We start from the raw sequence: 72,089 nt of genomic DNA on the forward strand, positions 1-72,089 counted from the left end.
TAAACCTTACGGTCACGTGATCGCCTTACGCTGTCTCGAGTTTATAATTTTTTTCCCACCTCAAAAAGTGCCCAGCGCCGCTAAAGAAGTTTTCACTTCAAAAACTTTCATCTTACATATGTCATGCTTGATGCCCGGGCCTCCCTCACTCATTCTAAATTACAGCTGTCTAGTACTAGTGGCTGAGCTAAGCTTCGGACGGAAGGACACATTCAACATGACTAAGCTATAAATGTTTCTTTTTTTGATTACGGAACCCTAAAAATGTATATCATCATTTCATAACATTATTAGGCGTATTAAGGAAGCTCTCTCATTTTATTTGACAAAATGGCAGAATCTTTATATCACAGATTATTTTCCCTGCTTTGGTAAGCGCTCATAATACCTCGCTTACGCCGTGCGATGGTTTTATTGGATCATTGCTGATTATTTCTCAATGTTTATTCGGATCTCCTTAATATGCATAAACACAGCGAGCTTCTGTTTATATTTCATAAAGAAATCCTCATTTTGTTCACGAAAACGTGAAGGATATTGAAGGTATAATAAATATATTTTCTAAATTAGATATTGTGGTGAATGAATTGAGTTTATTGAAGACTTCCACCGGAAAAATAAATAAACAAATCATTGTACATAAAAATAACTTAAAATTCTTTACGCGTGCGTAACCTCCTACAGCCGGGCTAGCACATGATGGTGCGACAGTATCTCGCGGCGAGATAGACTACCCATCCCTCTTTAATTAACAGAAAAAAAGACGAGTAGTCTATCTCGCCGCCAGATACTGTCGCGCCAATCATGTGCTAGGCCTACTGGTCCCATTAGGACACCAACAGTGCTGCAATACCGCAGCAGTATCTTTCGCGATTTCGGGGTTGGTCCCGTAGTAAAAGTTGCTCAGTATAATCCCAAAACCTCCCTGGCAACGGAAATGTAGTTATTTTTTAGCCACCCATGGGTATGGATATGAATGATTTATTCACTTGTACTGTACTTGTGTAGTGATCTTAAGGGAAGATTCAAAATTAAATTTTTGGAGTTATGGAGGTAAAAATTGTAGGTACTGAAACAGTGTGAAGGGAATCTTTGGTTACAGATTAATGGGGTTAAATATTTAGATTAGATAATATGGAGCGTTTGGGCTTTGCACATAAGGTGATGTAATTTTATTTCATGTTAAGGAGGATTTTGTCTTATCGAGTTTTCACTGTATCCGCTCATAAATGATATACATATTTGGATGACACTGCAACATTATTAAGGTCTCTGCCGACTACACCGTATCATACCATGACCGTAGTAGAAACGTTTCAGGCAAAAAAATATTCTTTGTATTAAAAAGTATGAGACTATGCCCACTAGCCCGTTCCGTCACCGACCATACCCGTCGCGTGCCATACACGGATCGTCAAAAATTGTCGGCGAGGATATTTTGCCGGTGCCGAAATGCTCCGTACACGGCACGCAACGTTGCCAGAACGGTGCGTGCAGGCGGCGAAACGGTGAGCATACCGGTTATAACCGATATGGTGACCATTATTCTAAGCCCGTTATAAACGCGTTGCCATATTTCTTGCTCGCTCTTGCCAGTCTGATAACTATTCGATCGCTCTTTCTGACGAGTCTTGCTCTCGCGAATAAAACGCGGGTACTAAGGGGATGAAACGTGGATGCTACGGGGATTATAGGCGGATGCTATGGGGATGATACGCGGTTACGACGGGCACTAAACCCGTTATGCACGGATATGAAACGATGTGGACACGTTCTAGTGGGCATAGTAGTCCGTGTCGCGTTACATTCCGTGCCCGATACGTTCATAGTACGGTCTTGGTATGATACGGTGTAGTGGGCAGAGACCTTTAATTTTCAAAATTTCTGCTGCAGTGTTAATGCAGGTGGTGTCACATCCACGTCACATTTCCTTTATAGCTATTTTAAAACAGATAAATCGAGCATAAGTGTTTCAACAGGTAAATCGGTTTCAGGTATTCTGATGTGTAACCGTCAAAGGGAAACTTTGACTCGCCTCGTTAAAATGTATCAAAAAAAAGCGTATAAGAACTGATCCACATATTTTTTTAAATAAAATTGTTAAGAATTCTTTAAGATACTTTCTCATTTCCGACGTTAACATCAACTAAAAGGAGAAGACTGGTGAATTTAATTCCCCCGATGTTTTCTAGTATAATTTTATTACGGCCGACTGTTTCGCAGTGCTATTAAGATGACAAATGCTCGGTAGGCGGGAACCGAGACGTTAATCTGGATATAAGTGGAAAAAATAATAGACAAGACTAAATGTGTTGGATGTTTCCCTTTTAAAGTTATTTAAGCAAATGTAGACGAATGTTTATTTACCTTTTAGTATATATATTATTTATTACAATTACCTATTACAGTTTTTATTACCTCCTTGACCCGTTAGATTCCTTGTAATCGTTTGAAGGTACTATAATCCCTGTAGTGCCTATGTATGTAGGACAAAGCAAATGCGGTTTGTAACAAGCAAGCATAATCACTACTTGCTTACTAAAAACTACGAGTTATGCGTAGCTGATATTAAAAAAAAACTATTAGAGAATGCCACTGTAGCCTCACCTTCATCCTACTGATTCCTAAATCTCAGCCCAGGCATTATTGGTATTATTTGGCTCTGTATAAATCTGAGCTGGCTTTATGATTCGACGCCTGGACATTTTTCACCGTCTAATGCCCAGTAGGGGAATTTTGTCTTATTTATGTAGACCCCACGCGGTTTTATGTTTCTTGTTCGACTGCTATTATGTTTCTGGGAACGATGCTTTAATTTAAAAAAATATTTTTATCGTTGTATTTGTAACGGCTTCGCAGAAGTGCTGTTTTTATATTCTATAGGTCAGAGCGCACCTAAATGTCTAAAGTTTCTGAATAAATACAGTGGTATAGTAACGAATATTTTGAAAGTTTTTAGACCCACGTGTTTCTCTTTGTATGCTTATAAATTTTACAGTAAAGTTTACATAAAAATGTAGTTAGTATTGTGGTCAATCCTTTTATTAAGTAATACAGCCTGTTATTTTTTTATATCATATTATAGAGATTTTTAGGATTCCGTAGCCTAAGTGGCAAAACCGGAACCCTAATAGTTTCGTCATGTCTGTCTTTCCGTCCGTCTGTCCGTAGACCGTAAGTCACAGCAATTTATCTCAAGAAATAAAAGATAATATTATATTTAAAGTGATGGGAGCTGCGACAAGGATATCGTCCGGAGGATCCAGATGACTAAGGGGGTGATGAGCCGGTTAGACAAGATTTGGAGGGATCGTGCTATCCAGAGGAGCACAAAGATCAGACTAGTGCGACCCCTAGTATTCTCGATCTTTATGTATAGCTCAGAGACCTGGTCTATCCGAGCTAAAATGAAAAGTCGCATCGATGCCTTCGAAATGTGGTGTTGGCGTCGACTTCTGCGAATAACTTGGACTGCAATGCGTACAAACCAGTCCATTCTGGAAGAGCTACGCATAAACCGCCGGCTGTCGACCATATGTCAAGACCGCATCCTTGCGTATTTTGGCCACCTCTCACAACGTACTCCTGATAGCCTAGAAATGGCGACTATGACGGGCAAAGTTGAGGGCCAGAGGACTCGCGGCAGACCACCCGCTAGATGGAGCGCACAAGTTACTGCACCGTTGCATCTACATCTGCAGGAAGCCGTGCATATGGCGGGTGACAGAAGCCTATGGAAGAGACTGGTCAGCAACATTAGGACATGATGCCACGATCCTCAGCATTGAGGGAACGACTGAAATTAGAAAGAAGAACAAGTAGAAAGTTTTATAAGTTAAAATTAATAAAATATATTTTTAAGGAGGATTTATAACTATGTTTAAGTACCTACCTACTCCATAGGTTCATGTATCAAATATTAAAAAAAAACAGTAAATACCAACGCCTGATACATCGTTTAATACATAGGTTTTTAAAAATAAGGTTGAGAAATGTTTTTGATGAAGTGAATACGTTTAAAGATAATAGCATCAAAATTCGAAATAAATAAAGCTTAATAAATATTTTCACGGAAATTACTTTGAACATGAACGGTGTACACGGTTTATTAACGAGTTTTTTGCCCAAAAACCTTATTTTCTTATTAAAAGGACGTAAGTGGCTGGAAAGATACGCCTTTTGCGTCTTTTGCGAGTTCGACACGCACTTTTCATATCTAGTTACGACAAATTATAATTATTTATTGTATTTTTTGTGTAAGTATAAGTATTTCATAGCTATACTTAACAAATGTAATTGCTTTTTATTTCTTTTACAGAATATGATCAAACGGGAGCATGTCATTCTACAGCGACGTCCCTTATTACTAATTAGATTTTCTGGGGTGACCATGATTGTAGATGATTAAATGTGTCCACAAAAACAGGAAAAAGGTGTGATTATTTTACTTAAATTCAATGATAAACGATCCAATAACATTTACTGAGTGTGTAGGGTTAGTCCTGCTCACGTTTCATGAATCATTATGTATCAAATTGTTGTGTTGTTAATGAAAACGTTGCATATTAGCAGATTTTGAAATGCATAAATGAAATCGGTAAAACCATTTTATGTACACACATAGACATTTATATACGTAAAAAAACTTTAAACCTCGATGTTTACCCAAAATTTGCATACGAAAAGTGCTTTCGGAAAATCTGAATTATTTAACTACCGCCGTACATACCTGCCGGTAACGGAAATATACGTTGCCAATGTACCTACATACACTGAATAATAAAAGCTTACAAAATAAATTTGACTTTGAGAGACCCAGGGAAACATGAGATAAGAAAATAAATGAACGGCACAAAATTTGGTAAAAGCACAAGCATAATAATACTCGTAATATTTTGTTTACTTGTAGCTACCGAATTTTAAAGTCACCCTTACGCGAAATAAGATACGTAGGTATGTAAAACTAATTGGATACATGCGTCGGGTTCAAATTTAGTCTGTTTTAAATTATCCGGAGACTATTAAACTTAGTTAGATTTTTTTTTGTTTCAAAGCGCATGTTTTAGTTAGGATCTGATGCCGGGATTTTGGTAAAATTGAGAGAGCACTTCAAATAATATTATAATTTAAAATTAAAATAATTTTGCTATATTTTTTATCGCCCGTCACTCTCTCATCAAATCTAAAACTGCTGGTAAAGACTATAAAATTATGACAGACTGTTTTGTGAAGTAGGATTATTTTTATTTTATTTATATCAGCATAGTAAAGCTGCCTTGACACCAAGCTTACCTACGCCGCGCTACTTTTCTTGCTGATGCTGACTTATTTAGCTGATGACTGCTGATGCTGGCCCTTATTCATAAACGCGCTACAAACCTACAATAGCTAATAATCGTTTGTCTTTATATGTCATTTTGACTTTTGTATTTGTAAGAAAGGGATAAAACATAATTCTACGAGTTCAGGCTCGTAAAGATTTATTAATAAGGGGGTAAGTCTCTCCAGAACACAGTGTTCCCTCCATAACACATAGGTAGGTAGTACATAACTTATGCCCGAAAACCGTGCCAACAATCGTTAAATTGTTTCCAGTCTTCTGACCGTTTATTGCTAAGATATAAATCCGAGATCTAATTTGAATAATAATTAAGATACCAACATGGGGTTACATATCAGAATACCGAAAATCGATTTACCTAATGTTGAATCACCTATGCTCGTTTCACCTATTTTTTAAAATACCTAATCACCAATTAACCTAAGCTCATAACACCTAATGAACGAATTACCTATTGCACGTTTCACCTACAATTGGTTTACCTAAGCTCAGAATACCTATGCTCGATTTACCTAAAGTTGAAACACCTAATACTCGAAATACCTAAAGCTAATATACCTAATACATGAAACACCTAATGTTGATATACCTAATGCACGAAATACCTAAACTCGGTATTCCTAATGATCGAATTGCCTAAAGTTAACATACCTACTGCACGAATTACCTAAAGTCGGTATACCTAATGATCAAATTACCTAAAGTTAACATACCTAATGAACGAAATACCTAAATTCGATACACCTAATGCACGAAATGCCTGAACTCGATGCACTTAGTGAACAAAATATGTACCTAAAATCAAAAATATAATTATTGTTTAGTAGAATATTATTAGGACATACTTACAACATTTGGTATACATTTTTTAGCCAAATCATTCAATTGACTTACTATTTTTTATTATAATATAAGGTCTAGTCATTTGCCAGAGTCGAGATAGGTGCGACGACGAGCAAAGCGAGGAGGAGCGTGTTAGGTTAACTGCGACCAAACAGTGCCAAAACCGACTTTTATTTCATCGTCATGATGCTAACGTACAAAAATTACGTTTTTGATAAGATAAAATAACTAATTTTGTATTAGACTTCAGAAATCATTCTACTACCTAAAAAGAAGCGTTTCAAAAAGTGTATTTTTAAGTTGTTATCCAAACAAACAGTTTCTACTGTAAGGTTGGGAAATCATACGATTTGGGTTGCGACTTGATCATTCGTAAAATGATATGAATTTTGTACTAGGTATATAGACTTTAGGTATTCCGTGCATTAGGCATATCGACATTAGGTAATGCGTGCAGGAAGTATATCAACTTTAGGTATTTCGTGCGATAGGTTTAACAGTTTTAGGTATTTCGTCCATTAGATAAATCAAATTTAGGTACATGGTTCATTAGGTATATCAGCTTTAGGTGTATCGTCCATTAGGTATATCAGCTATAGGAGATTCGTGCATTAGGTACAATAGCTTTAGGTGAAACGTGCAGTAGGTAAAACGTGCATTAGGTATATCGTGCATTAGGTATTTCGTCCATTAGGTTATTTAAGCTTAGGTATTATAAACTTAGGTCAGTCAATGTTTAGGTAAAATGATTGATAGGTAATTTAAAAATAGGTGAATCAAGCATAGGTGATTCAACATTAGGTAAATCAGTTTTCGGTATTCTGATATGTAACCCAACATGGATTACTTACATAAATACACATCGCGATATCTCGCTAGTCTGTCGGTACGCTAGTAAAATTATGCTACATCACAACATCGCCACTTGCATATTCATGACACCGGCGACAGTCATACTAAAAATATAGTAAGTAACTTTATTTTTCGTACCTAAATGAGGGTTACATATCAGAATACCGAAAATCGATTTACCTAATGTTGAATCACCTAAGCTCGTTTCACCTATTTTTTTAAATACCTAATGATCAATTAACCTAAGCTCATAACACCTAATGAACGAATTACCTATTGCACGTTTCACCTACAATTGGTTTACCTAAGCTCAGAATACCTATGCTCGATTTACCTAAAGTTGAAACACCTAATACTCGAAATACCTAAAGCTAATATACCTAATACACGAAACACCTAATGTTGATATACCTAATGCACGAAATACCTAAACTCGGTATGCCTAATGATCGAATTGCCTAAAGTTAACATACCTACTGCACGAATTACCTAAAGTCGGTATACCTAATGATCGCATTACCTAAAGTTAACATACCTAATGAACGAAATACCTAAATTTGATACACCTAATGCACGAAATACCTGAAGTTGATGGACTTAATGAACGAAATATGTACCTAAAATCAAAAATATAATTATTGTTTAGTAGAATATTATTAGTACATACAACATTTGGTATAATTTTTTTAGCCAAATCATTCAATTGGCTTACCATTTTTTATTATAATATAAGGTCTAGTCATTTGCCAGAGTCGAGATAGGTGCGACGACGAGCAAAGCGAGGAGGAGCGTGTTAGGTTAACTGCGACCAAACAGTGCCAAAACCGACTTTTATTTCATCGTCATGATGTTGACTTACAAAAATTAAGTTTTTGATAAGATAAGATAACTAATTTTGTATTAGACTTACGAAATCAGTCTACTACCTAAAAAGTAGCGTTTCAAAAAGTGTATTTTTAAGTTGTTATCCAAACAAACAGTTTCTACTTTAAGGTTGGGAAATCATACGATTTATTGGGTGGAGTTGGTTGCCACTTGGATTATTCCGCAAAATGATATGAATTTTGTACTAGGTATATAGACTTTAGGTATTCCGTGCATTAGGCATATCGACATTAGGTAATTCGTTCAGGAAGTATATCAACTTTAGGTATTTCGTGCGATAGGTTTAACAGTTTTAGGTATTTCGACCATTAGGTAAATCAAGTTTAGGTACATCGTTCATTAGGTATATCAGCTTTAGGTGTATCGTCCATTAGGTATATCAGCTATAGGTGATTCGTTCATTAGGTATAATAGCTTTAGGTGAAACGTGCAGTAGGTAAAACGTACATTAGGTATATCGTGCATTAGGTGTTTCGTCCATTAGGTTATTTGAGCTTAGGTATTATAAACTTAGGTCAGTCAATGTTTAGGTAAAATGATCGATAGGTCATTTAAAAATAGGTGAATCAAGCATAGGTGATTCAACATTAGGTAAATCAGTTTTCGGTATTCTGATATGTAACCCTAAATGAGATATCGAAAGATGGTAAGTCAAGTCAGTGTGATTTTTAGCACCATGATAGAAATAAATCATTTTTAAAGAGCGCGCCTCTCTAAGGAGCGATACAGACGGACTGCAATTTGTATGGAAACTGCACACCGACTGCACGCCAACTACAACGTCGGCGTGCAGTTCCCATACAAGTTGCAGTCGGGTTGCGGCCTGTCTGTACCGGCCCTAAGAGAGCACCTACGCTACGCCTATGGAACCAACGCCCACATATTCTGCTGTAATATTATTACACGCAACGCAAACAAACACGGTACAAATAATATGCTTGAAAAACATGTTTCAAATTTTCGTAGTGTTCAACAGTTATGTTTCGGTTGAGCATCGATATATATATATTATCAGGGGGACATTTTACACAGATCAACCTAGCCCCAAACTAAGCAAAGCTAGGCTGCTAGGCGACGATATACATAAGTACTTATATATGTACATAGAAAACACCCATGACTCAGGAACAAATATTAGTGTTGATCACACAAATAAATGCCCTTACCGGGATTCGAACCCAGGACCGTCGGCTTCACAGGCAGGCTCACTACACAGTAGGCCAGACCGATCGTTGACCGGTCGATTATAATATTTCGCGAAATTCAAATTTTCTATGGGACTATATCCCTTCGCGCCTACATTTTTCAAATTTGTCGTCTTTTTCTACTGACAAGATCTGCTTGACCCAGTATAAGTATTTAACTACCTAATAAAACTTTGCGCCACCACGCATTACAGACGTCCCAGCCAATAAAATAGTTATTTACGATACAAGTGAGAAAAAGAGGAAATTCGAAACGAGTGGCGAATTAATTATTCGCACGTGTATCGTACAACGTTTTACATTACATATGGCCGTTTAAAATTTGACATTCGTACGAAAAGTGCTATTTTACGCACTAGTGCGGGAAAATAGGACCATATGTACTGTAATAGTTATTTACAGTAATAGTACATTACTACAGAGGCCGGGACGAAAGGGGTTGCCGGCCGAAGACATATAGACGGCCGAGCGAAGCGAGGCCGAATAGGTCTGAGCGCGGGCAACCCCAATTCCCGCCAAGGTATGTATAGTGCTTTTCTCAAACATGCAATGAAATAAATAAAATAAAAAATCCACGAAACCCAAGTTTGATTTATAGAAAAAACTAAAAGTAAACTACACCCAAAATATAACCAACACGTACCTATATCATTATCACGCGTATGTTTTACACGAGTCGTGTATTTTTACTACCCGTATGTATCTTTGATTTTTTCGTCTTGTATCCGTCTGACTGTCGTTTTCGTCACATAAGTTTACATAGTCTTTCATGTTGATATCATGTTTCACATACATCGTTGCTTTATGCATGGAGTAAATAAGTATAATTTCCACAGTGTTGACGAATTTGTAGTTACATTCATTTAAAATATGCCACAAAACTGTTTCTAATAAACTGTAAGCCATTTTTCTTAGTTTCTCAAATAATAAAATTGCCATAAGGAACCATATACATACTTCGTCTTTGACTTGGCGGCAGAGGCAGCAAGTTATTAAAATATCAATTCTGCTTACGCTGCCAATTCCAACACCTACGATTACAATTAATATTAATTTCATTATTTCGTCGGAACTCATATTAAAGTCAAAAAATCAACAACGCACCATAAATCCAATAAAACAGAATGAATATTTTTCAACTTTACCTCCATAACAATTTAAAAAATATAACTACGCGTGTTTGAGTAGACCTTTTTACCGCTAAAGTTTAGATGAAATATTTTAAACGTTTTTATTTGTGTAGTTAAATTTATAATATAAAATTATAACATTATAGAATGTATTATTTATTAAGTTCATGTTGATTTTATACAAATAAAACTGCAAATTATAGCATTGTTTTTTTTTTTATAGGCGTAGTGGCAGAGTGTCATTGCGAACCATAAAGCAAATACTGCCTCTAGTTTTTTTTAATGGATGAATGCCACGATGCTGTGTCACAAATATCTGTGAAATGAAAATTAAAAAAGAGGACTTTGCCGGCCTAGGCCTGCAAGATGTTTATGAAATTCCATTAACGACCTTTTGTCCTAGCCGCACCTGAAACGTCATACTTCGCAGCCTATTATAAGGAACATAACATCAATATTTCATTGCATGTTTGAGAAAATAACTATTACGATACAAGTGCGCAAAAGAGGAAATTCGAAACGAGTGGCGATAAATTAAAACACGACCGAAGGGAGTGTTTTAAATCGACACGAGTTGCGAATTACCTTTTCGCACGTGTATCGTACAACGTTTTACAGTACATATGGCCCTTTAAACTTTTGACATACGCACGAAAAGTGCTATTTTACGCATTAGTGCGGGAAAATAGGACCATATGTACTGTAAACGGTATTTTCGCGCAATCAATTCCAAATCAAAACAAATTTTTCCGGTGGCTGTTTCGGCTGTTATGAAAGTGCAGTTGAAATGTTTTTAATAGAATATTTATCAGTAGGTAGTTGTTTGTTTGCATTTTGTTAAGTAATGAATAAATATTTTTTTTGCCAAGTTATTCGTTTTAAATTCATGCTCCAATCCTGAAAGTATAAATATTTTTAACATGAATTCATTGTTCTTCCAAATATTGAATAGAAGATTAATTTGTTGTAATTGATAGTTAGTTTTCGTATTGAAATAAATAATCAAACGGGAGTTTCATGGTCCTCTGACATCATTTATCATCATGGTATCTAATTTTGGGTTACGTTTGTTTGTTTCTTTAGGGGCCCACTGATTAACAGTCCGCCGGACGGTATCGGCCTGTCAGTTAGAACAAAATTTTGACAATTCCGAACAACTGACAGGCCGCTACCGGCCGGCGGACTGTTAATCAGTGGGCCCCTTTAGAGCGGAAGAATAAGCCCCGTGAAGCGCGGAATCGTTGACTTTCCTACCTATTACACCAACTGGACTGGTCATTGGTCAATATGGTTGTTTTATAAAAATTACAATACAATTCAGAATGTCTCCATAGGGCTTACAGCTTTCTAGGATTTCAGGAAGTATTATAAGAAGTTTGATGATCATCAGCAGTCAGTGTGTCAGTGACGAAATCGGGATTTTATAGATATCACAACAAAATCTGTAGTATAAGACCTGCAATTGAAACTTTGTGTTTAATAAGTCCGATAATGACGTCATATCCCGAGAATTTTGTTTATCTGGTTTTATCCAAACCCAAGTTAAGAGGATACAAAAAATGACGTAGTGCTTTAAGAAAAGGCACGTAGCCCTTGCGCTTCGCTTGGCTCTTCTTGGCAGGGGCACTAATGTATCTATGTGTGTGTAAAACTACTCTTACTTATTACAGGGCGAACAAAAATAATGTAAATAATTAAAAAAATAAGGCAAAATTATTATTTACTACGAATATTATTTTATCCCTTTATAAGAGTGCCAGAAATTATGCAAAATTGAACCCTATTACTTTGCAATAAAGTTCAGAATCAGGTTCCCTTCTTCTTATTATTCTTATTCCCTCTGCCTTATAAAGGCTTAAACATATTTCTTAAAAAAGAAATGCAGCGATGACACGCCATTTTGCTTCTATATTTTTATCGTGTTTTTGTTTTCGTACCGTATGGAACCCTTCATTATGCCTGCATATTTAATGCTCGGTTCGGACCCTAGTTCGAGACGCACTTGGTCGGGTTTTTACAAGCTAACGTTTTATTGCATATAAATTTTATTCTAAATACAAGTTATGTGATATTGCCAGTGACATAGGTCGCTATATTATAATTGTGGTAACAGTATAATTAAATAACAAAGCTTGCGTGATTAAATTAAAATAAGCCTGCCATAAAATATAGCAATTTAATTGACATTGATATACGAGTATCTCACTCAGTCCATCTCAAAAGGCGATAAAAGTCGTAAATCATTTCACTAAATAAAAAAAGTAAGCCCATATCTTTATTATCAGTTCCTTTCAACAATTTACACAAAATTTAAAACTTTTCACGTTGTATTTTCAAAGCCTCTAGGAAAACATAAATTTAAGTTTGCTTGGAGATAAGGGAACTCGCCGTAAGACACAATAAGACGTTTTAAACCGTTTCCTGTTCACCTCGGACAAAAAGGATTTTGCCCGTATTCTTGCGAAATCTCGTTGCACATTATTGACTGGCGAGAGCAAGGTATTTTATAATATAACAGTGGTTTGTGAATGGCGGTAGGTGAGAAAAGAATTACAATAATGTAACATACAAATTCAAAGGAATGTTTGTGTAGAAGCGTTTAATTATTGTAAGTTACGTCCGTTAACAGCAAGAATGCCTGGCGAGAAAGAATAATCGCAAACTTAAATTGTAAAGTGTTCAGAGCTTATTCCGTTCCGCGTAAATGTTTCGAAGTTCCACGAGGCCGCGTTTACAAGTCATGCAAGATACAACATTTAGTTCACTGTCTAGTAGAAATGCCGTTATGAACTGGTACTTTATTTTTATAATATATGAGGTAAACTAGCAGGCGAATCGCCGCATGGTAAGCGATTACCGTCGTCCATGGACACTCGCAACACAGAGGGGTTGTAAGTGCGTTGCTAGTCATTAAGATCGGAATACCGTAAGTGGCATTGACTTCATTCCACAGTGTAAGTAGTAACGAAAACGAATCACTACCGACTGGATCAAATATTTTTATCGTAGTAGTAATATAAATATTATCTTAATATTTTTGTTCGCGGATTCTGAAAATTCTGTTACTGGTAGCCATTTTGGTAGGAAGCGGCACTCTGTCACTTGCAGTTCCCATTTTGCGTTTCCTTCCCTGCCGCATATTGCGGCAACATGGATGTTAAAGTGCATGCAATATACTTATAAAATAATTTAATATTGTGTCTTTATTTGGTGTGTTGTGATAAATTGCAATCATGATGTTATTACAAAGAGGTAAAACATAATCACAATAAATGTACGGTAGCGCAACCAAAATATTAACCGCAATTTAAATTATGAACAGTCCTTAAACCTAAATTAAAAATGGAATGTTTAGTTATTTACCAACATTAAATATTCATAATTGATAATAATTATGAATAATAATGTTAGTGAAATCCCTTTCATAAGAATACAAGTAGGTAAACAAAGAGATTATGACCTAGCGAAATTATAATAATATTATGATTGTTTTACTTAGACAATTGGGAAATTTGAGTAAACAAGGTCAGTTGTTAAGTACATGATAAAAATATTGTTTGTTTATTTGTGTAATAACTGGCAGGTATTATCATAATTATCCTGCTTCATGCTATGTCATTTTTGACCGATTATAAGAGTGTTAATGAACATCAAAAATACTTCTGAATTTGTTGTAGGTAGGTTCACTTGGAGATTATTATCCATCAGAGAGAATCTCCTATCAATAGCCATGTCAGATAAAACCCGAGGCAGTTATTCTTCATAACTAGAGAATTACCATCAAGTGAACCAGTATAAGTGTATACCAATATTAGTTACTGAAGGCCTACCGCGAACCACGTTCGACGTGTTGCCTCTCTGTTCCACTTGTAAATTTGTACGTAAGTGTGACAGGCAGGCAATACGTCGAACGTGGTTCGCGGTAGGCCCTCTGATCTTGAGGTTATAGTTAAACTGGATGGTGAGATGGTTGAGAGCCAGTTCAGAGTCTTAAATAATGTACGTTCACTGTCAGGATTAAATATTACCTGATTCTTTACTTTTTCTAAATGAACTTTGAGAATTGACGAGGTAAGCTGCTCAATCTGATTAAATTATTCGCCATTTACCTTCAATGATTGTATTTTATTCTCGTGACTAAATACTAAATGTGACAGTGATAAACTATAATGAAATCGTTTGGATCATCGACTACACTGGTGTTGTCAGAATTCATTACACTGAATTGGAATCTACAGTCCGCGCGCGAAATCCGTAGGATGAGGAGATTGAGGAGTGTTAGGAATGTTGAACGTCATGACCCAGCATTGTGATGTTGTCGATATCACGTTATCGATAAAATATACAACTTGTTGCCGCCGCACGCAAGTTGTAAGTATAGGTAACTATGGATTAGTTTGTAAAACCAAAAAGAAAAAAACGCTGTGTTTTTGTATGTGATTGAAGTGAAAAGAAATAAAATATCTTTATTATCACTCTACTATAATGTTCGTACTCGCAATACAATTGTCGTCCATATTAAATGCTCATTGTGTATTAGGTAAATAAAATAATCTAAATCTTTCAAATACATAGGTACGCATGTTTGTATTTAGTATCAATTTCAATGCTATAATCGCATAACCACGCGATACTTCAAAATCATAATAATATATAAAACAAGGAAAACCGTCTGTATGTCAGTAATTTACAATAGAGTAGGTAGACCTCCGTAGCATCGGATGAGGTAGTTAAAATCTCTGCCTGGCAGGGATATCTTTTAGGTCCCGTGATATTCTTTACATAATAACTATACCCTGTCGGCTCGTTGCTTTTCTGATCACAGAAAGTCTTAAGTAACAGTATTTTCCTACTAGTGGTTGCTCTTTTGTTTTACACTGCAGAAAGAGGTTGGGTATTTCCTTTTCGCACCCAGAAGGTATCAAGAGCGACTTCGGATGATTGATAAGGTCCAAGTAGGGAAGATGTATGGCCGCATCAATATCAATAAACGCCAGAGGGTTATATATGAATTTTTCGTGTGTCACTTGTTTTTTATTCGACGTTATTGCAAGAGTTAATTATTACAAGAGAGCGTTTTGTTTACCATTAAAAACAGACGTTTACTGATGGATATCACGTGCATAATTATTTTCCATCGTATTTTCACGGAAACGTACGAACGTGTCTTGCTATTTCAGTCAGTCTCGGCACAAAAATAACTGATGTTGACTGAAGTAGCATGACATATACGAACGTTTCTGAAGAGAAGAGAAAATACGATGGAAAACAATTATTATGCGCTACATCTGTATATTATTGTAGATAATAATAGGTAACATTTTATATTGCGACTGCTGTAGAGTTGACGCGGGCGATGCCACTGTCAATTTGCTTGATATATTGTATTGCTGTCGTTGCCGCTATTAGAATTTTCAACCCGTGACTCATTTTATCAAGATCTTACGCTACACATGTCTTAGTTTGCATACGGAATTCTAAGTTAAAGCAAACTTTGGCGGGCGCTGCTCGACTCTCGCGGTGCCCCAGTTATTGTGTAACTTAATATTGCAACTCCCTACGTTTCATGGTCGTTGTACGTATCTTCGAATTCCTGTGAACTTTTGTATACCTACAGTTCTGCTATATCCTCCTGAGACCCAGAAGCAATTGTTTTATTTATTGAATTTAGAACCTTTAGTTAATTATAAAATTTCACAATAGATTGAGATTGTAGAATATATGTACAAAATGTTGTACAGTCACCTGCAATCATACCTATGTTACACAACGAAGACCGCAAAAATATCCGACGCGATCTTATTTGTAGAGCCATAGGAGCTTGTCGCATATGTCGCATATGTGCGGCCTGCGAACAGTAACATTTTATTGCAAGTGACTGTACCAGGGGCCTTAGCAGGACAATGGTAGCAAATTTGTTATTATTGCTTAAAGATCATAACAAAAAGTTGCCTGTTTGACGAAGGTATTATGATTTATGATAGACTATTACAATTGATCAAATTAAAACCAAAATATTACTTTGCTAATCAGCAAAAAGATAACGTGCTAGTCAATCAGTGCTAACCCGTGATCAAATTCTCGGGTCGTATAGTCAGGGTGACAAACGTCAATCGATAAACCGGAAATCGAAAGTTGAGTTTTTTATATCCGACTTTTATTTAAAGAACTCTAATGTGACTGGCCTGCTCACCAGCTTACGGTAAACTAACTAGAGTTAGACCATGAAAAGTCTGCAGAGATTTTGACAGCACACGCAGTGCAAGTGTTATTTTAAACGTCAAACTTCTATGAAATTATGACGTATAAATAACACTGGCACTGCGTGTGCTGTCAAAATCTCTGCAGACTTATCTTGGTCTAACTCTTTTTTTCTCTTGGTCTTGTCTCGCAACCCCTTTAAGTACTTAACGTTAAATTACAAAAAACATTCTCAATGCACAACGATTTCGTTAAAAAATATCTATCTGACTTACATCATAAGTTACACCTGTTGTTTACCTCTGCTTTTATTTCTGTTTTCTTTTGTATTGTTTCGTTGAGGTGTGCAATAAAGAGTATTTGTATTGTATTAGAAGAATACCAAAATATGTCCTACAGTCAGCCACGGAATATATTATTATAGATAATGCCTTCCAAAATAGCCCAGGCATACTGACACTGACAGCAGAGACAGCAGACATCCTTTCTCCATAAATATATCGACCGCGCCAGCTTTGAATATTATCCAATACCCAATTTCCCGCTATAATATATATTTATAAAAAAAGTTATGATTGGTGAATAAAAGTTTCGATTGCAGCAATTATAATTCCTAGATAAAAAATATGTATGAGATAAAAGTTATTACTCTCTGCAGGAGGTTTTTGAACATATTTCCCGTAAAAATTATGTGTTTGAAGAATTAACTTTAATATTTATGTTTTCATAATATGTACCTAAATAATCATAATTTAGCCTATATGTATACGTCCCAATGCTAGGCACAGGCCTCCTCTCAAGCACGAGATATATATGTTTTCAAATTTTTTTAAAATGTATGTATTGAATAAAGGTTATTATATACATATTTAAGTAGGTTTACCTATTTTTATTCTTGGGCGTGTCAGTATAAGGCTAAATATATTAAGATAAAATTGCTATACCCTTTAGTCTGGGTATTTAATATAACTTGGTGTAATGAGAGCAATAAAATGGTTTGAGTCAATCGATAACAGTCCGGGTAAGTTCCGCAAATTCTCTCTATCTCTAAACTCTAAACTCTATCATGACAAATCTTAATTATGTATTGCCGGGCGAGCAGAAGTCTGTAATAAAATATTTAACGCTTTGGGAACTCTCGTTTCTGCAATCGGCCTCAGAAATATTCAGGCCAGTTAATCTATCCAGGGAATTGTTGTCAAACATCTGGAATTTTATAAATTGGTTTCTTAAGAATTGTGTTTAAGAACCTTATTCTATTTTGTTTGTTTTATTAACATTGAGAATAATTAATATTTGGTATAAATATACAAATAATACCACTATTAACTACCGTAAATGTGCTTCACCTTTAATAGGTACATTTTAATGCACATTTATCATTGTATTAAATATAGAATAATTTGCACTAGTGGCAAGACATTTCCTTTCAGCTCGTTCATTTTACAGCAAAAACCAAAGTAAAAAATAAAATAACGAATTTCCTTACAAAATTCACTATACGAGTACTTAATGTAGAAGATAAAATGCATTAAAATCCGAGGAAGCATTATTTCCCAATCTAAAACTAAGACGCTTCGCTCGTACTCTGCATTCGCTTTATTAATGACAATGCTTTTGTTTATTTCACGCTTACGTTATATACTTACTTACCTTACAACGATTGTTGAAAGTTAAATAAGTAGGAGCAAAATGGAGAAAACAAATTCTGAATTTTACGCAACGAACGAGAAAATAGTATTTATTTTACACAGCACGACGTGAAACTTTACGATAAAATGTAAATAAAACCAATATTTCTCGCTTCAGTAACGGCGGTCCGTATGAAACACTAACATTTGAAAGTGAAAACTCATTCCGCCGTGCGCCTGATCCGAGTCTCAACTAAAACATACATGACATCGACTTTGCGAGTGAAGAGATAAAATATTCTATGAATAATTCACGTGTCATACATCGGCAGAGCCGAATAAGATCTCTATTCGTCTCGTTGTCGCTATAAGTGCGGGAAGAAGTGTGGACGAATATATTTTATGGCTTCGTGCCTGGTGCGAACTATAATTGCATAATGATTCTAACGGGAATGGTTTTAATTATGTATTTCTACTCCAGCACTCTTATTTGTAGATTAAATGACTGCCAGTGAGATCGAAATCAACTTCATAAGAAACGCAGCGCGCGGGGGGCCCAGGCGCAGTGTTCTTAGAATCCTAACCTAATACCAGTATTCTTAGGAATATGCAACTATTCTTTTTTTGTTTAATTCTGACTTCTAGGCAAAGATCTCCGAACCAATATTTACTTTGATTTTATTTTTAATTTTAGGTGTTTGGCGCTGTCTTAGTATAAATATTTTGTGTAACGGTACATAATTTATGTCTTAAAATTGTCAGGCCTGTCTTTACCAAAATCAACTTCATTTCGTTTTGTAACTTCGGCTCTTGAATTTTAAGAACCCTTATTAGGTACCTGTTGCACAAAATACTAATAGTAGAAGTCTGTACACATTTATGTAAGTCGGTGACTCAAAGACGGATGTGTAAATAATATACTTACATTTTGAGCATTTCGGGGAGTAGATTACAACATGAAATAAGAACGTTTCGCAAACTATACTGTGTGAGTCATCAGATAGAAGGCTTCGTTGTGAGAAAATCAAATATGTATTTCATAATTTATATCTCTGAATTTACGGAAAAATAATGCTTCATACTAAAACTTATTGTTGTTACACAAAGATTCTTGATCCAACTTATAAATTGACAAAAATTGACCAACTTATAAAGACGTGTTTTTTTTTGAAGTGAAAACTTCTTTAGCGGCGCTGTGCACTTTTTGAGGTGGGGAAAAAATGATAAACTCGAGACAGCGTAAGGCGTAATGCGTAAGGCGTCTCTCCTCTCTTTCTACCGCGCGGCGAAAATGTATGCCTGAGCCTGCTGTTTCACTTAGGCGACGCAGTGCGCTTGCGTGATGTGTGACGGACAATGTCATTGTATTTTTATTTAAATGCCATCTAGTGAGATTCCCTCAAACTAGTATTAATATACCTAACTGAAAACCAGTAATAGTTTCAAGTAATGCGACGATACAACGCTAGATGGCGTTAACATCAATTACACATAGTACTGCAGACATTTTGCACTATATGTTATTAATATTTTGAGTTACAATGTTGAGTTTTCACTTCTGCCGGCACTCCCGGAGTGCAACCCGTTGTTTTTTTTATATAGAGACAAACACAAGAAACACGCGATAATTAAATTCTTATCATACCTAACGTAGGAAAGGACCTAAGTAATACAAATAGGAACCTATAGTCACCTGCAGTCTTGTAACTGTAACTAATTAAAATGCTGATACAATTAGTAACACCATATACTAAGTTTCGTATCCGAACCGTTTGAAACTGTCATGATTTTGATAAATAATATTTAATAAAACTAATTAAAACATGGTGATTACCGACAGGATTTAGGGTAAATGATAATTATTGTATGGCAACACTATAAAAACTGGATTGGCGAGGAAGGGGTAAGCGGAACCTGGAACGGAGAATAGCTGGGAGCTCACTTTTGATCGGGACGAGCTGATGGAAGGACATCAGAGGCAACTAAGGGTCGACCTGCCGGAAGGAGCCATAATATCTCAGAAGTGCTCAGATCTTCACGCTCATAACCGTCGGTCTACAAATTTAAAGTAAGTGTTTCTATTCTTTTGTGACTCAGTTTAGGCTGTTTAGGTTTAACGTTCAATTTAGTGATCTGATGAGCTAATTGTTGGTTGTTTTCTGTGGTAACGTCTTATATTTCAAGCGGTTGCAATGATAAGAACGTGTAACGGAAAGTAGCATTTAGGTAATAAGTAAATCTATGAGCATTGAATTTTTCTACCGTCAACTAAGTACCCGATTTTTTTTTATAAACGAGTGGCAGTTATTTTTCATTGTATTTGTATTTCGGTTGAATTGTACAGTAGTTAATGATTAGTATATTGTTCAAAAAAATGAATGAGGGTAGCTAATTATGATTATGATTATGATTATGATTATGAAATTCGCATACATGAAATAGATAATAGGATGTTTCCACATAAATGAATTAAGCTTTAGTTACAGTAAACTCAATCAGATTTGTGTAGTGAATACGTAGACAACGATGTATAGGTACGTAGGTACAATATGAATAAATACGTTTTGCAACACCAGTTCGTGAAAGCCTAGGTACTTTATTCTTCAAAAAGTGACGAAAAGGTAGTATTTTATCTACAAGAATGCGCAACGAGTAGCGAATTGTGAATCATGACCGAAGGTAGTGTTATAGATCGACGCGATTTGCGAATTACCTATTCGCGCGTGTATCGTGTAAGTACGTGTATGTAAATGTTTGGTTATTTTGTGCTGTGATTTTGAATAGCAAATATCTAATAATGTTTCACACCATGTTCAATATTAAACTTAAAAAAAAATGCATTCTTACTTCAGATCCGCGTTTATTTTATTTGATTTATAATGTTGTACAGTTAGTAGGTATTTTCCTCGTGTTGGTGTATTTTTTTTTACTTAGCTCGGTCATAGAAGAAAGAACACTTAGGTGATGTTACATGTTAACGTTGTGGTAAGGGTTATTTACGCAAACTATTTTACAAGATTGTACATTGTAAAGTTTTAAGTAAACTTCGAACTTGGAACTGAAGATCAACAAATGCTAGTCCTTCTTGTCTATCTTTATGGATAGATGATTGTGCCGTTTTGTTTATATTTTGATTAATATGCTTATTACATATAAGCGTCTTTTGCGTGACGTGGAGGCATCTTTTGTGTGACGTGGAGGCGTCTTTTGTATGATGTGGAGGCGTCTTTTGTATGACGTGGAGGCGTCTTTTATATGACGTGGAGGCGTCTTTTGTATGACGTGGAGGCATCTTTTGTATGACGTGGAGGCGTCTTTTGTATGACGTGGAGGCGTCTTTTGTATGACGTGGAGGCGTCTTTTGTATGACGTGGAGGCGTCATTTATGTGACATGGAGGTGTCACGTGTGACATGGCATTGTCATTTGTGTGACGTGGAGGCGTCTTTTGTATGACGTGGAGGCGTCTTTTGTATGACGTGGAGGCGTCTTTTGTATGACGTGGAGGCGTCATTTATGTGACATGGAGGTGTCACGTGTGACATGGCATTGTCATTTGTGTGACGTGGAGGCGTGTGACTTAGACACGTCTTGTATCATCATCATCCTGGCGTCAATCCCGGCTGTGCCCCCGCGCGGGGCGCGAGGACCCGGGGTCCGCCTTGTATGGCGTCTTGTATGGCATGGCTATTGACTATGCATCTTTGAAGTTGGATTGTATGACGTGGAGGCGTCATTTGTATTACATGGAAGTGTTATCTGTTTGGCGTGGAGGCGTAATTTTTTTTATGGCGTTGGACTGGGTAGCGTCAGTTGTATAGAGGGAGCATGCAACAATGTAATTGAATTTAGAATGACGTGTACGTCATTAAAATATGACCGAATGTGTATCATGGATGTTAAGTTTGGTAAATCTTAAAGTGGGTCATATGCATGACATGAGTGAGCGTCGTTAAGACTGGCTTTTGTGTGATACTCGTGTGTAGGTATTTAAAGGTAATAAAATAAAGTTATAAACCTATTTGTTGTCTTTCTGGTCAACTCACATTCTCATTGATTTCAATAATGTTATGAATCTAAATGGAGTAAGCTTAACGTGTAAATAATTATATTTTCTGATTAAAGTTGGGTGTTACTGCCAAGTGGTATTCGAGCTAAATACAGATGAATAATAAAATAGGTATTTTAAACAAAAAAAAAAACCTTAAATTATACATAGCTACTAAAGGTTTGGTAAGGTATAAATACATTAAAAAAAAAGAAGATATAAAGTAAGAATAATTAATATGATTTAAAAAAAAAATGTAATATATACAATATAAGAAAAGTATAAATTCACGATTTGAAATTGCTTTTATTAAGTAATACCTATTTGTCTAGCGGTAGGAAACAATTGGCTGGTAGAGATGTGTATCGATTTTATAACTATTTAATTACTATCGAACAGTTAATATCATTCAATGGATTTCGTGCTGCGCTGACAAACTAAGATATAACATTATTTTTATTAAGTAATGAAATTAACATATTGCAACATTCTTAGTAAATTAATCAAATCAATATGCTGTAATCTAGTTTTGGTTTAGTGTTTGGTACTAAGTATTTTCTTTAAACAATATTTACTCGCAAGAAATAAGACTTGCGAGTTACTTCGATGTAAAAAGAAATAAGACTTGCGAGTTACTTCGATGTAAAAATTAGAACAAATTTAGAAGTTTGTATTTAGTCTTTTCATTGTTGCAAATGTTCATTTCATCAAGTTATTTTTTTTTTAACAATAGCGCCACTTAATTGTTTACGGATCTAAGGAACATTTAACTCACATAGTACTTAACTTGTTTTAGGACATGTCGGACAATAGTGAAGCTGGGCCGAGTGGTCTTCAGTTAGCAATAGGAAGGAAGAGGATCTTAAATATGCCATCTTCGTCAGATGAAGATGAACCACCCACTATACGTAGACGAATACAGAATGATATAATAGAATCGAGTGGCAGCAGCGTTACAACTACGAATCGAACCATGATCGATGCTACAGATTTTATCAATGCACTAACAGGACGTACCAAGCCCGTCTTTAGTATGCAACATATGTTGAATGCTATACCTGAGTTTGATCCCGACAGTCGCGCACAAAATATAGATATTTGGTTGCGAAAAGTAAACGAGTGCGCTCTGATTTACGAGTGGACTGATCGCCAGACATCACACTGTGCCACCCAAAGATTAAGGGGCACCGCCAAGAGTTGGTACAGCTCCCAGCCCAGTTTAGATTTTACGTGGATAGAATGGCAACAGAAACTTAGACGTGCATTTCCCGTTGATGATAATTTCGCTCTGATGCTCGAGGAGATGTTTGGTAGAAAGACGGACCCAGAAGAAAGTTTACGGTCGTATTTTTACGACAAGCTTATGCTATTGACCCGGTGTGGAATAACAGGAAAACAAGCCGTCGATTGTCTTATTCACGGAATAACGAATATTTCTCTGAGGAATAGTGCCACAGCTTTGAAGTGTCAAGAGCCGGAAGATCTTTTACACTACTTTGTATTACAGCAGCCTCAAGGTGTTTTAATATCACAAACACAAAGAAAGAGGGGATATACTACTAGATTTGACAACTTCATCTCACTCAAGAAAGCTAAATGCTACTATTGTGGTAGCGAAGGACATATGACGAATAAGTGTTTTAAGAGGAATAGAATAGAATCAACAGATACTAAAAACAAGGCGTGTTTCAACTGTAATCAAGAAGGGCATCTGGTTGCTAACTGTCCGAAGGCCGTGAATAAATGTAAAATTTGCTTCAAATTGGGACACACTGAAGAAAACTGTTATCGAAATCGTTATGCGCCCAAAAATGATAACGTTAGAACAGAAAGAGTTCTACACGTCTCCAGTGATCGTGAGAGAAATAATGATAAATTTGTAAAACAATGCGATATTGATAATAAATCATTTCAATCATATATTGACTTTGGTAGTGAGTGCTCATTAATACAGTGTAAAATTGCTAAATCATTACAGCTAAAAAAAAACCTATCTTGATTTGCCTGTTATAAAGGGTTTTGGAAACGGTCGTGTTTTACCGCTTTTTAAATCTGAGGTTATGATTTCTATTGACGACGTCGATACACGTATCGAAGTTTACGCTGTATACGACGACCTTTTACAACACCCTTTACTCATTGGTCAGAATTTTACAGAGCTTCCCAATGTTACAGTGTTGAAAAACTGCAAGAAGCTGATATTTTATAAATCACCTCTGCCTGAATTAAATGCACCAAAACTTACGTTGGCTCTATCCGAGGAAGTTGTTTTGACAGGTTCTCACTTGGTACCCGTAGTTAGTAATCGAGATTATACTGGTGACATATATGTTGAGGGCCAGAATAGAAACGAACCCGGAAAGGAGTATTATGTGCACCAAGGCGCGTATAATGTGGTAAATGGCAAGGGTAATATATTGGTATGGTAGGTCCAAAGAACCCTTTTGTCTTAGGCAAAACACTATATTATCTAGGGCTATAATCTTTACAGAAACGAACGAAATAAATGTTAGACGTATAAATGAAAATAAAGCGGTGCCTCCAATCAAAATTGAGGACATTAAAGTAGGAACAAATTTAAGTCCTGATGATTTAGAGAAACTGCACAGTTTGCTCCAAAAATATCGCGATGGTTTTGCCATGTCTTTGGATAAAATAGGTTGTGTTTCACAAGAATTTCAAATGAACATTAAATTAACTGATGATAAACCCGTTGTGTACAGACCATATCGCTTGTCACATTCGGAATGAGCCAAAGTTAGAGAGATGATTAATGAACTAAAGGATAATGACATTATACGCGATTCTAACTCTGATTATGCTAGTCCTATTTTAATGGTTAAAAAGAAGACTGGCGAACAAAGGCTATGTGTCGACTTTCGAGCACTGAACAGTAAAACTGTTAAAGATAGGTACCCTTTACCCTTAATAGAAGATCAAATTGCTAATTTGAGTGGTAATACGTATTTCACTACTCTTGATATGGCATCAGGCTATTATCAGGTGCCTCTTTCAGAGGAAACTAAACACCTAACTGGATTTGTCACCCCGGACGGCCATTATGAATTTAATAGGATGCCGTTCGGGTTGGCAAATGCGCCAGCCGTTTTCCAAAGAGTCATTAATAAAATCTTAGGCTCCAAGCGGTTTGATTCAGTTTTGGCTTACATGGATGATTTGCTAATCCCAACGACGTCAGTAGACGATGGATTTTCTAAATTGGAAGAAGTTCTTAAATTGGTTCGTGAACATGGTTTGACGTTGAAATTATCAAAGTGTTGTTTTTTTGCAACATCCATAGATTATTTAGGATATGAAGTGTCTGCATATGGTATACAGCCCAGCGAAAGAAAGACTATTGAGTATTGCTATTAAAGAATTTCCTGTGCCCAAAACTGTACACGAAACCAGGCAATTTTTAGGCCTGGCAAGTTACTTTAGGAAGTTCGTTAAAGGTTTTGGTGAAATAGCTCGACCTTTAACGAACTTGCTAAAAAATAATACTGAATGGCGATGGGCTTCTGCTGAAGATAAAGCGTTCTGTAGTCTAAAAGAAGTGTTATGTGCACGACCAGTACTAGCTTTATATAATCCAAATTTAGAAACAGACACAGATGCCAGTTCTTTAGGCATCGGTGGCATTCTCATGCAATGGCAAAATAATCCCAGAGTATTTAATTACACAAACGGGTCTACCGCGATATAATTTCATTGTTTTTACCTTTAATTCCGACGTTTCAGCTGAGTTGCACCAGCTGTGGTCACGGAAAGACACCTGGTCTTTCCGTTTGTGTAATTAAATATGTGTACAAAACGCGAGAGTTTAAAGTGTTATAATCCCAGAGTACTTAAACCAGTTGCTTACTTCAGCAGACAAACATCACCGGAAGAAAGATATTATCACTCTTATGAATTGGAGACGCTAGCTGTCGTGGGCTCTCTAAACAAATTTAGACCATATTTATTGGGAACCAAATTTAAAATTTTCACCGATTGCAAAGCTTTACGCCTTACTTTTGCAAAAAAAGATCTTATGCCAAAAATTTCTCGCTGGCTTTTACAAATTGAAGAATATGATTGTGAAATGGAGTATCGACCTGGGCAACGAAGCGTTGATGATCGCAATCCAGTTGAGGAGCATAATGATGACTGTACTGCTGAAAATGTTATCTCAGTTTTGCATATTGAGCAAGATGATTGGCTTTTAACTCTTCAACTGGGAGACCCAGAAATAAATAGAATATCTAAGCTTTTAAAGCCAAACATCGAGCACGACTTTGACGACATTAAAAACAACTATGTTTTCAAAAATAACAAGTTGTATAGGAAAATAAATGATACTGAATTACGGTTAGTTATTCCAAAAGGGGCGAGATGGCAAGTTTGCCGCTTTAATCATGACGAAATAGGACATTTCGGAGTTAATAAAACTATAGAGCGCATCCGAAGTCAGTATTGGTTTCCGAAAATGACTAAATTTATAAAAAAATATGTGAGCTCATGTTTAGAATGCGCATACAACAAGAACAAAATACAAACAAAGCAGGGACATATTTATCCAATAGAAAAAACTAGTCAACCTTTTGAAACCATTCACATTGACCACTTGGGACCATTCGTCAAAAGCAAGCGCGGCAACGCTTATATCTTAACAATTGTTGATGGGTTTTCAAAATACGTTTTTAGGGTTCCGTACCCAAAGGGTAAAACGGGACCCTATTACTAAGACTTCGCTGTCCGTCCGTCCGTCCGTCCGTCCGTCCGTCCGTCCGTCTGTCACCAGGCTGTATCTCACGAACCGTGATAGCTAGACAGTTGAAATTTTCACAGATGATGTATTTCTGTTGCCGCTATAACAACAAATACTAAAAACAGAATAAAATAAAGATTTAAATGGGGCTCCCATACAACAAACGTGATTTTTGACCAAAGTTAAGCAACGTCGGGAGTGGTCAGTACTTGGATGGGTGACCGTTTTTTTTTTTGTTTTTTTTTTTATATGGTACGGAACCCTTCGTGCGCGAGTCCGACTCGCACCTGCCCGATTTTTGTAAAACCAGTTAAAGATACAAAAACTGCAACTGTTATCAGGGTACTTCAAAACATATTTCAAGATTTTGTGACACCACAACGGATTATAAATGATAGGGGTACCGCATTTACTTCGAAAAAATTTAAGCAGTTTTGTGCTAATTTAAAGATAAAGCATATTCTTAATTCAGTCGCATGTCCACGAGCCAATGGACAGGTGGAGCGTTTTACTCAAACTGTTCTCAGAGCCTTGGCCACACAAAGCTCTAAATATGATGAAAGAGATTGGGATCTATCAGTTTCTAAAGTACAGTTTGGAATTAATACAACGGTCAACACTACGACAAAAAAAACTCCTTCGGAATTAGTTTTTGGTACTCGACTTTTAGGGGAATCGGATGTAGTTCTGAAAGAAGCATTGAAAGAAACAACTGATATCACCCAAAACATTGATGATATCCGGGCTCAAGCTTTAGATAATATTAAAACAAATCAAAGAAAAATGCAAAATCGTCATAATGCTAAAGCAAAACCAGCAAGATTGTATAAACTAAACGACCTAGTTAAAATTACTAAAATATCGTTTAATGAAAACATAGGTAAAAGCAAAAAATTACTTCCCAAGTTTATAGGTCCTTATAGACAGATATCAAATATCTAATGTTTCTGGACTCAGCAAGACTAACAAATACTGCACAGTTGTGGCTGCAGATAGGATGCGGCCATGGATAAATGTTAAGGCTCTTAACGTTGAGAGCGATGACAATGCTAGTACGGGTACCGAGTCAGATACTTCAACTGAAACTTAGCCTCCCGAATGTCATGATTATTCAGCAAAGAATGTATAAAAAAAAATTATGATATGTAATCTGAGGAATACCTGCTTGTTTTCTTATGTCAATAATTGTCTAGATAATATAATGAATTACATATGAATATATTTGTATACATAAAAAAGAAGAGGATGTTGATTACACAATTATGATTACAATTGTAGGTATATATATTATTATACATGTGTATACAAATAAAACAAATTGTTTTTAATTATGTCGTTCTTATTCACAATCGTTCATTCGAGATTCGATAGTTCATTAAGGAAATGGTGGTATTTTGTTACGTTGAGGGCGTGCGCCAGGTGACTGCACGCTGACGGATGGCCGAATGTCATGATTTTGATAAATAATATTTAATAAAACTAATTAAAGCATGGTGATTACCGACAGGATTTAGGGTAAATGATAATTATTGTATGGCAACACTATAAAAAACTGGATTGGCGAGGAAGGGGTAAGCGGAACCTGGAACGGAGAATAGCTGGGAGCTCACTTTTGATCGGGACGAGCTGATGGAAGGACATCAGAGGCAACTAAGGGTCGACCTGCCGGAAGGAGCCATAATAAAACCTTAACAATTATTTACCTACCACATCTGTTATCTAACTACCTAGTACTATTTACTAGGTAAAGGAAATGTTTCAAACTTTTCAAACAATTTTATATCTTAATGAATAATACAAATTAATACCTCTTCTTGGAAAAAAATAATAAAAGCAAGTAAATTAAGTGACTTATTATTCCTTTTAATAATATTAAAAAATAAATTTGTTTTTAATCTTTACTAATAAAGAACTTAAAGATTCATCCGCTCTTAATTTTAATTATAAACAAAAGAATTATTTTATCGCTATATTAATTTAATTTCCATGGCCTTTATTAATTCGAGAATAAAGGCCAAGCAGAGGTGGATTTATTAAAATTGAGATTATTTAAATCGTTTCATTTACTCGCAATTTTGTTTGGCAATTAGAATAAAAAACTGTTCTTTCCTCAAACCACGTTGGAGGGTAGTAATTTTGATGAAAACCGGAGTGAGGCATTCGGGTCACGAATCCGTTGAATTTCCCTAAAGATAATAAACGTTTTTGGCTAAATTAAACGGTTGTCTCAATTTACATTTTTTGCTGAAGCGGCGCAAATTTGCGAGTACCTATTCCATCACGTGTCATTTCTGCTCGCTGTAATGATCGCATAAAAATCAGTGTCACGTAGGAATATTGTTTGGAGAATGGATTTTATAAATATATATAATGGTATGGCTCAACTGAGCGTTTGGAAATAAGTTGCGAGTTGGCTTTTTATTAATAGAATTAATCATTTCATGATGTGGCAATCATTTCATGAAATGATCGGTTCGTCATGAAAAAGTCAAACCTAAGGTAAGTTTGAATCATACATGAACCATATCATGAAGTGATCAATTCTATGATCTGGCTACTACGTAAACATATTAAACATGTTCATTAAAAATTTCATTTTCAATCCAACGCCTTCAAATGCAACCAATAAAACAAATTTCGTAGAAAACGAATGTGTTTTATATTTCAAGCGATAAAGTTGAAGATCGAGAATTTGTTTCATATGTAAATTGCGTGATAAAATGACAATAATTCACGCCATTGCCGAACACCGTCAGAATAATGGGGCTAGCGATAAAATCTAGAAACCACAAACTTCGGTACAAAACGGGTAGTCGGTAAAATTCGAACAGTGTGCTTTATTTATTACTCGATATTTGAATTGCTACGCCATAACTTGGACCACACGAAATATTGCATCCAGTATACATTTTCTATACTTATATTTTTCTAGATGTGTCTTTTTTAGCCGACTTTGAAGTTTTGAAAAAAAAAATTGGTGTGATCTTGATTGACTCTTTAGCGGTAGTAGGCACAAGGTCTGTCACCTCGTGATCCGACGTTAACCCTTAAATGCATAGTATTGCCAAATGTCTACAAAGCATTAGACAGCTCACAGATTAAAAATACGTTTTAAGACGAAAAGTCGGAAAGCTTGGAAAAATCCAGAAGTTAATAATTTTTAGTAGGTATGTGATTTTGAACGGTGTTTTCGGGGTTTGTAATTATTTTATATTTAAAAACTTTATCATAGGTATATCACAAATAGTGTACCTTTCTAATGGTAGTAAAAAAAATCATATATCTATTACTGAAAATTACATAAATATGATTTAGCCAATTCAACTTCTAACACTGATTTCGCAGTGAAAATCGAAGTTATTTTTTTTTTACAATTTTTCCTAGAATCGGCAAACAATTATGTGATACATATATTAATTTCGGGCAAAAAGAAAAAAACATGCATTTAAGGGTTAAAAAGCTGACAGGCAGGCAGACAACCACACGCCAGGGCCTTATGTGATGGACCGGAAAAGCTGCTTTTGTTCATTGGATTTTGTTAAATTTTCGCACGATTGAGCAAAAAACGTAATATGAATGAAGCCAAATTAGATTTTTCACATTTATAATTTTAAGCTCCTACTTATTTTTTTTTATAAGTTCCTATTAGTTACTTACTTGAAACAAGATTGAATACAAAGGTGATTCAAGAATAGGTACGGATTTTTACAGTCCAGTTGTTCTGCTACTCACCGAACTATAGTATAGTTCTCCGGTTTCCTTTTTCGCAAATATGTAAATCAATTTTCAGATAAAAATTGATTGTTTTAGCTAATAACTAGTTAAAAGATAAATAGAATAAAAAAGTGTTTCCCAGTGGTTAAAAACTCATAAGCCACATCTAGCGACTCAGTATAACCTAAACGTGTTTTTGTAAACGCCCCACGTAGATGCACTAGCAACGACTGAGGGCAAATAAATTTCACGATTTGTGGTTGGAAAGCTTCCAGCGGGTTGTCCGTGGTCGGGATGTGCCGTGAACTCAGCTCGCCGGCAGCTTCCATTATTAGTGTTACAACTTATCGGCCATGCTTAGTGTTAAGCTCCATTATATGACTGTATACTCTAGGCATACATGTTCCAGTCCAATATTTGTCAGATTTCGTGATCTGTCGCAATTAGAATGTAACCTTTAATTACGTTGGCAGTTGCCGCTTTTGGTTCTTTCTACTTCCCATTTATTGGTTTCATTATTTTCAGTGTAGTTATTATTTTAGATATAAGTGAGAAGCTATTTAATACGCTGTTATTTGTTCTGGATTTTCTGGTTTTAAATGGGCGAAGTCAGATTAGGCTGCCGCGCCGCCGCCGCGCCGGTACGGGATCGTCATTCCAGAACCTAAAATCGACTTATTCTCTGTATTAGAGAATATATAGGAAATAAATGTAGAACTTAGGTCACACTTAGGTATACACCTAGGTATAAAGGAGCATCACCCTCACCAACGCTTACGTTTCGTTATACCTTGTTTCTCCTCATTTCCAATGGCTTGAAGATGCGTTGCCAGGCGATTGTAATTATTCCCTCCCATTCCAGAGGCTTTACTTCCCCTGGTATGCCAGCCGATTTGGAGCAGACTTGTTCTTGGCTGAGTGTAGCGTATAGCACACCATATAATTCAATGTATATTAAAATTCTCTCTGAGATCGTCATTGATCGGTTATTTGCTAGTCAATTTGTTAATTGAATGCAAACGCTAATAAAATACTGAATTACAACAGACTGAAATTGCATGTTGCATTCAATTACGATTTGACGCAAGAACACGCAGCGGACGGTTAAAACGGTGAAATATTAGAGAGCCAGCCAGCGGTGTTTGCTCCGGCAGCGGATTGTGATTGCGCCAGTGGCGTTAACGAACCGCTATCCGCCAATGTTTGTCCAACTATTGCCGGTCGGTAAATAATGGCGACTCAGAAATTTGCGGTGGCTGCAATTTTCATTATGTGTGGTAATAAAAAAAAAACAAAATACTGCATAAGAACATATAATAACCAAAAGGATAACATTAGAGTAAATCGCTAAATGAAAACATTGTAAAAAAATACTCTCAGTTACGCGACTTACGCGGTTTTTAATAAATTAAAGCCATCTTAAATGTTAACATCAAAGCTTTTTTTAACAACGTTTAACGTCGTAGATTATTTTTACTAAGTAAACAGATCCTTGCAGCTTCATTTTTCTCCGCAGCGTAATTTGGTAATCAAGAATGAGGATCTAAATTAAATTGGATCGTTCGTTTAAGCACCTAAGTGAGAAGCGCATTATCAGACAATGCCAAACCAGTTTGTTACGCATTTTAACGTTATTTTTATTACTATAATTTTTATTACTTCTGTTCAAAGTACTAAAGTAAATGATGTATAATATTATTATATTATTTATTTTTAGGAAAACGTTTTGTTGAGATTAGTCCGATTTATGCTGCAAAAGCATTATTACCTTGACTAAAGACCATCTGACGTGATATAAAAGAGAATAATTCACGGTTTGAATAATACCCGTTTAGTAACCGTTTATACTGTTTCATTATGCTCTTGTAACATGTTTGATAGGCGTCATTAATTTAATTTTCAGAACAAAGTTGCACGTTTAACGGTAATTATTTTAGGTAGTTTAATATAATGCTTTCACATAAACTTGTTAAGTACTTAGGGTTAAGATGAGTGACAATGAGGATGGGAAATTTTAATCACTAAATAAACAAAAAAACGCACGCTCTAACCAAATGCATTCATAACGGGTTAGAATATACATTAGCCAAACATGATAATTATGTGATGACACACATACATGATAAGATTGATAAGGCTACACCAAATCTTAAAACATTCATAACTTAGCATTTCAGCATTAAAATACTAAGTTACAGCATCGGCCAAATTAATACGACGCGCTCTAAAAATACACCGCAGAAATCCTTTAACTTTTAACTGGCTTAAAGTCAGCGTATTTTCATTATAGCGCCGCGCCGCGGACGGCCTTTGTCTCACGCGCTGGAGGGCTATAAATTCATGCAGCCGCTAGTGGAGTGTAAAATGCCGAGGCCGTCACCTGGACTGCAAGTGTGGACGGCCTGGGAATGAACAAGAGGAGAGAAGAACTGGGAAGTCACCATTAGGGGGATATGCGTTTCCAGAATCTGCGATGCGTTGAGTTTCCCATAGGTAGGTACCTACATGGCCTTGCTTTATTTACATAGGCTTTTAAGTTTTGTTATGGGTCTTTTTTATTTGGTTTTTTGTGGATTTAATGTTTATTATACATAGTTTATGTGGGCTAATTGCATGACAGAAATGCAAAGTAATTAATAAAGAAACTTCCACACTTTGTCACATCAAAGTCGGTGTAGAGCTTAAACAGACTAATAAATAACTAGTCCATTGCTGAGGAAAATATACAAGTATGTTAGATGGCTTTAATGACATCGAAAGAATAGATATCGAGTTCTCTGCACTGTGATTTAACCTGTGGGCGACGATGGCAATGGCACAATGCAAGCCATATTTTTTCATAAAATTGAGCCATTAATTACTATAGCTCACGCTGGGGAGACAGCGGTAGTTGTCTTCCTTATTTTTGCTAACGCTTCGGCCAATTTGCTTTGTTTGTAATATGTATAAACTTTTCATTGTACAAACACTCAAAACACAATCTTCTTTGTCTCTTTTTGTAGAACAAAACAGATTACTTTCGGATTGCGCAACGCTGCTGCAGTCGTAACTTGCATGGTATCATTTAGACTATCTCAATCCAAAAATAACATGCTTTGTGTCTTGCACCTCCACGTTTGCAAGTACCATGGTTCACAGTTACACGTTGCTTTCAGAAATTATGTCAGAATTAAATTACTTCCGGTGGAAACAGAATGATTGCATTAAATAATTTCACATCCCGCCAAGTACTTGTTCGCGGGTAATTTATTTTCTTTTATAATTTTAAATCCGTTGTATTTTATATGTATACGTTTGTTCGTGTTTGTTATAGTATACCTACTCGAATTGCATAGTTGGTATGTCTGATAGTGTAAGTAGGTACTTATGAGCTATTTCACCAGCTCTGCATGTCAAATCGGACGAAAATAATAGGCTAATTTGAAAATGCACTGAGATCAAACCGATATTAGAATGGTAATCATATTACATAGCTGCCGCTGATATAATTTTGCGAAATATAGCAAATATCAAAGTGGTGTAATTTTGCGAAATATAGCAAAATTACATCACATTGATATCGAAATGTAAGTTCAAATTGGCCTCCTATTTGAATATTAATATGTTCAGTTTCAGACAGTAAATACTGTCGTTTAAAAAAATGCATTCCTGAATGTTTGCACTCTTTATTTCGTTACGTTGGCCTTAATTTAGGCACAGCGATACTAGGCTGAGCGTCATATACATAGGTAATCCTATGTGTGTGTAAGTACCTATGACGCTCAGAAGCTAAGAGAAAAATGGGTAGGTACCAGCACTATCACTCGGTGCTCCTTTTCCTTATTAAAGTAATCATTGAGGCCCTTGGTGAGTGGGTATGATACGCATGTGTGAAATGTTTGTAACACTCTCTGTTGAGCTTTCAACAAACATTAAATATAATAGTTAGTTACTTTAATAACGTACCTAATTATAGCGGTGCGCGCTGATATAGTAGGTGCACCCGAAGATGAATCGGTTAGTTCCGAGCACGGGCAAGAAGTAACGTAGCTGTTATAACGAGTTTCGTTATCTAACGGCCAAAATGAAATGTAAATTGAATTTGAATAGTAATTGTTAATTAATTTCACGATAGTCAGATATAATAATTGGAGCGGGACGAAAGTGATAAATGAAGATAGAATTAAGTGGGTGGGGAAATAAATTTGTTTATAATTATTAAACGTAATATCATAATAACAAGGTTCTAATATCGGTTTCATGTCAGGGCAAGTTCGAATTGGCATGTTAAACAAATTATGTGTGTGCCATATCCCCCGTATTGTTCACTACACAGTAATGTAATAATTAGTCAACACGATCCCTTCAAGAATATTAAATTTGTATTCTGTACAATGGGTACGCTAAATTAATTTTAGTAAGTAAAGTTAGTTTCTGAGACGGACTAATTTGGCCTCCGGGTTGAAGGTTCGAAACGTCTTGGAATGACTTAAGTGAGATTCGCGGCAAATGCTTTATCTTAAGTTACAAGACGTGTACGTTCTGCTGTCTTCAAAAGGGAAGTATTTTTAAGGATAGATAGATACGACGTTAGATACGTTACAAAGAATAATATGACTTCCTACAGTGCGGGCTTCTATTAATACGAGCTTATCTATTTAACTAAAAAGTGTACAACTGTAAGTATCCGACTGCAGTCACCAACATACGCCAAAGGCATAGAAACATCAAACTTGTTCGCAACTTTTTGTTCAAATAAAACTTGTTCTATGTCTACTGGTTGCAATCTAGCAATATGTTGATTCCTCATAGTGTAGCACGGATCTTAAAAGTCGCAGCATCGTGCAAGTCTCTTTTAATTGCAAGGGCGTGGGTGAAAAAGACCTCATACGGTTACGCCCCTTACTTATTAGACACAATTCACACAATTAACACATTGACGTCCCGATTTGTTCTTTAATATACCTACGTCAAATATTACGTCTAGATACGATATCGACATTTTATTATTGTCGACGTTTTTGTTAGAAAAAATTACACTTTTGACATTGACACATCTAATCCATATCGTTTCTTGATCTATTAATTGATATCGTACGTATCTTAAACATCGAATCGGGCTGTTTAACTGCCATTTAACCAGCTCGGCGGGAGCTCTGTTCGTAGTCGCTTTCCTCCACAAAGAAGGAAAACGCTAGAATCAGCTACGAGTGTAGCGCTACGAAAACGTTGGCAGTTAAACGGCCCGATTCGAATTTTAGTATAAGACACGTCAAATAATCACGTCACTTTTAACACTGACATATCTAATCCATATCGTATCTAGATATAATATTTGACGTATCTTAAAGTTCGAATAGGGCCGTTAGCCACAGAAAACCGCATAGGTGGTTGATCTGAGGCTTTTATGCAGACCATTTTCTTAATAAACGCAGGTTCGCTTTCATCTGATCTCATCCTCCGCGGCCACTTGTAACGTACACCACACAGGCCCGCCTAGAGAGATTTGTTATAAGTTATAATGTTTATAGCTTTGACATTGTTTGTATTTCATTTTGGTTGTGTTTTGAAATTTCGTGTCAAATACTTGAACAAAGCTGAACAATAATTTGTTTAGATGTCGGATAAAAATATTATAAGTAGTTTTATTTTATAATCACTAAGTTTGATAATAGTTTTCTATAACAACAAAATACTTAACTATCGGCCCGATTCGGATTTTGAAATAGACATCTATTAGATATCTTTTAGACATCACCAAGATACATGGTATAATAATATACTCCGCCTGGTACTCCATTCCCGTCTTTTCTAGGTCACCTAACTGACACGGGCCTACGTCATCATGCGACAGCGCTATATGATAATATGCGATAGCGCTATATATAGCGGCCATGTTGTTGTGACGTAGGCCCGTGTCACTCTGGGAATGGAAGATCATGTTTTATTAGACTATTCCAAGATACGATAACGATATGTTTAAGATCTAACCTGTCAAATTTGACATTTGCGCGATTCTGCAGATACTCTTGAACGATTTCCACAGGATATGACTTAGAGATCCAATTCACATCTAATAGATATCTTACTCTATCTGACGTAAAAGTGACATTGGTTGCCCGAATTGCGCTGCAAAAGAGAACTAGTTGATATCTAAACTATAACGTATCTAGAATGGATCTAGTACGTGTCGTCTCTTGTGAATATCTTGAAGTTCGAATACGGCAGTATATTTTTGAGTGCTTATAAGTAAGCTCGTTTCATGGATTGGTGGGCAGGGATTTTATGTAGGTCACAGGAACAATTGCTTTTAACAATTACTTTCATTACACGATTAGCAATAAATTAGCAACACGTTTATCGCTTTCCCCCTCTAAATATTACAAGCATTTGTTTTTCAAAGTAGGTATACAGTCTAGTTAATTTACCACTATTATATTTCAATTAAAATTAATGACGGCTATCAGTGTGACCTGTAATTGAATCATAAATTAGTTAAAGATAACGATTTATTTCTCAGGGGGCAATTTATTGTACGTTTCTGATTATTCATTAGTTAGTAGGTGTTCATTCGTAGCTGTATTCGCATTTTAGGACGAAATGGATTTGCTTCTTCCTGGCGAGGTGTGACCGGTGTTGGTAGCAACCTTAAAAAGATCTTCAATTCGTCAGGGTTTTTATGAATGTTCCTCGATTTTTCCAAAACCCGTTTGAAAAATTCTTATTGTATTGTTGGTCTCATTGTCCTTCCATCGGGCGGCCCGATTCGAACTTTAAGATACGTCAGTTAAGATCTTGAAATGATATGGATTAGATATGTCAGTGTGAAATGTGACGTTTCTTCAAACTGAAACGTCATTTTTGACAATGACATATTTCTAACCCATATCGTTACTAGATATATTAATTGACGTGTCTTGAAGTTCTAATCGGGCAGAGGGTCTCATGAAGAAATCGAGAAAACACTGGGTAAAGAGGGGAACTGCCAATAAACACGCGTAAAAGATGACATGTTAAATTGTTTCGTGAAATCGGTTCATTTATTGTCGCATTAATTGTAACGAGTGTTAATTTTTAAGACATGTACCTACTGTAAATAATTAATAAATAACATCAAGTGACGAGTTGGAACAATAACTTTTTCATCACACTTGCTCGAAAAATACCTTATTTCTTGCAGGTGTAGGGGAGCTGGGGCCTTAATGTAACACGGGTAAGTAGTAACGCTCAATTTTGACGGGGAATTAAGAACATTTTAATTTTTTTTGCTGAATGACTTTCTTATAACTCGAGGAATAACGTAAACACCGCCATTGCCCCGCCAGACAGCGAGTGGATGTGCACACGAGCTCTGTTTCGAACAGGTATTGGAAAATAAATACTTACGAAAATGTTGATTTTGGCAATTGAACTTTTTTGTGTTTTCATTGCTACAATGTAAATTTAATTGGCTTTCATTTGCTTTTATTTAAATACTTCTATAGCTTATAGTTTTTGACATATTTAATAAAATAGACATAATGGGCCCATGGGGCAAGTAGTAACACAAAGCAGGGGCACGTTGTAACATATTAGTGTGCGTGTATTTTTTATTGCTCTCTAATAATTGTGCATATTTTTTCATAATTATATAATATTATTATGACTCGTATAGTGCATTACAAATTACTTGCGGTTTTTTGTGCATTCTTTTATTCTTCTATACTCTAGCATTGCCCAAGCGCTGCTGCTTGGTGAAGCAATGGTGGCCTGGCGGTAAGAGCGTGCGACTTTCAATCCGGAGGTCGCGGGTCATAGAATCGAATAACAATGAATAGGTAATACAAGACTGTGAACCAATAAAAACTTTTTAATTCTTATAGATGTTGCCATTCTTTTAGTTGTTACTACTTGCCCCGAGCCTGTTACAACTAGCCCCAAAGACGGGGTAAGTTGTAACAACTCCCATTTTTTGAAAAAGTGTCTGCTGTAAAAGATGTGCAAACATTTTAAATCATTTTTTTATCGGAATTAGTGCCTAGATAAATACTTTACAAACCCTCTTACTCAAAATCATAAAATTATACATATTTTAGACAATACAGGCCTTTTTCCAAAAACTGTTACAACAAGCCCCCTCCTCCCCTACTGAAGGACAAAGGCCTATATGGTTCCCGCGGGAGTTATGGATTGTAAAAAAAGCTATAAATCCCTAGAGAGTTAGAGTTTTTTTTAATTAATAAATACTTTGTTTAAAGTCAAGGTATAAAAGGTGTTTTACTTTTAAAATACCGACGTTTATATTTAATATTTTTGTTTATGCTTAAAAATATTTTCTTTAATAGCCGTTTAAAATATTTTTACACAATTTTCAATTGTGCCTGAAAATCGACTTAATCACTTGAATCCAATCACTATATTTTTGACTACCTACTTATAAGATTTGAAAAGAGAAGAAGATCCCACATTAGGAATTGAAGGAACTTCTCAAATCATCATTTTCATTTTTCGCTTCATTTTTTCAAAGTCAAGACTCACGATCGTTGCAAGCCAAGTGTAGGGACAACTAAGGAAAATGCTGATCCGCCGTGCATAATATACCTCTACTAGCTATTGCAATCCGAGATTGCAATAGTTATCCAATTGTTAACCTTATTCTCGGGCAATAAATTCCTCACTGGTTTTTACGCCTGTTATGCATTAAGGGGCAGAATGGTCATATGTAAAAATAACCAATAAATTTTAATAACAAGCATCGGTTATTCGTTAGTGCGATATACAATTAATATAATCTACAGGTGAATTAATTGTCTTTCCAAACAATTTCAGTTCTGGTATAACACGGAGACATTTATGTTTACAAAACAAATTTCTCGATATGACAGCCATTTATAACAACAATAAATAAAATCCAGTGACCACAACATAAGGGTTATTAAGCTATAAATTTAATTTATTTATAATCCGCATATTCAGTTGAAATAAATCTTATATACGAATTAACTAAATGTGTTAACCTATATACATCTATATACGTATCCCAAATTCGTTTTTAATCCCAACAGCTTTACTTAATTGATGAATTGATGCAACCTACGATCCAGTCATTACCGAACAGGATTTTGAACAGTTAATACTAGTTAATACGAATAAGCATCGGGTGCGCAAATTATAAGAAACTGACGTCAAAAGTAAATATTGCGACACAAAAATAAGAAACGGAGCAACCGAAAGACCGAGGGAAAAACTCGAACTTGGATTTTTAATAATATCTACCTTCAATCTCCGTAACGATTACCCGCCAATGGAATTATTCTTCCTTCAACAAAATATAAAAAGAAACTCGCTTCATTTCCATGGAAAGCGATCTGAGGCTAAGTCAATCCCGATTATTGAATTCAAATCACGGGAGCGACAAAAACTTGGCTTGCTCTCGGCTGCTAGGTATGTAAAAAAACTAAGAGATACAAAATGAGAGAGATTAATTAGCAACACAGATAAACCTTCAATCCTTTAAAGTATAAATCCTTAGCGTTTTGTCACTTTTTAGGGTTCCGAACCAGACGGGAGACAGACGGAACTCTATTACTTTAAAAAAAAAATACCTATAAGCTTACGCTCTCCAGCCATCCTTCTGAGTTTATGAAATAAATGAATGTCTACTTATAAAAAAAAACTGAATTGGTGGATTCATTGTGACGTCAAGCTGTTTTTCATTCTTAACTTGCTCTTTTATCGTCTTTTCTAGTTATCGCTTTAACTTGTAATTTTATTATATTAAGAAAACCTGCAAGAAAGATAAAAAGATAACGTAAGAGCAAAAATACGGCAAGAAGGCAGACTAGCAACGCCGACGGTTGTGACAAACAGAGGACATCATTCAGCATTATTTCAGAGTAAGCCGTAGTGCTGATTCCCAGTGATAATGCGAAGTTTACGTAGCCGTAGTACGTGCCTTAATAAGGCTTAAGTTGTATACTGCGTGACAAGGATTGACCTACTACACGTAATGGAGCTAGTACAACGACAATAATGTTATGGACGGATTTGGTTGTGACGTGATGTCGTATAGATACTAGTGTAACTAAATAATGTATGGTAAATTCCTTTTTGACTAGGCGACCTTCAAATTGACTGATCATTATTGAAGAAAAATTGTTTTGGTGATTCGTAGACCGGGATGTCAATAATTATAAGGTGCAAAAAGCCGAGCACCCATTAATCAATTGGCACAGTTTAGCGGGCAATTTTGACAAGCTACTATAAATCGGGTAGGGACGGTGCCAGGATTCGAGGTCTTAATTAAAGGTCGGGACTATGTCGGTACCCTTCCGTCGTAACAGCTTTTAATCTTGATAGTGTGCTAATAAACCTCACTAGTTAAAGGGGTTATGTGTGAACACTTTGAAGGTATATTTACTGTTATACAACCTTTTAGCGTGTGATCATATTTGGTTCATTAACTGTTCGGAAGTACTAATGAATATATATCCAATTTAAGGTTAATTAATTAAGTTTTAACAAACAACTTTACATGAAATAAGTAGGTATCTAGGCAAACGTTGTAAGTTTATTTTTAGGCCAATAATACTGACGTAGGTAGAGGACGTTTCGGTGAGTAGATAAGTTAAGTAGGGGAGATCGGGACTAGAAGTGGTTAACTAAAAATAGTAACGTCTAGCCTCGATCTCTCCTACTGGATTTTTATGTTTCAATAACTCATGCGAACTACAGAGGTTATATCTTTTTTCCCTGCTATTATTTATATTCTTATATCATCAAGAATATGTATTCTTATCTTTCATATAGTTACTTATGTTGGGATACTTGTCATTGGCTTTATGATTGTAAGTATATACTGTTGCTGTTCTATTACAATTCAATTTTCAGTAGTAGGCTACCTAATCGTATTTTAACTTAAGACAAAAGACAAATTGCTAAATTAAGATTTTTTTACATTTTATATTACGAGTAATAGACAAAAATCTTGTCCGAAAAAATTTACGTTATGGGTATAAAAAATACCTACCTTTCAATTTATTTTTTGCAAACGTTATCAAATCTACCTCAGAATATCAATAAGTAGTGAGTTTATTTTTTAACAAAATGTTGCACAGTCATTACGAAAAAAAAGCGACGCATGAAAATTATAAACATTGCTCCATGAATGTTTCCTTCCGCTTTCATTTATTATGTTTCCCAAAAAGCTTTTCGGACACAATAAATTAACTTTTTTGCTGACGTATGAATGGCTTCCAGCATGCATCGTATATTTCCTGGAATGAGATCATACAAAAGGTCAAACAAATCTCTACAATTATGGAAAAAGCTTTGATGCTGGGCCTTATTGGATATATGTTATTCGCAAGCCTACCTACCTTTTCAGGCTTTCATGAAATTTGATTGGACTGAATTGAGTGAGGTACATTGTTCACTTGTAATAATGTAAATCCCGCCAAATAGACTTTCATGTACCTACCTAAAGCTCATAAAACATTCAAAATTCATATTTAAAACATTTTTACTTTACTTTACTAGACTATAATATAAGAGGAGATATTCCTTTTGAAGATATGATTACGATGAAGTAAAGGAGTCAACACCTACGTTTAAACTACCTCAGTATGTATACGCACTTACCAAGATTTTAAGAGGGAAATATAGCACGTGATCGTCCATACAAAAAGAGAAAACGTTTTTCCACTTCTAAATATTTTCCATTGTCCATGATTTCTTCATATGTTAGTGACACAATAAAAATCTAGGTTTTAAAGCGTAACCTTTAAACCTAAAATATATTATGCTGAAGCGATCGACATCAAAATCAAAGTGATATGTTAAGATTTAGTTAGTGGAAAACGTTTTCTCCCGAAATGGAAACTGTATGAAAAAAGTACCTTTTATCAGTAGGTAGCTATACTTCCTTCTTAAGGACTACTACTACTAAGCTACTAAATGAATCATCTCTCCTATAGTCATACTCAAAATTAACGGCGATAAATAGTTATTTTCACCTCAGCAGCTCGAACAAGGGTACTTTGCTTCTTAAAAACAGTGAGCAAAATGCGATTTTGCTCACTGAGTCATTTTGTCTCACTCAGTGAGCAAAATCGCATTTTGCTCACTGTGTGTGTTTCACTCAGTGAGCAAAATCGCATTTTTTGTGAAAAATTTACAAATAACTATTGTACAACAAGAGATCAAAGTTTGATATTTCTTCGAGTGCTTATTTTGAGTCCCGTGCAAGCGAAAGATTCTATAATAGATTCACGAGCGTAGCGAGTGAATCTAATTTAGAATCTTGAGCGTAGTAAGGGATTCAAAAGCGCACGAGATGTAAATAACTTTGATCTCGTGTAGTACACAAAATTTTTCACCCTAAGCAGTGAGAACATACCTAGAGGGACAGAGATAATAGAACCCAAGTATATCGAACTTGTATTAGACCCCGCATGTTGAAATTACATTTGACTGTAAAGGTTTTCATTTTGCTCACTGAGTGAGACAAAATGACTCAGTGAGCAAAATCGCATTTTGCTCACTGTTTTTAAGAAGCAAAGTACCCTTGTTCGAGCTGCTGAGGTGAAAATTATTATGTCTACTAAATCTGAGCAAATTCTTATCAGCACAAAGGGTCCTTCCTTTTCTATTGTCTTTTGTGTTAAATTAATATTCATATGAACACAAACTATTATGGAGCTATGCATACTTATTACTCTATGCTTTCTCCCAAAGGAGAAGCAAAGATAAACATGACAGTATATCGCTGGCCCAATATTACAAAGTTCTATGTTACATTTTCAAGATAGTTGAAAATCGACTTAATTTCACTACGACAATGCTCAAATTTCAGTTCGATAAAAGTGAAATAAAACCCTGTAACAATATTGGGCCAGCGATATACATATAAGTATTTATATTTATCTTTTTTTAAATAATATCATGAGCAATTTAATCTAGCTAAGTACTGCGATGCTAAAATCAAAGCAGAAAGAAATCTCTATTAAAAAATATTGAACGAAAGTGTACCTATTGTTGCGCTACTAAGCGAATTAATGTTATTTTGATCTTTACCGAAAGACGATTACATCTTTTAACGGCACCGGAGTCTGAAGTTGCATTGAGAATTCACCACCCATATAACCATTCCAGTCGCAGAATCACAAAGTGGTAACTAAATGTCAGATGTGTCGTAACAGAGTCCACACAATGTGTCTAGAATTGTTTCGAAACAAAGTGTCGTCGCCGTGTCTACACTTTTCCGTAACAAGGTGTCGACACATTTGTGTGCACTTTGCGTGCGGTTTGCGACTAAATCTGACAGCAAATTTGTGACAGCAAATGTCAATATAAAATACCTCTTGAAAACCAAGGTTTGTCAAACTACTATTAGTGTCTCGTGTGCTCGTAATTCTAGTAAGTCATCATGGGCAATGCAAATGATAATAATCGACCGAAACCATATAAACACCCAACACCCGTCAACCTTTTACAGAAAAGTTTTTAAAGAAATTCAATAAGCTACTTAGGTCAGGCAACGAATGCTCCAAAAGTTGTAGAGGGAAATGCTCGGAACACAATTTTTGACTCCGTAACTCGGTTTGACAAGTTAGGAGGTGAACATATCAAAAGTCCCCGGCCGTAGCCCTTGAGCGGGGGTGAGAGGGGGCTTTGAAGGTCCCATTTTCCCGTTTTTCGATTATATCTCGGAAACTATGCATCTTAGCGACATGGCCACTTATACAAAATGAAAGTTAATTTAATTTGTTACAAGTTTATTCAGTCAATTTTTTCGATATGTTGAATAGATTTTGAGATATCCGCTCTTGAAAGTTTATTTAGGGCTCTCAATTTTATCTTGATATATCTATATCAGTGAAGGTGCTAGGCCGTGTTTGGTATCGTTTTCGTATAAATCTGGGGTGCTGAATCCATTTAAGATATCACATTGACACCATTCCACAAAATAAAAATAAATCTTTTTAGGGTTCCGTACCTCAAAAGGAAAAAACGGAACCCTTATAGGATCACTCGTGCGTCTGTATGTATGTCCGTCTGAATACACAAAATAGTTCTTTACCTATAGATGACAGGAAAACCTATTAGAAATGTGCAGTCAAGCGCGAGTCGGACTTAATGTACGGAACCCTTAATACGCGAGTCCGACTCGCACTTGGCCGGTTTTTTTGAAACTCTTCTTGACGCTTAACCGCTGAACCGATTTCGTTGAAATTTGGTATAGAAATAGTTTGCGTCCCGGAACAGGACATAGGATAGATCTTATAACCAAAATCATCTTTTGAAGGTGTGAAAAGTGGCGTGGAAATTTGTACGGGAAATCAATAACCACTGAACCGATTTATATGAAATTTGGGATGGTCTACATCTTTGATTTAGTTAAAAATGATGAAAAAACATGACTTCAAACCTAAACTTAAACAGTATTAACTTCAAGAAGTCAATTCTGAATTCCCCCCTACACCTCATTTCACACCTTTAAAGGATGATTTTTGAGATAACTTATTATATCCTGTCTCGGGACTCAAAATATATGTGTACCAAATTTAAATTAAAACTGTTCAGCAGTTTAAGCGTGAAGAGGAGTTTAAAAGAAAGTATTTTAATAAGTTTATATGTTTTTACTTCGGAATGGTGTCAATGTGATACCTTAACTAAATTTGGTACTGCGAATTTATACGAAAACGATACCAAACATGGCCTCGTAGCTTTACTGTTGTAGAAGTCAAAATAAAATTGAGAGCCCTAAATTCTTATTACTTGGCCAAACTTGTGTAGAAGGAAAAGGTAAAATAAAAGTCTTCGGCAGGAATATAAGACACAAATATTTTTTTATTTTTTTTCGTTACTATTTCATTCATCAAATATAAACATACCTTGATTATACTATTCTAGTGAGATCCTCATAGATAAACAAATCATTTACTTAAAAAATTACAAGGTCGAAATGTCACGGAACTTGTGAGAGTAATATGTGAAAAATATAAACTTTTATGACAAAAAAAATCTGGACACAATGTAAGAATCACCCAATTGCGTCGAGGAATAATCTGTATTTTTGCTTGTTTCATTACCTCCTCGCTTCTTTTTTGTCCTTTGTATTCTGTAGCAATTTGTTAGATCTGAAAATAAAGATAACTTGCGTCGTCACGGATGTCGATTTATAGGTTTTAGGGAGTGCAGAATTCGAAAACGATGATCATTTTATAATCCAAGATGGCGGCTACGTATTTTGTCATAAAAGTGGAATCCAAAATAGTCATCATTTTCGAAATCTGCGCCCCCTAAAACCTATAAAACGACATCCATGACGACTTTTATGACATAGTGCATGGCCGCCATCTTGGAATCCAAAATAGTCATCATTTTCGAAATCTGCGCCCCCTAAAACCTATAAAACGATATCCATGACGACTTTTATGACATAGTGCATTGCCGCCATTTTTAAATTGAAAATGTTATCATTTTCGAAATCTGCGCCCCCCAAAACCTATAAAACGACACCCATGACGACTTTTATGACATAGTGCATGGCCGCCATTTTGGATTCCAAAATGGTCATCATTTTCGAAAGCGGGGCCCCCTAAAACCTATAAAACGACATACATGACGACTTTTATGACATTGTGCATGGCCGCCATTTTGGAATCCAAAATGGTTATCATTTTCTAAATATGCGCCCCCCAAAACCTATAAAACGACACCCATGACGACTTTTATGACATAGTGCATGGCCGCCATTTTGGATTTCAAAATGGTCATCATTTTCTAAGTCGGGGCCCCCTAAAACCTATAAAACGACATCCATGACGACTTTTATGACATAGTGCATGGCCGCCATCTTGGAATCCAAAATGGTTATCATTTTCGAAATCTGCGCCCCCTAAAACCTATAAAACGACACCCATGACGACTTTTATGCCATAGTGCATGGCCGCCATTTTGGATTCCAAAATGGTCATCATTTTCAAAATTGGGGCCCCCTAAAACGTATAAAACGACATCCATGACGACTTTTATGACACAGTGCATGGCCGCCATTTCGGATTCCAAAATGGTCATTATTTTCGAAATCGGCACTCCCTAAAACCTATATATCGACGCCCATCTCGACTTTTATGACAAAGTGTTTTGCTACCATCTGCATGCAAGACATTTCTATTATTTTTACGTACAAAAATGGCCCCCTGTCAACTTTCAATCGAGATTTAATCGATAATTTATTCGATTAATATTCAGATTAATTCAATTTCAATCTATGTTAGGTCGACTACGACTAAACTAATCGCGATTAAAATTTGAGAATTAACTTTTTTTATTCCATTAATTAGTCGAATAAACAGTTAATCGATTAATGCCCATCTCTGACCACGGTATTTTTACACTTTGAGAATATCTGAAAACAAATCAACACAAGGAGCCATTTTGCAAATCCAGTAACATACCAGTAACTTTGTTATTACTTTTGACAGCGCGTGTCATGTGTCAACACAGAGTCGACACAAAGTCGAAACATTGCAACTACTTTGTGACTGCAATATTTGTCAGCCTTAAACCATATTTATACATCATAATTAACAAGTTTCGTAGTATGTAAAGCGTTATTTCTGTTATTTAAGTATAGTATACGCATCGAAGTACTAAAAATGCTTCAAATAATATAGTTATGAACACAGGCACTGAGAAGTAAACAATTTCATTTCCGGCTAAACTAAAACAATGTGGTGGCGCGTTGATTATATTACACTTAGTTTATCAAATCACTCGAGCAGTTTAATTCCCCATAATAATTTAAGTCATATTGTAATATAAATGCAAACAATATATAATTACGTCTTGTAATCCGTTTTAGAGATGGCGTATTAATGTCACTTATTTTTATTTAAGTATTTTTCCATCTGACAGTTTCCATTTGACAGGAACAAAATGAACGAATGAACGAATGACTTTGGCATAAAGTAGTCGCAAACCCGAAACAATGTGTGCACACGGCGACCACACTTTATGTCACTTTGTGTCATGTGTCGACCCTTCCCCATTTCTGGTAACTGTGTCGACACGGCGACGACTCTGCGACTGGAATTGTGACCGAAACAGACGGTGTCGACACAAGATGTGTCAACACCGCGTCGTAACGGCGACTGGAAATGGTTGTATGGGCAGTAGCAATGTGCTAATGTACTAAATCATTTTTTTAAACATGCAGATACAACTCAATGCAACTTGAGACTCCGATGCCGTTAAAAGATGTAATCGTCTTTCGGTAGATGTCGCTATAGGCCACTCCAAAGGCGTATTTTGATCTTTGTTTCTAATAAAATCTAAATACCTACAAATCCTTATAGTTTCTTAACATTCCGTAGGTACCGTATCCAAAGAGATTACTGCGACCGCATCCACTCCACAGCCATTTAGTTTTCTTTAGCTGGCTACTTCGCAAAACTCGTTTGAAAAGTTTTCCTTGAATCCCACTGTTGGCAATTTTACACATTTCACGAAGGCTCAATACGGTCCAATAAAGGCGAAATAGAGCAGCAACTACCTCGTGCGCGGGCTAAGTGTGAGCGATTGAAGTTAAAAATTTTAGAATTGGTTTGCCGATAAACTGTCACTTTAATACTTAGTGGGTGGTTGGAAGTATATCGGGTCACTGTAGCCCAACATTCAGCACAGAATTGCGGCTACATGGTAAAAGTGGAGAGAGGTGATTGGTGTGACTTTCGACGGTAAAAGCCGATAAAAATTAAAGGCATCGTGTACAAAAACATTTTAAGTCTGGTCTTCACTTATGGCAACAAAGTGACCCAGCTGACCCAGCAAGTGACCCAGCGACATGTCCAAGCCATCCATGAGGCGGAAGTGGAGTTGCTGAGGTGGATGTCAGGCGTCTCCCGGATTGATATTTGGGTTCGAAACGGAGAAAGTCGGCTGAGGTGGTTTGGGCATGTCAAGATAAGACCCCAGAACATGTGGACAATAGAGCCTTTTGCTTCGCTTTGCCAGGCCCAAACAAAAAGGATAAACCAACAGGTCTAATTTGATTTTTGTTATGAATTGGATCTGGGTTACGCTGGATCCGGATTATGCTGGCTGACGATGTCTAGGATAGATAGATCGAAGTGGAAGGAGAAAAGCAAGAAAACGCACCCTGTCAAAGTACGGGGCAAACTAAGAATTTTGTTATAAGAGGAATGACTAATAATATGTATTAACGCCATGTGTATGTCATATAGACATAATTATTTTTTTAATTAACCAGGAATATATGATCACGCGCCATGTTGCGGAATTTCACTGGAACTATTTCTTCATACTATACTAAACTGTCTCCCTATACATGAGAGTAACAGCGCCCTATTGACAATAATCATATTATATTACTGGTCAGGCTTTAATAATGTATGCATATTCAAATATTGTTGTAACAGTAGATAAATTAAGTTTTTTTATATGTATTATATAAGAGTAGAGTTTTTACCTACTTCTTTTGCTTTACTCATCCGCTGATAATGAGGTTGAACCACTACTCGAGTGGCAAAGAGAGAGAAAAGAGAACAGTCTTGGAACGCTACTGGAACTTTGTTCTAAAGGTGACATATGCACCTTAATAGCACTGAAAAGTTTATTGTGGTTGCCATTTCCAGATTGGATTTCCAGATCAAATCGTAACAAATGATACGAAGTCGGTATTATTTCAGTCTATAATTTTTCGTTTTTAGTTTATTTCGTTTTGATTAAGTAATGGTTACTACCTTTTATTGGGTAAAGGCTTAATAAGGGTTTAATAAACTTAAATATTTTTAACATAACAAAATTGGCTTAATTTTAATTTTTAACAAGCAGAAACGTCTGCGAATGATGCTATTAAGCTTAGAATAAATTTAAAAATGGAAAAATTACTATCTTGGGTGAGACTTGAACTCACGACCCTCTCTCTGTTGTTAAAAATTAAAATTAGTATGGGTAGCACATCGTAACTGATGAATTTCCAATATGACTTGGAACTCCGGTAGCCGTTTAAGAAGTGTAACACTCTTGCGGTAGATGTCGCTAAGGGTCCCCTTGACCTATAGTATGATGGAAAGATTTGCTGGCTATGGATGAGGTCTTTGTGGCTCAGATGGCAGAGCACTGGAGTATCGATCCAGGGGTCGTGAGATAAAGTCTCACCCAAGACAGTAATTTTTCCACTTTTAAATTTAAATTTATTCTAAGCTTAAAATTGGCTTAATTAGATACTACTTAATAAAAATAGTTCATTACTATTACTTAAGTATAAGAACAAATTAAATTATCTTATATAAATTATAATCTGAAATAAATGTCATAGTAGGAAAACAATGGTTGTCTGTAAAGTCGGTTTACCGACGATAATTTTACGTGATAACGTCATAAGAAAACATTGATGAAAAATTGCATACTTTGGCCGTAACGTTACCATGGAGTTCTGTCCACAACGTGACACTTTTTCGTGCATGCTACCGGTGTTCATCTATTTATAAGACGTTATCACGTCAAAAACGACCAAGGCCTTATTAGAAGAACCCTAATCTTGGTTTCCAGCAGAATAAGTGGAACTGATAGTCAACGCCAGTTTTGGGTAAAATCAATATATTTTTATTCAAACATTTTGACATTACATTAGACGTAATATGTTTACAGTATATTGTGCCAGTCCAGTACATATGCAACCTCCAATAGGCCTCCAGTGCCCCAGGCTGGAACCCAGCCTACTGGAGGCTGCCCTGCAGCCAAGGGCACTGGAGGCCTTGGTCACTTTTTCTTAGTATATGACATTTATTTCAGTTTATAATAGTTCATTAGTTCATTATATATTAATTATACTTTACTGTTAAGATTAGGCAATGGTTACTGCCTCTCCCAGCGTATATCGCTAACAATACAGCGAGGTAACGCAGCCATTTCGTTTTTTTATTCGTGTTTTGTAAATGTTACAGTGTTAATAAAAGCAATTTTCACCCTTTACAGTTGGCTTAGTTCTCAAAAGCCACAGGCTGCAAGAACGCTTTGACAAGCTAGTTCGCCATTTACTTAACAAATGCAGGAGTGCAGATTTGACTTTGATGTCGATTTCTGACGGTACGGTATCACGACCATTACGGAGATTAACTTGTGGTTACCCGATCTCTATAAATTGTCAATAACCTCAAACCTAATGTCACGAAGATCAATAACTTGGCATTGCAACTTACAATACTACAAAGACACACTATTAAAAGAGCTGAGACGTGAACCTACTGATACCTTGCAGGTACCTTGTTATATGTATGAACAACGAGAAACGTTCATACAATCATGTTATATGAGTTTTGGTCACATTTGTCAAATAATTTTATTTTTTGCGTTTTCTGCACACGACACGTTATTTCTTTTTACATCTTGGCGAAAAAAAGAACATACGAACGAACAAGTTTTTTTTTACAGATAAAAATTGCGAGTTTCCTTTAAAACTTAAATGTCTGTCAGTAGGTATATCTATACCAAATCACATAGTCACCGTCACCGCTCAAAAGGCGTTTTTCAATAAGTTATTACTGTTACAAATTTTCACAAAAATTGACATTATCTCTAAAACATGATCGATTTGAGGAAACTTTGCATCCCCAACTTAGGGTCCCACGAATTGCAAGGCGTCACGGTAGACTTCATCGGAGATGGCGGGACAGTTGTAATAAAACAAGTTACTTCTTTTACTGACAATTTTGTTATTATGACAACCATAGCAACATAAACTATATAATATAAAAAGTTCCTAACACAGCAGAAATCCTACCTATTTCCAACACTCCCACTAGGTAGGATTTTAAAATAGATGCTGATAAGCAATAATGTGTTAACCCACATGAGCACAATTTTGGCGTGCGAGGCGAGCGTCCAAAGATTTTTTCTTGGTTTTTGGGTGTTTGTTCTAAAAATTCAAGATTTTGTTCCAACTGTTGAATCTGTCAGTTTAAATACAATGAGTACTAGTTATTTATAACTATAATATTCGTAATAATTTTAGATTTGTCGCAATAATCCCATTTTTGTTTATTGTGAATTGCATGATGACGTGAAACTTTCTCAAGAACGTGTCATTATACTTAACACAGTTTTGCTAATTGTGTTAATCTGCCTTTAAACTTATAATCAACATGTTATAGCACTTAACTTGTTGTTGTTGAATACTATGTAATTTAATATACATGTTTTGCAATAATCAATCAAGCCTCATAATGCATTGTTATGATAAGTTTTCGATTTGCAAGAATGATTCAAGTATAAAAAGTTATTTAAAATCATTATATTTTTGAAAATAACATTATGTTACGATTGTGTTTACATTCAAATTGTTGAACTTGGCATTTAAAATGAATTCCTAAGAAAAACTACAGCATTTTGCGGTTTTGTTTAATTTATTTCGGCAAACTTATCTCAATAACAAAACCCTTCGAAACTAGTGTGATTACGCTTTATAAATACGTTATTCCGATCAGCTTTAGTATATATCTTTTGAAAACCGCTAGAATTAAATGATTTGTACACTAAATTCTTAAAATCACTTATTATAGACGCAATTTTAGTACACTTACCTTCATAGCACTTCTGGAAAAACAGAACTAATGGAATGTGATTTCCGCAATAATGAGTTAACCTCTCTGAAGTCATTATTGACATTTAAGTATGCGTTCTGCCCATTACTGCAATAAGTTAAGGTACTAAACGCATTAATGCAAAACAGACAACACGTGATAACGGATTTGTGTTAACCTTTTTTCCTTATTTTGGTATATTTATAAATTTTCAATCACTAAGGTCATTATTGCAAAATGAAGTCGATCGGACCAGCTACAATATGGCATTAAAATATATTTTTTTTAGTTTTTGTGGGTTGACAGATTATTGCTTATCAGCATCCAAATATTAGCATTAATTAATGATTAAACGAACTTACCATAAGTGAAGTTCTATCATAATTATCCGAGTTGCTTCGTCGAATAGATTAGAAATAAACACAATGTAGTTTCACGTAATGCTTGACCTGAAACACTGAATTTGAGAGAATAGAAAAAGTAAAAAATTTAAAACGTATTGACACCTGACATTTCCATCATTTAGTTCAGAGATACAACATACTTTTATATACATATGTGCATACGTCTAAGTATGCATATAGGTAGTTTATACCTATCACTATTTATGTTTATTTAATGAAGATATTTCACAATAGGGTCAAGTATAAAAGGGAGGGCTGGATTCTAATCTATTCGACGAAGCAACTCGGATAATTATGATAGAACTTCACTTATGGTAAGTTCGTTTAATCATTAATTATCCTCTTTGCTTCGTCTTCTAGATTAGAAATAAACACAATGTAGACCTTGAGAGGAATAGTGAAATATCGAATAAAATAAATAAACCAAGTTAATAATAAACAAATAAATTTAATACTTTAACCAAAAACTAATTGTCTGTAAACATTGAATGGTTACCAAAGTATTAACCCAATTAATTATAATACATTAGACATAATAGTTTTGGCAAATGTTGAATTATCGGTCTCTTTAATACACCTGTTATAAAATTTACCAAATATAACTGAAGACCCGCTCCATCCAGCGGTTTTTCTTATTACATCCAAGTTTACTCCCAGACTATGCGCTTTAGAGGTCGCTGCATGTCGCGTACTATGTGCAGTAAACTTTGTGATATCTATACCGCATTCTCCTAAAGTCAAACGAAAAAACGAACGAAACGAAAACGAACTTATCGTTTGTGAAGTTACTGGTTTATGAGGTTTTTTTAGACTCACGAAGAGAGAATCGTGATTGTGACGTAACAATTTGGTTCTATCTATGTAAACAGATAGCGTATTAACCGGACAAATTTCTGGCTTTTCCGGAAATGCCGGTAATATTAACATAGGTTGAGCTGCACCTAGCCTCGAGGTTTTAACGAGATCGGGAATTTTAATAGTGACTTCGTTTATATGAAATTCAACATTACTTAAAAGAATTTTAGCCAATGTCTGAGCTCTGTGAGCAGTTACGAGAGCAAGCAGAGTAACAAGTTTTCTAGTTATCTTGTCCAGATCAAGATTTTGATTGGGGAACCAAGATGCTAGGCTATCTAATACTGTTGAAGTGTTCCATGTTTGATTATATTTAGGTAGAGGCGGGCGCATTCTGTAAACGCCCTTGAAAAACCGTTTAATACGATCATCGTTACCAATATGCGCGCCTAAAAGTAGGGATAGAGCAGATCTGCAGCTGTTTAAAGTACCGTATTGAGCATTAGCTTCATACAGCTGTGTAAGGAAAGTTAATATTTCTGTTACCGAGGAAGTGAATAAATCAACATTATTAGTAGTACAGAAACTGTGCCATTTCTTTAGGCAAGAATCATACTGCTTTATGGAATTATCAGATAGAGATGCAACCATTATACTGATGGATGACGGAGGCGTCCCATGTCTTAGTAGCGACTCCCGGATAAGACTCCGGCAACCAGGGTAAGTCGGCGGTGTACACTGCGATCGCTGGAATTAGATATGATCAAGTCGCTACTAGGTTCAAAATATAGGGGATTCGTGGCAAGTAGTTGCTTAAATAGGGGGAACCACGGCTGAGTTGGCCAAAAGGGGACTACCATTATACCGGTAGCGTTGTCTCTTATGATTTTTCTTATCGTCTTTAAAATCATCGAAAAAGGAGGGAACGCGTAAAAGTAATATTTGTTCCATGGAATGGTGAAGGCGTTTATGGTAAGTGCGTGTGAATCCCTGTACCAGGAAACATATATATGACATTTTTTATTCAGGGAAGTAGCAAAAAGATCTATTTCTGGCATACCGAATTGTTTAACGATAATCTTGAAAGCGGAATTATTTAGTTCCCATTCGATATCCGAGTGAGGACGACGCGATTCCGCGTCGGCCACAGTGTTATCTACCGATTTAATATAAGAGGCGTAAACAATAATATTCCGCGCCTCGCACCACTGCCAAAGATCCTTTGCAGCGCGGTGGAGATGAGGAAACTGCACACCGCCCATTCGATTAATATAGGAAATTGCCGTCGTGTTATCGACACGAAGTAAGATTTGACAGTTTGACATGCCTTTAGCAAAAGTTTTTAAGCTATGAAAGGCTGCCATTATTTCTAAATAGTTAATATGGTTGCAACTCTCCTCTACGGACCAAGGGCCACCTACAGTGTCCTCTCCACACGCCGCCCCCCATCCCGAGATAGAAGCATCACTAAAAATTTCCAAGCAGTAGTCGTCATACTTAATCTTGTTGATAGGTTTATTAATAGCGTGACACCACCAATCAAAGTCTAACTTCAGCGTCTGAGGTATGTTCATATAGCTGTCAAAATTCTCTGGGTCATTGATTAAGCTGAGGTATTTTTGCCTTTCGAATTCTTTAGTGTAAAGCCGGCCATACTCTACTGCAGGACATGCCGAGTTAAGCAGGCCGATTAAACGCGCAAAATCTCTTATTTTGCACCGGCGGACAGTCTTAAAATGATTCAATTCTTTCTTTATTTTATTTATTTTATCATCAGGCAAAGTAACTTGGAAATTTTTGGTGTCTATGATATAACCTAAAAATTTACACCTATTACTAGGTACTAGGTTGCTCTTCTCTTCATTTATAACGAAGCCTATAGATGTTAACAATTGCTTTGTAGCTATAATATTGTCCAAACAAGACTCAAATGTGCTTCCTAATAAGAGAAAGTCATCTAAATATACAGAGGACAGGTAACCACATGCTCTGAGCAATTTGGTGACTGGTTTCATTATCTTGGTAAACACGAAGGGAGCAGTACTAAGGCCAAACGGTAATACATTAAATTCATACAGCTTTAAATTGAATTCGAATCGAAGATATTTTCGTGAGTTATCATGTATACGTATTAAAAAATAAGCATCCTTTAGGTCTAGAGTACTCATGAAACATTTCTCAGAAACCAGTTTTAGAGCAGTTCTTAAGTCTTCGAGTTTGAAATGTTCTGTATCAATGAATTTATTAAAGTTTTTGAGATTAAGGATAAATCTGTGTTTACCGTTTGGCTTTGGAATTAAAAAAAATTCTTGACAAATATTGTCCATTGCAAGGTTCACATTCAGAAATAGCGCCAGATTTTAACAAGTCTGCAATTGAATCTGAAATCTGAAGCTTTTCTTTAGTTGAGAAAGTTTTGCCTTTAGGAGCATGAACCTGCACCACGGGACGATGTGTAATTATCTCATACCCCGCTATCCAAGATAAAATAACCGGATCCGAGGTCAGTAATGACCATTGATAGTAGAAACGGGATAGTCTGCCAGTGTGACTCACCGATGTTCCATCTAGCGGCGGCTCGAGTACCTGTGGCGTGACGCTCGATACGATGTTCGCGAGCTGCTCGCATGCTGATTCCTGGAAGAAGCAGGCTCCCTGCTCTTCTGGCTCCCCTGATGCCTGCGATTCAGAGGAGGAGCCTTCCAGTTTAAATTATTTCTTTTAGGTTGGGCTCCTGTGTATTGCTGCGGTGTGTAAGGCTTGTTTTTAGGCCCAGAAACTTTATTAGAGGACGTTGGTAATTTCAGATCGGCTCCCGACTTCGAAATGGACTTGGCAGTTTTTAAGGTTTCGGCAAGTTCGGAACCGAATAGCATTTTATCTATGTTAGTTTTTTGTATTTGTTCTTTCATGTCTTTTTTCAGATTATATAAGATAAAGTTTCTTCGTGTGACCGAGTCTTGGTTTTGATTATCAGAGATTAAGCGGCAGGCATCCATTAATAGTTTTATTACTGGTGCGTCTTTGTCTTCTTTGGACATTAAGTTAGTGAGAGCCTCGGCAATACACGATATTGCTCGACCTAGTTGTTTTTGTTTCGACTCAATAGCTTTGTCTCGCTTTATTACTGTATCTGAGACCGCAGCTTTTATTTCTGGATTGAGTTCTGGGGCGTCAATCAAGGGACAGTTGCTAGGAGGTAAGTACCTGTCGTATAGCTCTTTACTAACTTCCTTGGCTAAGCCATTAGTTGCAATGTGCTGTAGTCGCTTTGCTAGATCGTTTTGAATTTCTTTTCCATATTGTTGGATTAATGACGGATCCTCACCCAGGATTTCTAGAAGAGTGTTGTCTAGAATCACGTCTCCTGTCTCCTCGGATAATTCTACAGGTTGCGATGGCGGAGCTATCTGCGTATCCAATAAAGGAGTATCTTCTACGGGAGAGGTGAGGGGTACTGTTTGCTGCACAGATGTTTGTGTAGGAGGTGCCCGTGGTGGTGTCGGCGTGGCGAGTTTTGACGATTGTCCAGGTATGTGTACTGCCGATCTTACGGTTTCAAAATGATTTATATCCTCTTCTGTTACCGAGTAATCATCATCTACTGGCAACGCGTCTGTAAATATATACTTATAAGCTGTTGATCATCTGCATAATTATATGATGATGTACACATTGGCAGAGTTGTAATTACGGCAAAGTGACAACCCCATAGGTTGCCCGCATTGCTCGTATATGTTCACGTCAGAACGTAAAGTGACAGTCCCACAAACTGCCCGCAGTACGAACCATACACGTGGAAAAAGTTAAATTGTAGACATTCATATTAAACTTTATTCAGGTATATATATATATTCACGTCAGTAAGCAAAGTGACAGCCCCAAAAACTGCCCGCAGTGCGAACCATACACGTGATAAGTAATGATTTGTCGTGCATATCCATAATTATTGTCCTTAATATGCTGAAAAAGATACTCGTATAAAATGTTAAAGGACTGACCTTCCGTGTCATAATCATGTCGGTGTCGTTTAATATTCTTCTCTAGCTTCTTTATCTTGTGAAGCAAATAATCGTAGTCACGATCTTTATGCTTTCTCTTACCCATTGTATGATAAGTAAGCAATAAAATTTATTTATAGCTGAAAAAAAATGCTGTTTGTTATAGAACGTGTCTACAGGCGTAGCACTGAAAATTGTGAATGATGGAAATGTCAGGTGTCAATACGTTTTAAATTTTTTACTTTTTCTATTCTCTCAAATTCAGTGTTTCAGGTCAAGCATTACGTGAAACTACATTGTGTTTATTTCTAATCTAGAAGACGAAGCAAAGAGGATAATTTAAAGTAAAACATAGATAGTTTGGGAATTAGTGACTCCCACTATCTCGTTAGTAGGTAGGTAGGTACAAGACAAAGTACAATAAATAGTTTAGAAAATAAGCTCCCACTGAATATCAAACAGTGTTTATCGAAATTTCGTTTCCTTCTTTCATAACTTGTATCTTGCGATCAAATATGAAAAATGGAACCAGTCTATTTTGCATTTCTGTTTCATCATTTGCTTCTTTGTTTGCTTCTTGGAAAATGTTTCGTTTGCCATAAGTATTAAGCTCGGCTTTAAATGAAGTTTCTTCGCAATCAAAGAAAGTATAATCAGTCACATTGCAGTCATTTCTTATAATCAGTTGGTTTTGATTTTGATCTAGTCTCTCTCCAAATTTTCCTTTCTCATCGGTCCACTTTTCATACGGAGTTAAATGTTTGCTTGAAGTTTTGTTACGAGTACTCTGCACTAACAGTCAAAACGTCTTATGGATGCGATCAAATCAAAGACGAGGATCTGTGGTTTCTAGACAGTGGAGCCTCTCAACATATGACCAGCAGGCTAGAATTCTTTAGTGAATTGTCTGATAGTTCTACGAAAACTGTAAGTCTGAGAGATAAGTCCGAGCTGAGCGTCAAAGGCGTTGGGACTGTTTTTATAAAGAAGTTGCTAAACCATATATGGTGGGATTCCGAGATTAACAATATGCTTTATGTTGAGCTACGCCATCGTTCTCTCTCATTTTGTACTGGTAAAAACGTTCGTGCAAGGACATTTTAGTGAACTCTGAGTTCTGAGCGTAGATAGAGTCAAATTTTTCAATCATCTGCCTTGCGGTCGTGCAGTTTTCGACAACGACCATGCTCATACGTTAGCGACGACGTAATTATAAACATAGCGGCGGCATCTTGTCGCTCGCTCTGCTCCGCGGCTGCAGAAGACTCCCCCGTGCCGCCGGCGTCTGCACTAGGGTCACCGGAGCCGGATGCTCCATCAGCTTCTATATATTTACCAAGACCCTTAGCTTTTAACGCACACTTCAGTTGAAATTTCCATTGTGGATAATTTTCAGCGCTGAATTTTTGTAACATACCACTTATAACACTTATTTCTTTATCCATTTTGCGTAAAGCCCATAACCGTTGTAATAAAACAAGTTACTCTATTCAATGTTTTTATCTTTTACTGACAATTTTGTTATTATGACAACCATAGCAACATAAACTATATAATATAAAAAGTTCCTAACACAGCAGAAATCCTACCTATTTCCAACAGACGACGCCTTTGACAGAGACTGGTGGGAGTGGCGGGAGACTTCATGGGATAGGGATAGGTGGAGGAATAAGAGGGAGGCCTTTGCCTAGCAGTGTGACAATATGGGCTTATAAATAATATTATTAATTGCATGACATTTTACCACCTTATTCATAAAATTTTACGGGCCTGATTAACAAATACATAAGTCAAAATGACAAATAAGGACAAACGATTATTAGCTAATTGAGGTTTGTAGCGCGTTTATGAATAAGAGGTTAGTCTCTAAATGCGGTCAAGAATACACCTTTAAAATCTTTCGGGTTTAATAGGCCCACGGTGTATAAACGGTATTTAAAATTCATGTATGGTGAAATTGCATGAACGTGAAACCTTTAGCGCCGTCTGGCTAAAACCGTGTAAGCTATCGCTTTAAAAAGATCATAAGTGTTTGGGACCACTTTTGGCGCATGAAACCTTGTTGTTCTGACAAGGTTTGGCCATTCTGTTAATATTTACCGAGAACCGTTTTATAACAGTTGCAACAGTTTTTGTCTAACATTGACTTTCGGGGAATGTATAAATCAGAATTGGTTTCGGTTGTAAACTTTGATTAAAAATTCTTTGATGTTGGAGCGTTTTGATACAACCTCATGTTTGTAATTTTTTTAGACTGATTAAAGCGATTAATTTCGAACAAGCGGCGCAAATATGCTGCTCTCGGCGAGGGCTACATATTTGCGCCGTTTGGCGTAGAAACACTAGAACCGTGGGGGGCCTAGCACAAAAACCTATATCAAAGGAATTTTCCAGCGCCTTATTGACACTTCAGGTGACCGGAGGACTGTCAGCTACCTCGGTCAAAGGATAAGCCTGGCCATCCAAAAAGGTAACGCTACCAGCCTTCTGGGCACCATATCGCGTGAAGGTGACACGGGGAGCATTTTTTATTTAAAAGCTTACTTTAAGATTTATTATAGTTTAGTTTTAATGTTTAGTTTATTTATTTTCTTCGTTATTATCTACAATGTTTTTTGTTTAATAAACCTGACGAACATATACCTATATTCGATATTAATCGTTGAAGAACGTCCGTACAACACGATACTCACTGAAGCAGTAATTTTCAAATAATGCAATTCTTTGAACTCCTTTATATTAGGAAAGCCTCTAACTTGCCTGAGAATAGGTATTTTAGACACGTCAACACTGATAGGCAGCTTGTAACTACTACTCGTACTACTATTTCACTGTAGACATGAGTAGTTCGCGAATGAAAGATTCAAATGAAGTACTTCACTTGATGTCACTTTTTCATTCACTAGTTCAGCGCGGATTCATTTAGTTCTTTACTTAAGCAGTTCAGTATAAAAATCTGTTCATTTACTTGCTCATTCGCTTAAAGAGTGACAAGGACGCCATGTTAATAAACCTTCGATTCATAAATTAATTTACTTGAGTGATTTATATTGAATGAAATTATCTATCCAATTCTTCATTCATGTCAATATGTCAGCGAATGAGAGAATAGATGATATAGATGGATCTGTTGAGCTACTGAACTAAACTGAACTAGTGAACTAAAAGAGTGAAGTACTTCACGGAGTACGAAAGATGCATATCAATTATCAATCTTTTCTTTTCAGTGATACATTTTGCGCATGTCTATTTCACTGGTTTAGTGATCCAAACTATAAAACTATAAAAGACTGTTTGTTTCTTAAATAAATAAATAAATAAAAAAAGGGGCTCAAACAAAGATGCAAGAGGACGCCACTCTGTCATATTCTACGCTACTTCACGCTAGTTGGGTACTCCGACCCAAGCCAAATAGTAACAATACTGGTTAATTATACTCCCAAACAACTAATGAACAGCTTACTTAACGTATCGCGCCTGCATGTTTCCGCCACGGTAGAAGATGTGGTGGATAGAGTTGTGCCATTCTCGAGAACGATCTCCCTTTTGTTAGGATAAGTATATTTTAAGTATAGTAACATCAAATAAACTTTGTGTTGGTATTACATATGGTAGGTTGATTGTCTATGACATGTATGTTACTTCTGGCTTACCGTTACTGGAATAAAATGTGTTCGTTCATAGCTCTCCGCTTCTTTAATTTATAATACCTTTGGTATAATATTTTCCATAGTAAATTGAGAACGTTCTAAATAAGATAACGGCACAAATATAGTGGTAGATGGTGGAATATGTTTAAAAAAAAGACCCGTTACGAACTGAGAGTGTTCCAGCTGCCGCAATCGCAACATTATTTGCACTTCGCGAGCGCGGAGTTCTAGCCAAAGAATGTGATATTTCAGCGGTTCCGTGGGACTCTGCCGAATCCTACACCAGAACAGGTGGCGCAGCTAGAGACTGTCGTGTCGCCAAAATGATTTTTAGTTTTTAAGATTATATTTAATGTATGTGTGTTATTCTGTAATATGGGCTTGAATAAATTATTATTTTTCTTATCGTACCTCATCAGGGTCGGCATTAGGTTTGACAGTGTGTTAACTCTTTTAAGAATTGGCTTAGCACCGACTTCAAGCATAATAAGTTGCTTCAAAAATAAAATTACTAATAATTCTTATCCTGTTTGAAGTAGGTTTTTTTTCCATTTTCAAAGGGTAATTACAAAATGTCTTGAACTTACGAAATAAAATCGTACGTACCTACATCATTTTCTTTTCCAAGCTATGACATCTAATGCTTTCTTGAATTCACGCAAAATTTTGCACAATAAAATCACGTAACGCAAACGCACGCGGCCATGTTAAATTCATCAATGCCTAGATTGAATAATCGCACCGGTCACCTGCCAATTACCCTGACGGTACGGGCGCAATTTATTGTTAAACCCCCCACGGGGTGGATTGTTAAAGCGTTAGATAATTTTGCCACTAACCAGCCTTTATTATTGAGTGGATGCTAAGGTAATTTACCTATTGATAAACATTCAGAGGGATAAAGAAGAAGTCTGATTTCAAAATCAAAAAATCAAATGATAATGATACCTTGCGATTATTGGTGCACACGAAAGGCATTGCGAATCGTATAACGGCCTGATTTGAACTTTAAGATACGATATATCTAGAAACCATATAAATTAGATATGTCAGCGTCAAATGTGACGTTTCTTCAAACAAAAACGTCACTTTTGACACTGACACATCTAATCATATCGTTTATAGATCTATTAATTGACGTATCTTTAAGTTTGAATCTGGCAGTAATTAGGCGTCTATTCACGCTCGCACTCATTGGTGTGCGTGATGCCCTGCGAGTCGAGCCAGGGCCGAGGGCGGAGTATCGGTGGCAAATTTCACACAAAAGGTATGGAGTCGTTTTTATAAAATTATTATTTTAGGCTTGAATAATAACATTATTCATTTACCTAATGTACTTAGTATGGTACCTACTCGTAAATTGGAAGTAAGTACTTAACATTTATTTTCATAAATCGATTTCAGGAACACCTAAATGTTATGTCGTAAATGTTTTGGGTTATTTTTCAATTTCTTTTAACAAAGTCACCATTCATCGATATAATATTTTTTACCATATGCAACCTTTCTTTTCAAAAAGTTACTAATTTACAAATTTATGAGACATTTAGAAACTAATTATTTGACATTGTCAATTTAGACAGCTGCTTTACATCTATATTATCTGAATTATTATTGCGTCGGCTAAATATTTAAAACCGAAAAATATCAAGATGAATAAGCCATGTGAAGCAACAATTCTGCGGATGATAGAACCGTACGAAAATCTTATATATAATGAAGAAGAATGTAGCATTCACTGTATTTCTTGCTCAGTGGATTTAAAGCAGTTGAAAAAATATAATGTCGAAAAACACGTTAACAGTAAACAACACCAAATTAACTGTGGAAACCAAAATGGCACCTTTGCCTATGATTTATGCGTTTTCCTTATAGCGTGTAACATCCCATGGAAAAGAGTTAACCATCCAGAATTTAAAAAGTTCTTTGGAAAATACTTAGATAAAGGCATAAAACTTCCCGAAGAAAGTGTTTTGAGAAAATACTATCTTACCAGAATATACAATGCGACCGTCAAGCAAATACGAAATATATTTTTCGATTCCAATTTATGGCTTGCAGTGGATGAGACTCTTGATAATTTCGGTAATTGCGTAGTAAATGTAATTGTAAAATCACTTGATGATGCTTTACAAAGGCCATATTTGTTAGCGTGTAAAGTCGTTAGTACTGTAAACGCGAACTCAATTGCAGCGGTGGTTGACGAAAGCTTGAATTTTTTGTGGGAGGATAATTTTACAGATAATATGAACAAGTTTTTAATATTCTGTTCGGATAGCGCAGCGTACATGCTTGCTGCCGGCAAGATTTTGAAGAAAAAGTACACTAAAGTACGCCACGTAACTTGTTTCGCTCATGGACTACACAGAGTCGCGGAGCAGATAAGATCTGAACATAAATTGGTCAATTCTTTAATATCTAATGTCAAGAAGATTTTTTTAAAATCACCACACCGCGTCCGATTTTTCAGGGACCATGCGCAGAATGTGCCTTTACCGCCGGAACCCATTATCACTCGTTGGGGCACCTGGTTAAATGCAAGTTTTTACTACGATAGATATTTTGACGTGATTAAAAATGTTGTGATGCAATTGAACAGTAAAGAAGCTATTGCCATTAGAAAAGCCCAGAAGTTGTTTGAAAATGAAAATTTAAAAAACGAGTTAAGCTTTATAAACAATTGTTACGAAATTATACCTGAATCGATAGAAAAATTAGAATGCACTAAAATTCCGATAGAAGAAAGTTTTCTGGTAATAGATATAGTTAGGAGTATTTTAAGCCTCCAAGGAAGTGAAACCGTGCGAAATAAACTCGAATTGGTTCTAGATAGAAACCCAGATGCTGACGAATTAAGGAATATGATTACAATGGAAAATTATAAACAAGTCCTTAAACATGCAACCATGACATCGGTAGATGTAGAGCGATCGTTTTCCACTCATAAATGGATCTTCAATAAATTAAGAAACCGATTCACTCCGAAAAACCAGGAACATGTGGCCATAGTCCAGTCATTTTATAACATGGATACGCACTTAAGTGTAGATTGTGAGGAGGACCTCGAACACATAATTCCAGTCCTCAATTGTAATTGAATGGTCTTGAAAATAATATATCGTTTGGCAGGTATAACTTCTTAGTCTAGTATTTAGTACCTAATGATAATGTTTTGATAAGAAAACATATTATTATGTATTATAGATATTAACAACATATTACATTATATTTGTATGCTCGTAAGATAATTTCTATAAGTTCCTAAAAATTATTATGCAAAATTAATCATTTATTCGTTATTTATTTAATCATAAGAATACTTAGGCGACTCCATACCTTTTGCGTGAAATTTGCCACCGGTACTCCGCCCTCTTAATAACAATAACAAAATATGAATACATTGTAAAATCCGAATACCGTTCATACTCAATAAGCAAAAAAAATATCAATAATAATTCAGTCAATACGCGCTGCCTGAACACATGTTGTAATCAAGCGAATAAGCGAGATACGTTGATATCGGTATACGATATCTCTTTACGATATTTCCGTATTCGCTCATTGTTTGATTCATTGTTCTTTTTTTATAATGATACAATTATTTAATTACATGCAAGCAGTAAAGTATCGTTACAACCTAACAGATTGAAATCTAAATCAAATTCGTGGATTATCATCGTCAGGATAAGCGCTGCTGGGATAAACAAAAGCGATATTTCCGTACTTTTGAAATTACTGTTACCTATTTTAGCTGTATCCACTAATAAAATGAGAGTAAAAAAATACACACCCTAACCTGATTTATAAATTATGCTAATTGACACAAAATTATTTTCATCAGGCAAAGCAGGTATATGAAAAAACATTTTTTTTCGATAAACTTTATGTAAATATATCATCTAATTTAATCAATAGAATAAGTACACACTTAACTAGGTACATTTAAAATGAAAAACTGAAATTATATTGCGAGACCAATAACTATTAAAACCATTTGAAGCACTAAAGAGTTATTAGATGCTTCTTAAAAACTTGCGATTTGCTCAAAGATTCATTTAAATGAAAAAGGAAGTTCAGAAACTATTGATTGCGTTCCAAAGACGTCGGATGAATGAAAACTTTCTCCTATTTAAATAAGATTGAATAATTTCATTTATGAATGATCTCTTTGAGAGCTGTTATTGGATATCTTGATAACGGGATCACTTCTTTAAACATTAACCCCCTTATTCAAAAAATTACGGGCCTGATTTAGTTAAATTATGTTTTATCCCTTTCTTACAAATACATAAGTCAATAAAAACGAACGATTATTAGCTAATTGAGGTTTGTAGTGCGTTAATCACTAAGGGGGTTATGGCGTTGCGTTGTCTAATATGTATAAACGTCTGTCAAATCTAACATACCGTTAAAATCGTTTGTTTTTCAAACAAAAAAGTTTTAAGGACAAAGGTTGTTAAGTAATTTAACCCTGACGGTCAGTGAGCTAAAGTGATAACGGACAGACAGACAGATATGGTGAAACTATAAAGGTGACAGTCCATTTCCAACGACAGCTGCAATACGGTTCGACGTTACTGTCATTCATTGTCTTGTCATTCATTTTATTATGGAAATTGACAATAACATCGACGTGTCGGAGCAATACCTAGTTGTAGCTGCGGTCAGAAATGGAATGTTACCTTAAGGGTTCCTAGTTAACTACAGCAGTGGGGAGACACTCCTGACTTCGGTCGAACTCGGCTTCGTTCGGCTCATGCTCCGAGCAATTATTAGGGTTGGCACCACTTGACTTCCTTTTGCGTGCACGACCACAGATAAGATAATCACTTGAATTTTGACAACCCTAAATAGCCGAAAGGGATTGTGCCATATATTAGAAAGGGCTAGCATGATTCGACCCTGAACCGCTGTCAAGCTTCGGGTTTGTAGGAATTGTCCTTGAATTTTGACAACCCTAAATAGCCGAAAGGGATAGTGCCATATATTAGAAAGGAATAGCATGATTCGACCCTGAACCGCTGTCAAGCTTCGGGTTTGTAGGAAATGTCCTTTCTGTACGGTAGCACTATTATTTATTATGTGACAGAAGCCTTAAAAGCAAGTGTAAGAACTCGAAACCGATATTTTTAATTATTCAAACTCACTGGTTAGGACTAAAACTACAACAAGGTTTTTTGTACATATATGTATATATAGCTAAGAGACAGTAGAAGGATGGGAATGATCGACTTCATGGAATATAGTCATTTAACTTATTTTACGGTGTCCATTGTCCATTTACGGGTATTTAAACCGTAAAATTTGTTTCAAACTACTCGACTATTTGAATTAGATAATCATAAAATTCTGTCACTTCACATTCAGCTAAAGATACCTGAAGCACTACCACCAGTTTTAACATTGACATATTCACTCACGTTTAAGTAACTTACTTTCTATGCATCTCGCTCGTACTCGCATATTAGTGCAAGCGAGATGTATAGAAAGTAATTTACGTAGACGCGAGTTAATCTGTCAATGTCAAAACTGGTGGTAGCCGTACTGGTGATTCCGGCTTCTTACTATTCGACATAACCCCACACTGCATTACGCGTTAAAACATCACTCGGCCTCAGTTGGCACACTTAGGGACATTAGGGTTGTCTCACAACTAAAGAAACTAGTATACTTAAAATGTAAACAGCTTATTGTTCGTCGGCCATTACTTTTGCTATAGCAGTATTATTTTGAAATATATAAAAATAAGTACCTATCCAAGTAGGTACCCAGAAATACGAGTAAGAAAAAAAACAGAGAGATGTAACAAAAAAAGTGGAACCTACCTACACCATATTTTTTTGCGCGCAAAAATAATTTCATTTACTTTTTCCTAATTAGAACACGATACCGAATATGCCCTTAAACGGATAGCCATTATTTTTTTTATATCTTATATTTACCACTACATCTTAGATATTGAAATACGAGTCCTAATTAACGAGTACCTATCTCGTTTATCTTATTCTATTATCTTTGTATTATAACGTCAATACGTCGTCCAATACGTACAAAAAAAGAACTAGCTAATGATTAATATATGAGATCTTTGTTGTTTCTTAGCCAATCTTTTCTCCCCTTAAGTCAAGCCACGGAACTAACTTGAATTATTACGTCTTGGAGCCTACACAGTAGCCAAGGTGTTCGCCAGTTCCAGTTACTGGAAGGATGCGTAGCTACACACAGCTATTGTAATGTTCGTGTAAGCAAATTATGTTTCTTGTCACCTTGTCAGCTCTATCGTGGCTTAAAACGGGGGATGGGGCTTCCTAAAGAATCTTTTCGGACGTCACTTCTTGAATACGCCCTGGGGTTGCTTAGACTCGTATATTTATATTATTTTTATATATTTACAAATTATTTCTAATCAAGTTTTTATAAGTATTTTTCTTAATCCTGTCTTCTCTTCTCAACCCTACATACGTGTAATCCTAAAAGGGGTAATATTTTAACAGAAAATAGCCTCTCCTTCCGCACTCAAGTATTTACCCAACCCATTAACGCGTAGTGCTAGACCATAACGACAATGCTGAGGTCGAATAAACCCACTATTGGGGTATTAATGTGATGCATCTGTGTTAATTTCACTTTATTGGACTTTAGGTAAATTTGAGATGTTTCACCATAAAATTATGACAGTGCCTAGCTTTCACGAATTTGTCACCGTACTCATACCATGAGTCACTGACAGTTCAAAAAGTCAAAACTATACGCTAGTTATATACGCATATTACGTCTACGTAATTTTCTTTCTATATATCTCTCTCGCACTAATATGCATGTGAGTACGGTACAAGCGAGATGCATAGAAAGTCTCGATTTATGTCAGTGCCAAACTGGTGGTAGCCACATAGTTTGACGCCTTGAAACTCGAACGAAATTACAAGTTTCTATCAAAATTATATATCCTTTCTTTAAATTGATATCGGCCCGATTCGAACTTTAAGATACGTCAATTAATAGATCTAGAAACGATATGGATTAGATATGTCAGTGTCAAATGTGACGTTTCTTCATACAAAAACGTATCTTAAAGTTCCAATCGTTTATTATTATGATGCATAAGTTTAGTAGGAGAGAAAGGATGTCTAATGAAGTTTTTAATTTTACGATACGACGTGGAGATCACGGGGACAACGCCGTCCTCGAAACCTCGGAGATAAATTTAAAAACTAAATTATACGCGGTTTAGACCCGTTTTGCTAAATAATAATGAGTAAATATCGTTGTCTGAGCTCCACTGTCATGCATATCTTGCGAAAAATAATAAGATTTTCTAATTTTTCCGATGTGCCTTTGACTATGAAATTAAGATACTAACCAAACAGCCACGTTAACAATTGTAACGAAGCCAAGCCAACCAATTTACTACCACGAACAATAACGGCACTGTTTCGTACATTATTAATATTAATGGCGTGGCCTGGAACGGTCTAGACAGAATTCACTTACATATAATATGTTAATAAGTTGCATAAAGACAAGCAATTAATAGACTGGTATTGACCCAGCCTACGAATCTAGCGTTTATTATAATAAGGATCGTTTTTTTTTTATCCTAAGCAAAGAAATAAGGACTGAGAAAAGCCAAGAAAAAATAGAATAGGATAAAATAAATGTGGTATAGTAAAAGCAAATATCCATTGATTGTGTACGTACTTACTTACCTACTGCAGTGGCGCAACGACCCGAAGTGGATTGATTGTGTAACTAAGATGTGAAAAATCTAAACAGTGCCACAAATTTGTCAGGTGATATAGGTAGTGCTGTACGGCTCCGTACATTATAAATAAATAAATAAATAAAAATGTTATTTATTTAGGTATGAACCCATTACATTACAATAATAATTACATGCTAAATATTATTTATAAATTATAGCTATAACTTAAAAAGTAGGTACTAATTAAATTAAATAGGTGCAGCGGAAATCTCGCTCACACAGTACGTAGCAAGTTGTGTACCTATACTACATTTACAATGCTGTTCGTCGATTCGCTCACTCTCCCGACAAACGACCAGTGCCTTTTACGCATTATAGCGTAAAAGTCATCTACTCTGTTCTCAGCGAACATACCAGACGCACTACACCGCCACGGTAGATGTAACATTGCACGAAACGCGTTGTTGTACTGTACTCGGAGTCTGTTGAACGATCGTTTCGTAAAATGGTACCACAGCTGACTAGTGTAGAACGCCTGACAGTATGCCTTGAACAGAGTAATTTTGGCTTGTTCAGAACAGTGAGCAAACCGACGCGCCAACATGTTGCTTCTCATCGCTATGGCCCGCCGCTGTCTTTCGAGATCGTCATCGTCTTTTAGTCTGTCTGTCAAAACGTGTCCCAGATACTTAAAACTATTAACAATTTTTAATTCTGTCCCGTTTAGCCTAACGGGTGGAACGTTATCTGGGCCCTTATCATATTTAAAAACAATTAAGTCTGATTTTTTTACATTATATTTTAGTCCATGAGTTGCAGCATAACGCTCACATATCGATACTAGTAATCTAAGACCCGTGATAGAGGGGCTCAACAGCACCATATCGTCCGCGTAGCTAAAGTTGTTGGCGCATACGCCCGCGACATGACACCCGACGGTGGCGCTGCTGAGCTCCTCTATCAGGTCATTCATGTAAAGGTTAAACAGCAATGGCGATGTCAGTCCACCCTGTCTAACTCCGCATTGCAACTTATACGGGTCCGAATTGGCATTTCCCCATCTGACGCTATTCATCTGGTTCCCGTACCAGTATCTCAACAGATTATGCAAACTAGCGCATGGTTTTACAGTCTTTATTGTTTGCTTATTTCTTGTGTTCCTCAATTCTGTGCGTAACTAGCGTCTTAGTAGTAGGTACGTTATTTTTAGGGTTCCGTACTTCAAAAGGAAATACAGAACTCTTACAGGATCATCACTTTCAGGGCTATTCGGATTTCGAGATAATCACAAGATCTTGAGACACAAGATTTAGAGATCAACTAGATCTTCATTAGATATCGACTAGATGTGACTTGGATATCTAAGTCATAACTTGTCGAAATCGTTCAAGAGAACCTCCAGAATCGCGGAAACGTCTAATTTGACATATCTATCTTACAAATATCTTTAAATTATCCGTATCGTAACTTGTTGAAGTCTAGTAGAAATCTAATTCATTTTCCGAATCGAGCCGTTTGTTGTCCGTCAGTCCGTCTGTCTGTCTGTCAACCCTTTGTCTCAGGAACGCGTGGAGGTATCGAGTTGAAATTAAAACCATATTGTCAGTCTCTTGAAGCTACAAAAAATCAAACTTCTGAGGTTAACGTAAAAAAAGATACGGCCGTTAATGCCAATTCATAATCACTGTTAGAATAAAACGATTTATAATTTGCAAACGTTATCGTTATTATTTTCTAGTTTCGCTTCATCCTATATATTATACTCGTAACACCGCGTAAGTGGCAACCTGGGAGAAGCAGCTACGGCCAATCATCACGTCCCCGCGCTACGTGAGCGGCAAGCCTCGACGGAAATATGTGAAGATGCCGCATGAGATGTATATTTTATAATCCGTCGAAGTTAACAGGGTCGGAATATTAGATGTCATACGAATAAGTGGGCGAGATTTGACTCATAATTCTCATAAACTTCCCAATGATCCGCAAAACTGCTGCCGCAAAAAAAAACAAAAATGATAAAATATTTGTAAACTAAGAGTTCACAAATATTTTTACTAAAATAACTTTGGTACCGTAGACCGGGGTGACTTTGGAAATTTGGGGTTACTTTGATAGATTTAAAACGGCCATAGAATTACCATTATTCATTATTTACTGAAAATGTTCCTGTAACTAGTTAGATTACTATATATTAATATTCACCTACTGTAAAAAATCTCGCAAAAATATATATTATGGCTTAAAAACTAGAATTTTAAAGTCGCCCCTGCATTTGAAAGTCACCCCGGTCAATGGTACCTACCCACTTGGCACTAGGCACGCCTGTATCGAGGGGACCAATATCAGAGTACAGTCCGTGAGATCTTAGAAGAACCTTCGTAATTTAGAAAAAGACTTCGGTTATCGGCGGTAACGTACGAAGATGATACTGCTGTTCTGCTTTCTTAATAGCTAATAAAACTTTTTGAAGTTATCGTAAAAAGTTAAGTGGACAATTAGCATCAACATAAAATAAACCCTAATCTAAAGGCACTTAAATTAAATTTCGCTAGATAACTATATTGCGATTAGACTTATTGTCATAATTTAAATAACATGGAATCAGAATTTGAATTTCGACCGGAGGTAAATTTGAAAACAGAATGTCATCTCACCATGTATCGCTTCTGGAAGAAATTATATAGAGCTGAGAATACCTATCGCATATTGGATTTTCTTCGATCATACAATCAGACGTGGCACGCACACGCATTAAAAGACGTATTATTACTGGGAGTGTCGATGGACGAATGAGTAGAGGGCGTGCACCCAGAAGATGGACAGATGTGGTCCAAGACGTTACCAGGACTTCACTCTAGGCAACTCTACAAATGGCTGAAGATCGAACGGCCTGGAGAGCAGTGACAGAAAGAATAGCCCAATAAAGTCACGTCCCTCAGTCATGAGGTCACGACTAAGAAGAAGGAGAAGTAGATTTGAATTTATAATATAAAAGTAAAACTTCAAGATTAGAAAATTGCGTTAATATTACCATTTTTAATGCTATCAATGAATGAAAATCGTATTTACGGAAATTTTCTTTACATTTAACTGCGTGCTGACAAACTTTTCGCCAGTCTTCCGGACCGATCATATTCACCTTTTCTTGGAGAAGATTCCTGATGCTTGTCATGTTCATATCAACATTACGCTGGGCTACATATTGTTTTATTTGAGCCCATATATTTTCGATAGGGTTAAAATCTGGGTGATACGGAGGTAACAGAACAGAATGACCATGTTCAGCCATTATTTTATCTATTGAATATTGAATATGTTCTGGTTTGTGTTTTGAGATAATTTCGTAAATATCGGGTTTGTTTAGTCGGG

The 72,089-nt window shown here is 36.0% G+C and overlaps 1 protein-coding gene across 1 annotated transcript; it reads left to right on the forward strand.

Moving 5' to 3' along the window:
* Window positions 1-19,946: 19,946 nt before the first annotated feature.
* On the forward strand, window positions 19,947-25,040 carry LOC134806272 (uncharacterized). The gene is made up of 2 exons (XM_063779499.1): window positions 19,947-20,156; window positions 22,932-25,040. The coding sequence occupies exon 2, from the start codon at window positions 22,935-22,937 to the stop codon at window positions 24,132-24,134; it is 1,200 nt and encodes a 399-aa protein (XP_063635569.1). The 5' UTR covers window positions 19,947-20,156; window positions 22,932-22,934; the 3' UTR covers window positions 24,135-25,040.
* Window positions 25,041-72,089: the final 47,049 nt, after the last annotated feature.

Source organism: Cydia splendana, chromosome 3 (assembly GCF_910591565.1).
Source record: "Cydia splendana chromosome 3, ilCydSple1.2, whole genome shotgun sequence".
Lineage (NCBI taxonomy): Eukaryota > Metazoa > Arthropoda > Insecta > Lepidoptera > Tortricidae > Cydia > Cydia splendana.

Coding starts and splice junctions, on each gene's coding strand:
- LOC134806272 (XM_063779499.1), top strand. CDS start 22,935: ATGTCGGACAATAGTGAAGCTGGGCCGAGTGGTCTTCAGTTAGCAATA.